Source organism: Notamacropus eugenii, chromosome 4 (genome assembly GCF_028372415.1).
Source record: "Notamacropus eugenii isolate mMacEug1 chromosome 4, mMacEug1.pri_v2, whole genome shotgun sequence".
Taxonomy (NCBI): Eukaryota; Metazoa; Chordata; class Mammalia; order Diprotodontia; family Macropodidae; genus Notamacropus; species Notamacropus eugenii.
In genome coordinates, this window is record NC_092875.1 from 177,214,724 (window position 1) to 177,286,812 (window position 72,089).

Consider the following 72,089-nt stretch of genomic DNA (forward strand, 5'->3'; position numbering starts at 1 on the left):
GGCTGTGTGACGACCTCACTGGAGCACGATTCTCAGGTGAACCATTGCATAGAGAATCAAGTGAAACCTTCACAGATAGATCCCAATTCTGCTAAGCACTTTTTCGCCTCTTCCCTTGGAAGTCCAAGGGTCTCCTACCTAGTAGGAGAGGCTGCAGGGGTGACTAGCGGAGAGGTGAAGTTAGGGACAAAGTCAGGCTCTGATCGGTTCAAGGAAGAGCATGTATGTGCCTGCAGGGTTGTACTAAGGGGCCATTTTGGAAGGATTCAGCGATTAAAAACAACTGGCTATGGTATTTCTTTTGATAAGCATCCAACAAAGAAAAGCTTAGCCATGGCATGGTTTCCAGCTAAAGTAAACCACCCCAGACAAAATTTTTAGCTCCCTAAGAATGCTAAAGATAATGCTTCTTTCATTCTATGTATTCTTTCATAGAGCAGTTACATAGTGTGTGTGTGTGTGTGTGTGTGTGTGTGTGTGTGTGTGTGTGTGTGTGTTTATCTTTCATTCTCAAAGAGGACCATGACATCAGGGAGCTGATGCTGGTCTGGTGGATAGAGTAATGGGTCTGGAGTCAGGAAGACCTGAGTTCAAATGTGACCTCAGACAGTTGCTAGCTTTGTGATCCCAGGTAAACCACAAGACTTGTTTGCCCAAGTTTCCTGTACTATAAAAAGGGAATAATAATAGCATTTACTTCTCAGGGTTGTTGTTGAGATAATATTTGTAAAGCATGCTCAACACAGTGCCTGGCACGTTAAATAGTAAGTGCTTTATAAATGCTAATTCCCTTCCCTCTACAAATTTGTACTGAGTGCCAGCTATCAGTGTTCACTGAAAAAATAATAATTTTATAACAGACTCACAAAATCTCAGAGCTCGAGGTCATCTATTCCAACATGTCATTTTAAAGAGGAGGACACTGAGTCAGAGAGGCTGTGTCTCATCCCATCACAAGAGAAATAATAATAATACCTGTACTTATGATCCTAATTGAGTTTCCAAATTTAATAGCTTTTTCTTCATTAATTGTCACAACTTCCCTTTTTCATGTGGGTAAAGTGAGGGGGAGAAGTAAAATGATAGGATTCAAATTGATGCAAGCAAGGAGAACCCCAAAGCAACCCATTCAATTTAATTCAATAAATATTTACTAACTACCAACCCCAAAAGCACTCAGTTCTTGCCCTCCAGGAGTTTACACAGAGTGGAGTGGGGTGGGTTGGGAATATAGTTGCACAAATGAGTGAAGAAAGAAAATTCAGAATGAAGACAACCCTGAAGACTGGGGTGTCCCAGAAGACTTCATGGGACAGTTGACTCAAGCTGGTCCTTGAACAGCAACAATGTTGTTCATTTTATGACACTGAGCCAGAACTACTTAGCCCTTTGGTGAAAAGACCTTAATTTTGTGCATGGGTTGGACTGAATACTGCAGGGGTGAAGAACTTGAGGCCTCATGGCTACATGTGGCCTTCTATGTCCTCAAGTGCAATTCTTTGACTGAATCCAAATTTCAGGGAACAATTTATTAAAGTAGAGGATCTTTGTGAGTAAGGTGATAATGAGAATCAAACTGTCCACTGACAGGTTCACAGAATTGCACTAAATTTGTAGCACAGTTGTACATTTTGTCTTAGACAAAACCAATACCCAACTGAGATTCTGGTCATCAGATGAGTGTGATGGCCCCTAATTCCTCATCTTATGTTCCAGAATCACTGAGAGATTAGAGACCCAAATATTAATGGGATGAAGAGCCATGATACTAATCTACCAGCACCATCCCCTTAGAACAAAGAGTCTGTTTTTCAGCTAAATTCAATTCAAAGAGCAATATTAAATAATTGTTAAGTGCAAGGCACTATGCTAGGTACATATACACAAAAATAAAATAATCCAGGTTTTGCCCTTCAGGAGGAATCCTTCTACTAAAACAGGGTTCTTAACCTTTCTGTGTATGTCAAGGTCCGTTATGGAAGGCTGGTGAAGTCAGTGGAACACTCCTCAAAAGAATGTTTCTAAATGCAAGTAAAATATGTTAGATTACAAAGAAAATTAATTATATTGACATAAAGATATAATTTTTTTCTGCCATGCAAATTGACAGATTCCCTTAAAATCTATCCCAAGAGCCCTTGGAAGTCTGTAGATAGCCTCCAGATTAAGAACCTCTACACTAGGGGATATATATTAGTTGAGTAAATATAATATATGCAGGAGATATGTGGATAAATAAATACAACATAATTTGAGGAGGGAAAGTCTAACAAAACTATAGAGATCACGATAGGCTTCCTGTAGGAAGTGAAAAAGGAAAGTTGACGGGAGCTAGAACTTTTTACAGATGACCTACAGGTTATCTACAAAGGTAGATTTTTAAACATAGTTCTTAGAAAAGGTTGAAAAACAATTCCACTGACCTCCTGGTATGCCACCTTTCAGGGTCAGACTGGCCCCAGAGGTCTTTAACCCCAAGCACTATGAGGTGATCTATACCTCAGGTACTTTTCCACAACAGAGAAAGAGACAAGCAGTGGAACCTCTAGCGACCAAAAAGAGACAAAGTTATCTAGTAGAAGGAGTGCTGACCTGGAGTGAGGATCTTCAGCTACCGTGTCTGCTACTTACCACCTGGGTGACTTTGAGCAAGTCATTTTCACCATCAATAGGTAGCTTAGTAGATAGAGCTTTAAGCCTGAGGCAGAAAGACCTGAGTTCAAATATGACCTCAGACATTTACTAGCTGTGTGACCCTACACAGGTCACATCACCTCTGTTTGCCTGTTTCCTCACCTGTAAAATGGGAATCATAATAGCACTTATCTTGGACGGTTGTTGCAAGGATCAAATGAGATCATGTCAAGCACTTATCAGAGTGCTTGACTCATAGTAGGTGTCTAATAAATCCTTGTTTCCTTTTGAACCAGTGGTTTTTACTGCAAACTATGTCTGCCTCTGTGGAAATCCCGGTTTGCTCAGCTTTGTTTCAGTATCCCTGACTTTACAGCAAGGGCCTGGAAGGGAAGAGTTAATGGCAGTGCAGGGCCTGTACAGCTGGGATCAGTTCTCCAAGCCCAGTCAGCATAAAGGGCTGGGCTTGTGAGTGTTTTTACTCAGGACAGCTGAAAGGAAGTGTCGGACTTGGGGGTTTCGTCTTTCTCAAAGGATCGGCTGGACTTGGAGCTTTGTTAAATTGCAGGCCAGGCTAAATTTTAACCCAGAGAGAGTCTGACAAGTCAGGCCATCTGTTTTGGTTACCCTCCTACCTAAATGTACATCTTAACTCAGTCCCAAAAGTTTAGCACTCATCTGCCTCAAATGAGAAGGATGCTAAAAAGAGGAAATGATCTGACCCAGAGCTCCGCAGAATAAATCAAGGAGAGGGGTCTCTCTGTGGAATAGTTACACAGCTACCATCTCAGACTGCCCTCGGCAGAAAAAACAGCAATAGAAAACAACAAAATTCTCCAATCATTCCTAGTATTTTGAGTACAACTCAAAAAGAACCCAAGAGCTTTGAACATTATTGACTGTCCAACCGAATTCACTATTAAGTCAATCCTTAGATTTCCACCTAGTTTTGTTAGTAAAATACCAAAGAGGGAGGAGGGAGAAAGGAGGGAGAGGAGGAAGCAGAAGCATAGAGATAAATGAAAATCCCATGAGTCTCTAGATTGTTTAGTGCTCTATATTCGTCCTCAGTAGAATTTTCAATGCCTTGAAAAGCAGGTACAGTTTTTTCCTTTTGATGTATTTGTATATCCCCAGGGCTGAGTATGCGGTAGAGAGATGGGCATAACTGATAGAGAACAGGGCCTCTACACCAGGGGAACCTGGATTTAAGTCTCACCCTTGACCCATACCGGCTATATGACCTGTTATTATTATTGTTGTCATTTTAGTCACGTCCAACTCTTCGTGACTTCAGTGGAGGTTTTCTTAGCAAAGATACTGTAGTGTTTGCCATTTCCTTTTCCAGTTCATTTTACAGATGAGGAAACTGAGGGAAACAGAAGTAAGTGACTTGCCCAGGGTCACACAAAGATTTGAACTCATGAAGACAAATCTGCCTGATTCCGAACCCAGTTCTCTATCCACAGCAGCACCTGGTTGCCCATATGAACACTAGTCAATTCTTTAACCTCATAAGGCCCTAAGTTATTCTCTAAGACTTTAGGATGTGAAACAGTTACTCATCTATTGCTTCTGGGAGAGGGGTTTCCTCCCCTGTCATTCCCAACATCAATGACATTCAAGGTTTGTTGTTTTTTTTAATCCCCTGTATCTCACCCAAAATAGTGATTTACAGAATTGTATTAGTGGACAAAGTCTTCACTAGTGATAATGAAATTTTCTGATTCTCATCTCAACTCAATGATTTCAAATATCACTGGGCTCACAAAAGGAGAAGAGAAAGATGGGTCAAATGGCCCATCTATGACTGTATGGTCAGTCACTGACAACCCTTGGGACACTTGATTTCTAATTCCAAACTTGAATCTAGCCAGACAGTTTGACTGTTGTAATGACAGGCAAAAGATAATCCACCCCCATGTAACTGTCTGACCCACCAGTCCCCAACCTTCCTCTGAGGACACTCCAGGACGTCTTCAGTTATTTTGAACAAAACAAAAGCAATTTTAATTGACTTTTTAAAAAAACAGGAAATATATACAAGATAACACCTTACAAGGGAAATGGAGGAGGGTAAAAGAAATGAATTACAGAGGAAGTCAAACAATGATAGGAGTTACATCTCTGAACCATTGATAGTCAACATGGTATAGAAAGCATGGGATAGTAAACACATTAAGAAAACCTTTTGCTATTTATTGTCACATAGAAAATATTGGTTGTGGGTTCCAGGTCTGCATATAAGGAAACCTTCACAGATGAAATGAAGTCAGGATCTCACAGAATCCAAGTGCTAGGCCTCAGAAAGTACATTTAGTTCACCTTACTGCCTCAGGCCAGAACACACCTAAATCAAGATATTTATAGGAATCATGCCTATTTATAAAGATGTCCAGTGTAAGAGGGCCCACACATTCCTTCGATAATCCATTTCTGTGCCTCTAAACCTTCTCTATCAGTTCATGGCTATTATGTTGGCAATTCAGCCCAAAGTGGGCTTTATAGCCTAATTACCCAAATAATTGCCTCATTTTTCTGGTGGGCCACTGTAGACAGAGCCAAGTGCAGCTCGGTGAGCCCTAATGACTTCACAGCAAGGAATTTCCTGAATCTAGTGCCCAATTGGGTATTTAGGACTGGGAGCTCCTCCCAGTTAATCTTGAATTCCCTGAAAATGCCTTCGGCATCATCATTATTATTAAATGAGTGCATGTGTTCCTTTAGGAGTCATCAGGTATGGGAACCTGAGGCAGTGCATGCTGCTCCTGGGCTAAGAGCAAGGACAAGAGCCACCCCTCCCTTCCTTCCTCTTGCTAACAATGAGTTGGGTCACAGCAGTTGGAGTTATGTAGATGGAGGCAGCAGGCATAGATGTAAAATTAGGGCATGATGATAACAGCTTTCCTTCTGAGAGCTCCTGAGATCTCCAGTCTAAGGTTTACAAAGACCAAACTCAGTTTGGAAACGAACACCATTGGAAGTAAAATGTTCTGTGGTTAATGGCAAATATCTTGGGGTAAAGATCGAAGTCTAAATGACCTCTCTCCTTAGGATGGGACCATGTTTTCATTTTATCTTTGATATGGATTTGTGTTTTTAACTTCTCTTCCTGTTTTGGAAAATCGTCTTGCTCTCTATAGGATGGTGTCTAGCATGGCCAATGCTTTCTTGCTTCTTAACAAGAACTCACAGACATAGCACTTTAAGCTTGGCAGAGCACTTCTCAACAGACCTAGGAAGTAGGTCCTTCTTGCTAAGATAAGCACCACACCTGGGAGCAAGCATGTCAGTAGGATGAGCGATGAACTTGGGGGTGGGGAACAGGTGTGAGGGGCAGCATTTGAGATGCCTATTGGAAAAGATGAGTCAGAGACTAATTTAGAGTGACTAATGGGGAACTTCTTCAAAAGGGGTAGAGTTGTGGCAGTGGCAATACCTTGCTCAGTGACTCTGGAACTCACACCCCAATTCCAATTTCATCACTATCTGTACCCCTTTCCTCAAGTTCTCGCCAAATATACCAACAAGCTCTGCTCTCTGAGCAACATGAAGCAAACAGCCTATTTCAGGGGACAGGGTTTTTCTCCTTCCCATAAGGAATGAGGAGCAAAGGTCCTTAACTTCAGCCCTCTTCTCCAAATGTGTTCTTCCTGGAACCTCCATTTTGAGGAGATACCCAAGCCAGCCAAACTCCTTCATTCACAGCTCTCCCAGCTCTGCTCTTGGCTCCCCAGAATTCTCTACCATGTCCTTTAGAAATATTGTCTCTTCCTCCTTTTTCAGTTACCTTTATATGTTGCCTTCAACTTTCCAAATGTGAGCTCCTTGAGGACAGGGACTGTCCTCCCTTTTTTTCTTGCATGTGTATTCCCCAGACAGGCACTTGGTGCTTATTAAATAAATGCTTGATGACTTGACATTGATCAAAGCTCTTGTAATCTTTAAATGAAGTTCAGTTTGTTTCAACAAACATTTATTAAGTATTCTAATATGTGTGAGGCACTGGGCCCTGGAGATTTAGCTATAAGAGCCACAGTTGCCTCAATGGGAATTCCCCAGGATAGCAGCAAATGCCCAGTGTCATGAGGCTGGGGAGCTGGTGATCACCAAGAAAGCTCCTGGGTGTTAGACTCTCATGAGGGCCTATCCTTCACCTTTTTTTGTTTCTCCAATCTTAACATAGGTGCTTAATAAATGTTTATTGAATAGAATGAAACTGTAGGTGTCTGATGGTATGACCTTGGAAAGGCAAGAAAAAGGGATTGAAGAAAAGCAGGACTGCCAGAAAACTGCCCCTGTTACACAAAGATGAAATAAAGCATAATCCTTGCCCTAAGGAAATTTGCAGTTTGAGAAATGTAGGCAGATAAGCATAAAGTCAATATGGTGAAAATGAAAGAAAACTGGATTTGGATCTAGAGAATCTGGGTTCAAATGCCAGCTATGCTATTTAATACCTGTGTGACCTTGGGCCAGTCCCTTAACATCACCATCTATCTCCAGGTCCCTTTTCATCTGGTAAACCTGAGAATTGGGGTAGGTGATCTCTACGTCTCTTCAGTTCCAAATTCTATGGTCCTCTGATTTAGACAAACTCAAATTCCTTCTCTCATGACAGTAGGACAAGGAAGTCCCAACACAGAAAGTGAGACAGAAGAAATTAGGGACAAATAATAAAGAACGTGTTTGCTTTTAAAAGTCTTAGGTCTTCAGCTCATCGTTTGGTTCTGAAATGACGGATTCATTACCATGTCCCATATTTTCATGGGACCAGTCAATGGGCCTCCTCTCAGGAGGATCTGATAGAATGAGATGATGAAAGCTCCTAGGCCATTCATGTTGCTATCAAATGTTGACTCTTCTCTGCAAGGAGGAAGCAGGGTGACATGATTTGGAAATGGCAAAAACTTCTTTGGTATCCAAATAAAAACCCATGATTTCATTTGTCTAATTTTGCCAAGGGAACATTCAGCTTTTTAAGCAAAACAATCAGCACATCATGCTAGGGAATTGCCTTCTCAAGGGAGTGAAGAGGGGGAAGGTTTTTCAGGTCTGTGTTGCCTGAAAGGGATAGGTCTGGCCCTGTGGAGGAGAAATGGAATTGGCAGTGGGCTCAGGAGCCTTTCATGTGAAGGTCACTAGCTCAAATGTTACTATTTTTTAACATTTATTTAATGCCACTGGCATTCTAGACCTTATGAACAACATAGAGGTAGAGAAAAGACTTTGGGTATGCAAGTTGCCCCAAGATAAACAGATGAGTAGCATTCCAGAGCTCAGAGAAAACAGAAGCAGTTCACCTCTGGGGCAGGAGAAGTGTAAGGAAGCTCTGAGAAATTTCTGCTCCAGGGTTTAATGATATCAACCAAGGAATGATGCCTTCTTCACTGTCCAGCTGTGAGCCACTACTACCAGAATTGCTAACAGCTTCAGAAATGATTTTCCTCTTTACTCACAGAATTCCCTCCAGTCTTATTGAGGCCAGCTAGGCTCAAAATTATATCTCAAAGAGTCCTGAACAGTCACTGCAACAACTGTAGCCCCTTCTGTCCCTGCCTTTCAATACATAGCAGGCTACCCGTCCTCTAGCTCTCCTCTATTTAAATATATATTTTTTTCCCCCTGCATTTCTTTTCCATGGGGCTAAGAGCATGATGAATGAAAGGCTTCAGGAATAAAATCCAACGGATACAAAGGAGAGGTTAGTGAAGGCTGCAGTCATAGCAGTGAGGGATGGAAAAGGTCTTAGAGGATTCTCTCCTTTCTGTTCCATTGGCTATCAGAGATGATGATCATCTTCAACAGAAAGTACAGAGAGCTTACTGAGTCAAGAGATCTGAGCCCTAATTTGCCATCTGCCGCTCACCAGCTATATGATATTAGACAAGCCATTTTGCCTATCTTTTATGATCCTTTTCCAATAGCAAATTGATCTTCCAAGCGTATCTGCATGGAACAGCCTCAGGATTGAGACTGGGTGCAGCACCTGCTGACACTGACCAGAAAATGTCTTGGTGAAAGTCTAGAAACCCCAAAATGGGAGGTCAGTCAACTTAGCACTGAAGGTCAGAAGTAGTAGATTGAAGACATGATTTGGAAGACCAATTGGGTGGACTCACCTGGGGCAGTTCCCTTTATCCAACTTATTGTTTAATCAAATAGTCTAACTCGGTTCTGAATCCAACTGCTTTGGTATTCAGGCCTTCCAGCCAAGGCTCCTTGCTGACATCAGAAAGGGCTAGGGACTTGCTGGGGATCAATGGAGCTGTTGCTAGATGTGCCTGCAACTCCTTCCTCTGCATCTTCCCAGGTGCCACTACTGAGAGATGTTCAGTAGGTCAGCTGTCCCTTAGCCATAGGAATTTCTTGTGTTACAAAATGGAACAGAGATGGGAATTGAAACCAGACAAGTGGTGAGTAAGGACCAAGAAGCTTCCATAGCACCAATGGAAAGACAACACAGGCAGAGAAAACATTCTTCTTGGGGTTTCGTGGGGAGACATATATGGCAATGAATACACCATCATTGAAATCCCTGTTAAGTCACCATCTTACTCCATCCTGAGTCATCTGAGGACTAGGTCATTCATATAAAGTCATATGAATCACTTACCAAGGGACAATCACCTTGCAGGGGAATTCATGATAGCCCACTTAGCACATTTTCTATTTTCCAGAGTGCCTTAAGGCAGCAGCAACTCTGAATGACAGCTTTCCATTTTACAGGGGGAGGGAAAAGATGAAATGAAGTAAAGCTGCTTTCCCAGGGCCACACAGCTTCCAGGTCTGCACATTCTCGGGACCCCAAGTGATAAGTGAAAGGTTTAAAATCGACAAGGACTCAAGGTACCCAGAGAAATGAAGGACATGAGCCAAAAAAGCTGAAGGTAGAGATCTGGTGCTTTTCTCCCACTCAGAAAGCTAACCCAGACTCCCCATCCCCCACCCCCAGGCTGCTAAAGAGGAAAAAAGGCTAACAGCATGGAGAGGGGAGGAGTGAGAGAGCTGAGAGGCAGGCTGGTAAATTGAAGATGATGTCATACAGGCCTAACTTTAAAAAAAAAAAACCTATATTCATGTCTGAGTGCTAGAGAATAAATGACATGTCAGTTGGTGGGGCTGGAGAACAGGTTTTGCCAGCCGGGATTAAGTGATTGCTTTCCTGGAAACAGACCTTCTCATTGCTGGGACTGATAAGGAAGGAAAACACTACCACTGAGTTTCAAGGGAAACATTTGGACGTTGCAGAGCAGGATGGGTTAACAGTTGAGAAAACACAGAGGCACCCTGGCTGAGGGACAGCAGCTACCCGGCAGTGGGACTCAGATTACCCACTCGGGTGTGTGCTGCAAGGCAGATTAAACAGACAGGACGTGTTTCTGAAACTGTTGCCTGACATTCCTAAAAGGACACATGAAACGGCAAGCAGCTTTGGTGTGTGCTGGTGTCTTCAAGCATCCACAGGGATCCAGCCTCAGCTAGCTGCAGCTGTTGACCGCATTATCCAAACACATGTTGAAGAGGGCCCTCTAGACGTGACTTTGGGCCACGTCGTTCAAGGCGACCCAAGCACATGCTGATGCTGGACCGCTGTAGCCCAAATGCCCTAAGTCCATGGAAAAGGGAGAGATTAGCACACTGGATGCACGGCAGACCAGCACATAAAGCATTCTGTAATTGGGACAAACGCTGGGTTGGCAGGGATTTCCAGAGGAATGCAATTGCACTGGAGTCTGGGTATTATCTCGTGGAGTCCCTGGACTCCCAGCTTTGGAACTGAAAGCCTTCTAGACCCAACAGCCTTTTATATGGGAAGGATCTGGAGTTTACTCAGAATGCAGAACTTTCAGTGTGGGAACTCCTTCCACATTCTCAAGTTGCAATCTATGACCTAGTTGAACAGTCCAAGGGAATTAGTTGCCTGAGTTACATGGAAGTCAAGTGACTCATTTGCCCAGAGTCACATAGCTAGTCATCACAGAAGTCATCAGAGACAGCACATGAGTCCGTCCAGGTCTTCCCGACAATACCCTAGTCACTACACCATGCTGCTTTCTATGCCTCAAGTCCAAGTCATTTTGGTGCTCCAGTAAGGAAACATGCTTGGATGGGATCTGAGACAGACCTGTCATATCACATCCTGCTCTGAAGCATAATCTTCCCCACTCCCATCTTTTTTATTATTATAAACTTGACAATGGCAAACATTTCACTACAAATACAGAGAATAGAAAAAGAGAATTTCATATGAAACTGTAAATCTGTACTACATACAGCTTGGTTTGGTTCTTTGTCTGTCTCTCTCTCTGTCTCTGTCTCTCTGTCTCTCTCTGTCTCTGTCTGTCTCTCTCTCTCTCTCTCTGTCTGTCTCTCTCTCTCTCTCTCTGTCTATTTCAAATTTACCTCACCAGAGAGCTCTAACGCTGCCCTGTTTTTATCCCCTTTGGAATTTCATTATGACCTCTTCTGTTTATTTGTTAATGATTTATTGATGCTCTTTTTTTTATTTTAATATCATCACTTTCCCCCACTTCCTTTTTTAACTTCTTTCCTCCACAAACAAACAAATGAATGAATGAATGAAAGCCCTTCCCTTTGATGAATAAATATAGTCAACCAAAGCAAATCCATATATTGACTCTGTCTGAGAATGTATCTCATTCTACATCTAATCCTGGAGCATAGTCTTACAAGCTCTTTTCTAATACATTTTTCAAAATCAGGTTCAAATTCACTCAGTCACATCTTGTCCAGTGTATAGAATACTCTAAAAGGCATCTTTTTCTGAACGGGACAATGCTAACATCCACAACATCTTTAATGATCCAGCTCAGCTAATACCCATCCTAAAAACTACTGTAAGCCTTATAAATTCTGGGGGCCACTATCCCTATTACCACTGATGTTACTGATTTGGGTCCCCATAGGATTGACTTCCTTTAGCCCTCAGATTTCGAGGAGTAATTCTTAAAAAATCATGGAGTATTCTCTAATTCCATCAGTTCACACCTCCGTTCCAGTGTGTTCTCCCCAACATCAATCAACAGTTGGAGTTATTATGTCCTTTATATAATTGATTGACCTAGTGATTAGCATCCCAATATCCTTTAATCTATTAACATCAATTTGTTTTACAGAGAGATATTTACTCAGAAGATAGAGCAAGAACAAAATTACCAACATTCCCCTAAACCAAGGTCACATTCTTCCCAATACTATCTGGTTCCCTGGGGAAAGTGGGGTCAAAAGCAAAGCAGTTGCTAGGAAGAATTTACCCCCTCCAAGCTCATTTGTTCATGTGCTTTGGTCAATCTCTTATTGCAAAGCAAGGAATCTTGGCTGTCAATGATAGCCTGGTATACTGGGTCAAGCTAATTAGTTGCCAATATGGACTCCAGTCTTTGTATCTCTGGAGGCTCACTCTTCCTGCAGGTCATAGATGCCTTTTTTCATCTTGGCTATAGGTAAAGTATGGACTTTCAACTTTTTGAAACTCATTAAGGTCAAATCATTGTCAATACTCCACCTAAGAGAAAGACTAGACACAACAGATCATCAGGGCCATGCTCTCATGGGTTGAGACCTAAGTAGGAAAATAAAGGCCAGAGGATTCTCCCTACAACCAGAGGCTAAGAGCATGTCTTCCTTTTATGGCCACCATGAAAGAGATTGATTTGGTCTGTTAGTGTCTTTTGTATGCACACCCAATTCTGACCTAACAGCTAATCAAAAAGGATACACCTTGCCACAGTGTAAGCAGATAGCAAATAGCCATAGAAAACCTACATATACTCCATAGTAGGACTAGAAAATTGCATCAGGTGAAGCTCATTCACAAGATGTGCTCATAAGGATTGGGCCTTCATTGGTAAGACCTCCATTATACTACCACAGCTTGGAGTTAGCTTTACTATGACCGGCACATAGTAGGTGCTTAATAAATGTGTTTATTGAATGACCATATATCCCTCTGATGTGTGTCTACCATGCTCCATGGAGAAATCTTTGGCAGCAAGGAAATAGGTAAGAGAGCAAAGAGTGGGGTAGCCATGTATAACAGGTTACGAAACACAATGTGTGTATTCCTCAATCAGCCACAACATGGTCACTCAAAATGGGTTCCTGTGGAGCCAAATAGGATTGGTTCCTGTTTCAGCCAGAACACTGTATTTCTGTCCTAACAACTGAAAATTAAAAAGTTAGTAGATCTCAGCTGATTTTCTGTCATATTTTCATCATGAGAAATGTTGCAGAAACTATTCATATTACAATTCAGAAAAGTGAGTGTCCAAAGGAGAGAGAAGTTCTAAGAGAAGACCTTAGTGAGGAAAAACAAAGAGGAAAAGGCTAGGGAAAAAGTAAAGCTGGGGCTAAACAGAAGGTAAAAGGGAAGAATGTGAAGAGTTGAAGAATGAGAGAAATAAAGAGGGATGTGAAGATAAAAAAATGTGAAAGCAGAGAAAATAAAATGAGTGACTCGAAATAAGGTTAAAAACTAAGACCTTTTTTTGTGTCTTGCTTTTTAAGAATGAGAAAAGACAGCCCCCAAAAAAAAGACTAAAATAAAATCTGGAGAAAGAATCAACTGCATAAAACAAAAAGCAGAAATAGGAATCCAGAGAAAATATGGGCTTGAGATCCAAGAAAGAGAAGCTGAATGAAAAAAAAGGATTGCCAAGGACATGAATTGCATATTTCGAGTATCCAAACGCTAAATGATAATCACAATAGATTCATCCTGCTCAATTTAATTTAGCACAGATGTTTTCATTAATATAGGAGGGAAATCATCCCAATTCTTTTCTAGAGTAGTTGCCAGAGAGTTGCCATGTCCTCCTCCCCCATACCTCTTTTCTCTTGATGTGTTTCCATCACTGATCTAGGATTTCCAGTCTTTCCTATCTGGGACCATTATTTCTTTCTTGTTTCTATTTTGTTTTAAGAATACTAAGGGAAAATTTATGACCTAGTCTGAAACGAACAGACTACCTTGTGCTCTGAATCTACATGATACCCACCATCCCTAAGGCCTCTTTGTGTTTTTCATGTTGTAAGGTCATGTAGAAATATTAAAATCTCTCAACTAAGCATATAAAATTCTTCATGACTTGATCCTTTTCTACCTTTCCCATCATCTTACACTTAAGCCTCTTGAATGAATTTATGATCTAGCCAACACTGATCTCCCATCTCCATGGAGATGGACTGACTGTCCCAGTGCTCAAAAACCTAAGTGTCATCTTCAACTCCTTTCACACACACACACACACACACACACACACACACACACACACACACACACACACACCTTCAAATGCAATCAGTGGTTGTTTCTACCCTTTAGAACATCTTTTATAGGCCTCCTTCTCTTCTCTGAGGCTGCCACCACCCTGGTGCAGGCTCCCACCACCTCACACCTGGACTACTGAAATAGCCTGCTGGTTGGGCCCATCCTCCACTCAGCTGTCATATGGACCTTCCTAAAACATAGATCTAACCATATCACTCCCCCATTCTCTAAACTCCAGTGGTTCTCTGTTACCTCCAGGATCAAATATAAAACCTCTGTTTGGCTTTCAAAGCCCTTCACAATCTGATGCCTTCATACCTTCCTGTCTTCTTACACCTTATTCCCCTCCATATGTTCTTTGGTCCAATTATGACATGATATCCTTGCTGTCCCTCTCACGCAGTGCTCCAGACTCCAAACATTTTCACAGGCTGTCCCTCACGCCTGGAATTCCTTCCTCTCCTCTACTTCCTGACTTCCCAGGTTTCATTCAAATCTCAACTAAGGTTCCACTATCTGCAAAAAATTTTTGCCAACCTCCTTAGTTGTAATACCTTTCCTCTGTTAATTATTTCCAATTTATTCTGTATGGAGCTTATTTGTACATAGTCATTTTTACATTAGACTGTGAGATCCTTGATAGCAGGACTGGTTTTTTATTTTTTATTTTTTGCATTTCATTACATCCCCAGTGATTAGCACAGTGCCTAGCACATAGTAAGCACTTAATAAATACTTGTTGACCCATTGACTGTCCCCCATCTTTGGAGTGCTTGATTTGTCTGACTTCCTTCAAGACTCAGCTCCAATTCTGCCTTCTGTAGGAGACCTTTTCTGTCCCCCCAACTGCCAGTCCTTTTACTTCTCATCTTATCTTCTATTTACTCTATGCAGATTCATATATATAAACATGTATGTGATATATGTATGTACCTAATTATTTACATGTGGTTGCAGAAGCCACATCTGGGCCAGGCCTGGTTTGTAGTTACTTTGCTGTCTCTTGTTGCAAATCTGTATTTTATCATCATAATTATCGTCATCATCATCATCATCATCATCATCATCATCATCATCATCATCGAAAGCCAGTAGGGATGAAAGGTTTTAAGGTTTGCAGTGTGCTTTGCATACATTACCTCATCTAATCCTAACAACAACCTAGTGAGGTAAGTACTGACCCTGCACATTTAAATTTGCTGTTGAGTAGAGCTCCTAATTCTACTTCACATGAACTGCTTGTTAACCATCTTCCATCATCCTGTACTAGGCAGTCAATTTTTTAAACCCAAGTGCAGAAGGTTCTATTTTTCTCTATTAGATTTCACCCTATTAATTCTAGCCTGCTATTTGGATCCTGATTCGGTCATCCAATGTATTAGTTCTCCTATTTTTATATCTTCCCAATATCTAATATATCTATACCTGTGCTTTCATCCAAAACATTTCAAAAAATATTAAAGAGAATAGAAGAAAGAACAGATCCGTGAGACACTCCACTGGAAACTTCCCTCCAGGTTATTCCATAAGTTCTGACACCACCTAACAGTAGTTTGAATTCAGTTCAGCTTAATTCAATTAAACATGCATTTATTCAGCACCCACTGCATGGAAGGCAGTATGAGGAGTTGGATATACAAAGTCAAAAACCAGAAAGGCCCCTTCCTTTCCCAAAGCTTACATTCTACAAGAAGAATATAATGTTTCAGTTCAACATGATCCAACAAGCATTTTTTGAGCACCTACTACATGCCAGACACTGTATTAAGTTCTAGGGATAGAGACACATAAAATTGCCCCTACCTTTAGAAAGCTTAAATTTTATTGTACAGAGTTGTTGCTGTTGTTGAGTCATTTCAGTTCTGTCCAGCTCTCCATTAACCCTGTTAGAGTTTTCTTGGCAAAGATACTGGAGTGATTTGCCATTTTCTTCTCCAGATGAGGAAACTGAGCCAAACAAGGTGATGTGACTTGCCCAAGGTCACCAGGCATTGTCATCTTCCAGGCCAACTAAATTTGGAGTATCATGCTCTTCACTGTGGATGATTACCTGGTAATGTCTCCTTTATCCATGGCAACTCATAAAGACTCATATTCCAAGGTGATGAGGGCTTAAAATCAGCAAATCAGCATAGGTGAGGGGTTCTTAATTTTTGGTTTTTTGTGTGTTATGGACACACAATCTAGAGAAGTTATTAATTTCCCTAGGGAAGCCCTGAACCACTTTTCAGAACAATATTTTAGATACATAACATAATATATATATATGATTATAAAGGAAACCAATTATGTTGAAATGAGGTTGAATGTAAACATGCAAGTTTACAGATACCCCATAAAACAGTGTTTGAGGTCGGATTTGAACTCAGGTCCTCTTGACTCCAGGGCCAACAATCTGCACCACCTAGCTACCCCTTACTGTACAAAGATTAGTAGATTTTTTTTAAAAAAACAGTAATTTGAAGGAAAGTAGTAACCACAACAAGAGTTTGGAGGAGGCTTCACAGAGGATGTGACATCGCAGCTAGGTCTTAGGAGGAAGATATGGGTTCAGAGGAGTGGAGATAAAGATATCTCAGGCCTAAATGAGGGCTGGAGTGACAACCTGGAAGCAGAAGTGAAGCACTGAGTTTGGGAAAGAGAGTACCGTAGCTGGGCTGGAATGTAGTTTGCAAGAAGGAAAATGTCTGGAATGGTACGCCGGACCCGACTATTAAAGGTCTTAAATACAAAGCTAAGGAATTTGTGTTTTGTCATAGAGACAATAGGGGCAACCCAGCCTCTTGCCTTGGCACATACTTACTGTATGACCCTGGGAAACTCACTTTCTAAGATTATCAGTTACAGGAAAGGGACTGACCTACATGGATAGAGGGAGTTTCATCACAACCCCTCCACCCCCATTTCTTTTTATTAGTGAAATCTCATGTTTAATTCCTACTCCTTTCCAATGAGCCAGTGAAGACTTTTGAACAAGGGAATAACATGGTTGGTCCTGCACCTTAGGAAGATTTTTTTATTGTTATATTGGGAAGAAATTGAAGATGAGAATGACATCAGGGAGACCACTTACAAGTCTATTACAGTAGTCTAACTGAAATGAAATGTGGACCTGACCCAAGACAATGGGCCTATAAGTGGAGAGAAGGGGGTGAATTTGAGAAATGTTTTGAAGATTAAAAAGATTTGAGAAGTGATTGGATGTGGGTGCAGGAAAGATACTACCTGTTTAACCTTGTTTGCCTCAGTTTCCTCATTTGTAAAATGAGCCAGAGAAGGAAATGGGAAACCACTTCAGTATCTTTACCAAGAAAATTCCAAATGGGGTCATGGAGAGTCAGACTTGCATAAGAAATGACTGAACAATAAAAAGAGATGGTAAAATCAAAAATGATTTGGGTTATAAACCTAGGAGACAAGGTGGATGTTGATACCCTCAACAGAAATAGGGGTGTTTTGAAGAAGGGCCGATTTAGAGGAAAAGATGATGAATTCTATTTTGGATACGTTGAGACTGGGACGCCTGGTGGAAATGGCTTGCAAGAAGTTGATATTGAGAGAGATTAGACTGGAGACTGATTGGTATAAGCAATGATAATTGAAACAATGGGAGCTAAGGAGATCACCCAGGGAGAGGATGTGGGTGAAAAGTAAAAAGGATTAAGTAAAGAGCCTTGAGGGACATGTTCATCAGAGGTTTAGAGATGGGATTATGAACCAGCCAAGGAGACTGAGAAGGCAATAGTTCCAATAAAACAGAGAAGAACTACAAGAAAATACAATCATGAAAGTGAGAGAGAAAAAAATATCCATTAGGGGAAGGGAGGGGGGTGAAGGGGGGGGTCAACAGTGTAAAAGCTACAGAAAGGTCAAGGAGGATGAAGCCAGAGAAAAGACCCTTGAATTTGTAGTTGACATCACAAGTAACCTTGAAGAACCATTTCCATTGATTCCCACAGTTGGAAGCCTGATCCTAAGGAGTTGAAAAGTGAATGTGTGATGAAGTAGAGGCACCAAGAGCAGATAAATCTTTCCTCCAGGCCACATCTCTCCATCTTGCCCACAAATATATTGTCAGAAATGTCATCAGATAACTTAGTCTAGTGACCACGTCAAAAAAAGAAAATGAGGTCACTCTCACAGGACACATTCTTTGCAAATCCAAGCTGGCTCATAGTGATCAGCTCCTTCCCTTTTATCTAAACATAAATCTATCCCTTTAAAAATTTGTCCTAGAATTTAATGAGAATTGATATCATGTTCAGTGGCTTATAACTTGAATGTTAGCCCAGCGTTGCTTTTGTCCTATCTGGTATCATCTCTCCCATTTGCTATCATTCCTCAAAGATGCCTGACAGCGGGTCATTTTCTTGGGTGTTTCCAGGTCCTCTTGTCCTAGGGAAGGTTCACCTTGACATGTACCTCCAAGCCAAACCACAGCAAGGTCCTTTCTGCCTGGGCCTAGATGAATAAAGTCAATGGTATAGGGAACTCTTGGATGAGGAAAGCTCTATTACAAACTCTTTCTACCAATGATGTGAGAGCACAGAGAAGTGATTTGAGCAAGGTCACACCATCTGTATATGTCAAAGGCAGGAGCTGCACTCAGGTCTTCCTAGTTCCAAGGCCAGCTCTGTATCTACTATGCTAAACTAACCCCCAGGTTATGCTAGCTCCATTTCTTTTGGTGTGAAGTTATTGTTGTTGTCTGTGCACTGTTCTCAAAAAAAGACCCTGAAGTCAGGGAGGTGATGCCATGACATACAAGTAAATTGGACTAAAGTGAGGAAGGGCTGTGCAAGGTCCCTTTCTCCTCCAGAGCCATCTGGGTCCCATGGTCAGATATAGATCAGGAGATGGCTGGAGATGGCTCTAGATGCAATGGGAGATCCTGGCCTTTTTATGCTGAGGTCTGTAACAGGTCTTAGGGAAAATAGTAGTAAGTTGAATGTACAAGTTCTTACCGGGCTCTCAAGAGATGGTTAAATTTTCATTATAAGCATTTACATTAGAAATAGTCAGATGCTACGAATGAGGTTTTGTTGGTTGTCTAGACTTAAGAAGAAGATGAAGAGAAAAATATTAATAATGCAAATTAAATTAAAAGTGTGTCATGCATACTGTTTTTTTTCCTCTCAGCAAGCTGGTTGTTAAACATCTACCAGTATACCCTTGTCCCCACTGGTAAGATTATTTAACGACCTCCTCCATAAGCTGTGAAAACTTTCACCAACATGTTTACTTTTTATTATAGATTTGCAAACCAGGCTAATGTTTACTGAGTCAGGACAGCTATATTGAGGAAGCAAAATGGCATGATAGATAAGAGTGCTGGATGTGGAATTGGGAAGACCTGAGTTCAAATCCTGCCTCAGATACTCTACTGAGCTCTCTCTTACTTGACTCTCTGCCTCAGTTTCCTCATCCAAAAAGTGAAAATAATAACAGCATTTACTTTGCAGAGTTGTGAGAATCAAATAAGATAACATTTATAAATCACTTTGTAAATCTTGTGCTATACCTAGCTGTTAGTTATCCTGTCATAACCTAGCTGTAGCAAATAATAGAAAGTAGGGAAGCAGGATAGAAGAAAAAAAGATTTCCAACTCAGAAAAAATATAAAGTGATTAAGTGTATTTGCAGCTTAAGATTTCATTCCCCAAACATGAAATGAAATCCTAACCATTCCAAAAGATTGAACATGCCTGACTCTAGACTTTGAGAAAATGTATCATGCTTGATTTGTAATTGATTTCAGTTGTAAAGCCTGCTTACACCACATGCCAAAGGTGATCCCAAAACACTCTCTGGGAGCCATCAGAAACTGGTCAATTAGTTAATTAACATTTTTAAGTCCCTATTAAGTACCAGTCACTGTGCTAAGCCAGAGGGATACAAATATGAAGAAAACAGACAGTGAGCTTACCATCTCTCTCAAGAAGTTTACAGTCTAATAGGGGAAGACAATGCACCAAAGGATGTAGGAAAGGAGGGTTAGTGAGAGAAGGTATGGGATAGGAGGAAGGACCCAATGGAAAATTCCAAAGGTGTGCAGCTGGGTAAGAAATGAGGAGAAATCTGGCTGGGAGCATGATCTTTAAATGGAGGTTTGGGGAGGAGTTATCTGCTATGCCCTCTAATCAGAGGAGCCCCAAAAGCAGAGGGTACTGAGAAGCCACAGCTAGTGATACAGAGGATAGGGTGCCATTCCTGGAGTCAGGAAATGTGAGTTCAAATCCAGTCTCAGATACGTACTAGCTGTGTGACCCTGGGCAAGTCACTTAAACTTCAGATTCCTCACCTGTAAATAGGAGGAGGAAATGGAAAATTATTCCAGTATCATTGCCAACAAAACTCCACTAGGGTCAACAGAGAGATGGACAAGACTGAACAACACTGATGAGATGTGAGTTCCAAGGCTGTTGTGATTCTGCACGATGAAGAGTTTCCTAGGGCATGATGTAGAATTCTAAAGGAGTTCGTGTGGGTAGTAAGTGTTGTTAACTATTGTTAGTGAGGGCATTTAAGGGATTGTGTCTATTACACTAAGTTCATGGTTTAGACCTTGGGTGAGACTTTCCCTTATTGTAAGGTAAGGTACATTGTCTTTTTGGTTGTTTTAAGTGAACATATGTGCTGTTAACCTTTCTTTTCCACCTAGATCACTGTCCGGAAGCATTTTTGCTTAGTTAAGGACTTCTTCAACTACAAAAGCACTAGATTACAAACTCAATGCCTAAAGAAACCAGTGTACACTTTATAGAAATAAGCTGGGAGGGGGAGAGGAGAGACAAATAAAGAAGGAAGGATTTTCACTCTCTTTACCTTCTATTCCTTCCAGGATTGTTTTCATGGAAATTTATGTCTGTAGAAGAATTATGCTGGCTGGGGGCAGACCATTGTGTTCGTTAACACTCTCTATATGGGGTAAAATGGAAAGTCACTGGAGACAGGAAAAGATGGAGAGGAAGGGGTACCAATTTTACATGTCAGCATTCTTGAAGACTGTTTGCAATGTTGGACTCAGTCTTATTGCTTGAGTTATACAACTACTTAATATTATGTTGATTCCTCCCTACTTCCAGCTTCAAATCCATCATTCTTCCTCTGTACCATGCTGGTTCTCATTATCTCATATGGTATCAGTTACAAAGAATCATGCATAGTTCTTCATCTGATCTTACACAGCACTGTGCAATTATTTTTACAATTTTGCAGATGAGTTGAAGGATGCTCAGAATCCACTTAATAAGGCAAATGTAATAAATGTAAGGTATATAATATAATAAAGGTAACAAATGACTGAGTTGGAACATAAATGAAGGATATTGGTGATGGAATCAAAGGACCTGGATTTGAATTCTGGTTTTGCTACTTGTCACCTGCGTAACCTGGAGATATCACTTAACTCCTTTAGACCTTGGTTTGTTTCTTTATAAAGTGAAGAGATTGAACTTTATGGATCTCTGAGGTCCCTTTTATCCTAAATCTATGATCCAAATCCTTCTCACCATTCAAGGGATAGCTCAAAACCCACCTAACAGCTAGCATTTATAAAATAGCTCAAAGTTTGTGAGGTGCTCTATACATAACTTCTCTTCTTTGATCTTCACAAGTCAAGTCAACAAGCATTTTTTAAGCCCCTTCTGTGTGCCATGCATTGTGTTTAACCCTAAAGAAAGGCAGAAATAGTCCTTGCACTCAAGGAGTTCATAGTCTAATGGGAGAGACAACATACAAACGTACAGAATAAATGGAAAGTGATAAATGGAATCCAACTTTCTCATTTAACATATTAAGAAATTAAAAGCCAAAGAGATTACATGATTTGCCCAAGGTCATATTGATAGCAAATGGCAGGGCTAGAATTTGAACCGTGGTCCTCTAACTCCAAATACAGGGCTCTTTCCACTGCCCAGACTAATAAGGGAAGGATTTATATTTGAAGAATCTCATGATTTTGAGGAAATGCCCGTATGTCACTCTGCCTTCAAACCTGGCTCAGTCTACAACTCCCTGGACTATCTCTCCACCTCTGCCGCAGCAGGCCTTCTCATGATGATCACACTCCCATTCCCTATTACCTCCTGCTATTTTATGAGTTCCCTTTGTGCCCCCCAAAAAAATCCTTTTGAGGAAGTAACCAAGTCAGTCATGCTCATTTCAAACCAGACTTATGGCCCCTGACTCTCAGGATTACTTTTCTACCCTAGGCAGGTATCTTCATCTACCTTCCTCTTTTCAGCTCAATATTCTCTTTCCCATATTAAAATCTAAACTCTTTGAGGGCAGGGACTGTCTTTTTTTTTCTTTTCTGTATCTGTATTCCCAAAGCTTTGCTGGGTGCTGGGTGTCAGGTAGTTCTAAAAGTTTAATAAGTGTTTTATTTGGCTGGGAGGGGAACTCCAGGTTGGAGAACTTAGCTCCTAAATCAATGATTTAGTTTAATCTTTGGAATTCATCCGAAGTACAGAGGTGAAATGAGTTACCCAATTTCACAAAGCTTGGGGACTTATTTAAACAATCTGCCACTTCTATTCCCGTCTCCTTGGTTGGTATTAAATGACTGTCTGTCCACTGTATTCCTAGGGTAGAAACAGTGGAAACAAGGTGACCTGAAAACCAAAAGTAAGCCTTCTTCATAGGATACAATGGTCCTCCTATTCCCAAAATGGAGACCAGAAAAGTAAACCTAGACAGGTAAAAGCAATATCATGTAGAAACTTTTGCAAAGACAGAATCCAAATCAATCTACTAGATTCCAACTCTTTAAAACTGAAAAAAGGATAAAAATAGTCTTTCCTGAGAAAGCTTTTGGATGTTATTATTATTGTTGTTATTTGTAAGCGCCTTGAGGGCTTACTGTCTTTTGCCTCTTTTTGTGTCCCCAGTGCTTAGCACAATGCCTGGCACAGAGTAGGCACTTCATAAATAATTAATAAATTGAAAATTAATTGATAATTAATTTAACAGCATATAGTGCTTTAAATTTTTTCAAAGCACAGTACAAAAATCTCATTTTACCATTACCACAACCAAGGAGGTAGGTATTATTATCACCCCTATTTTACAGATGAGGAAACTGAGGCAATCAACAGCTAAATGACTTACAGTCACATAGCTAATAAGGGTCTGAAACTGGATTTGAACTCAGGTCTTCCTGACTCAAAGCCTAGAATGCTAACCACTGCTCTACCTAGCTATAAAACCTATTACCCTCAGGTTTTTGGTCAGGGCTTTTGATTATGACTTTTAATTTGGACCAGAAAGCTTCACAGAGACACAAGGAAAAACAATAATATAGCAGGCTTGGTCTTTTCATGGATACATGATTCAAGAAGAGGGACAGTGACCTAGGAGTCAAGAGATCTGAGTTCTAACAATAATTGGCAATAATCATTGACTCTAATGGTTTTACAAAAGGTTTTCCTCACAACAAACCTGTGTAGTCAGTTGTGTGAGTATTAATCAGTTTTGCAAGTTTTGCAACTGAGACTCCATGGTCATAAGTGTCAGAGGCAGAATCTGAACCCACGTCTGTCCAGGGATCTTCTTACTCCACCATGTTTTTCTCCAGATCTGTTGCTACTTCCTCTTGCAACCGTTCCACTTTATTAGTTTAGGAAAGTAGGACCCAGAAGGCCTTTAGTCCCAGCTTTTTCACCAATCACTTGTGTGACCTGGATTAAATTGTCCCACCACTATGGGCCTCAGTCTCATGTTTGTGAAATGAGAAGGTTGAACTTGGCGATTTCTAAGTTCCTGTCTGGCTCTAAATGTATGAAATGTCTATGTAAATGTAAAGTCTCTAAATGGATGAAAAGGAATGCAGAGATGGCTAAGGAGAAGAATCAGAAAGAAAAAGAAGATGAGAGAAGAGAAAAAGATAAAAGAAAGGAGGACAAGGGAGAAGACTGAAGAGAGAAGGAAGCAGAGGGGAAAAGAGAGGAGAGTCCAAAGAAGTCCCTAAAATATTTAGATTTCGTTAGCAAACTGGTCAATTAATTCTTTCTCAGCCTCAGCATGTGCCTTCATCTAATTACCCTGTTTCCTCCAAGCTGCTTCTTAGATTGGAAAGTAGCCTTGTGTCTGGAAAATGGCTATAAGCATCTTACATGCATCTGTTCCACCTAATCCCTAATAACAAATGAACTAGGCTCTGTGTGTTCTGGGGGCAGGGTGGGGAAAGGTTTTTCCCATTTGTGCTTCCATGTGGCCCAGCCAGCTGAATGTGCTCACTCACTCCTTGCCTCTCTGGGGACTGAGCCAGAGAACCAGAGTGACAAATACAGTACCACTACTCTTCTGGCCAGAACTCAGCGAGGAACAGAGGATTCTTTTCCTCCTCTCCCAGTTCAAAAAGAAAACAAAAGCAGAAAGCCTGGCCAGAAGTTCTTACATTTCCATTCTCCTGACAATTATTGCTCCAGTTTCTTCTCTTAATCTGGTTTTGTCTGTCTGGGCAAACATCCAATGAGAAGAAAGGAAGAAAGAAAGAGAAAGGAAGGAAGGAAGGAAGGAAGGAAGGAAGGAAGGAAGGAAGGAAGGAAGGAAGGAAGGAAGGAAGGAAGGAAGGAAGGAAGGAAGGAAGAGAAAGGAAGGAAGGAAGGAAGGAAGGAAGGGAGGGAGGAAGGAAGGGAGGAAGGAAGGAAGAAAGAGAAAGGAAGGAAGGAAGGAAGGAAGGAAGGAAGGAAGGAAGGAAGGAAGGGAGGAAGGAAGGGAGGAAGGAAGGAAGGGAGGAAGGAAGGGAGGAAGGAAGGAAGAAAGAGAAAGGAAGGAAGGAAGGAAGGAAGGAAGGAAGGAAGGAAGGAAGGAAGGAAGGAAAGATAAGGAAAGGAAAGGAAAGGAAAGGAAAGGAGAGGAAAGGAAAGGAAAGGAAAGGAAAGGAAAGGAAAGGAAAGGAAAGGAAAGGAAAGGAAAGGAGAAAGGAAAGGAAAAAGGAAAGGAGAAAGGAAAGGAGAAAGGAAAGGAGAAAGGAAAGGAAGAAGAAAATGTTCCATCCAACTAACTCTAAGGGGAAAGATCATTCTTTAACTTAAAACAAGTTTCAGTGAACAATAGCAAAGCCATTGACAGATTTTTTTTAAAGGAGAAGCTGATTTAAGCGACAAGACTCCCGAGGAAGCCTTGCTTGGTTCACCAGTAGACAGCTTGTCATGTCTGGAAATCATGCAAGGAATTAGAAGAAGCCACAGTTTTGCTTCACTCGATATATCACAAAACATCTTAGCACTAGGAACCATTAGAGGAAAAAGGTGAAAGAGACACAGAGATACAGAGAGAGGAAAAAAATCACTTTATTGCCTTCTCATTCCTTCCTATTTACCCAGCTCAGACTTCTCTCATCACCCACCCTACTATTCCAGCTCAGTCCTCCCCCTCTAGGCAATTGTGAACATGCAAATGTGGTCAACTCCTGGACCATTGGTAATCCTAGACAACCACCAACAATGTCAATGCTACTTTCACTACCAGTCACTGGAACCCCATGAAATGATAGACTGTCTACCTCCTTAAGCACGAAGCGAAGTCGTTCTTTAAAATAAAAAAGGAGGAGGAAAAGGAAGAAGAGAGGGAGGTGAACAAGGAAGAGAGGAGGAAAGGAAGGAAAAGGAGGAAAGAGAAGAGGAAAAGGAAGGAAAAACTATAATAAAATGGATAGCACAGTACATGTAAACTGGAAGAGGAACATTTTACATCAATGTAAAATGGATAGTATCCATATAAATTGTCTCTATCATTAACACATTGATTATGCACCTACTGTTTGCCAAACCCAGGGGGAAGCACAGAAGAACAGAAGGAAACTGTAAAAATAAATAAATAAAAATAAATAAAGCTGTGTGATTCAATTTTAGGAGTCTGAGGTCTCTATATTCACTCATTTTCCACTATGTGGCTAGAAAGCTGCCCCCAAACCACTTAACTTTGCCACATTGGTGGTAAATAATAGCTGATAACTGACATTTATGCAGACCTTGCAAACTACTTTTTTTCTGACAAAGTTGAGAGAGTTCCTTCTAATTGCTGAGAGCAGGGCATAGGCAAGACAGAAAAGAGAAGACACAGACAGTTTTCTTTCCTCTGGACATGTGTTCATCCTATTACGAAGGTGAAAGAAACATTCCTAAAATTTTTAGGGGAGGTTCAGAATTTAAAAAGAGATCCTCCTCTAAAGCCACTGTTGCGAGATTTACAGTAACATGTCCAATCAGATCATGGTGATTCCATTCCCTTTTCCCCCTATTTTTCACCAGAACCTTAATTGGACCACAATTTTGATGCCTGGCTTCCTGTTTAAAGCTCTCCATGGAAGATATATACAAACACACAACACTGCTGTGACTCACTGAAAAGTGCTCCAAACATTTTCTTTTTCTTTTATAAGGAAACAAACACAAATATTTGAGAGAGTGAGAAAAAAGACAGGATGGTCTGATGCAAGTTCTCCCATCCAGGTCTAGTGGATGGAGAGTAAGTGGCAATTAGATGTCCCTTCCTTCGTCACAGGGCTAACTTTGAAAACACATGAGCAAAAAGAAAAGGAACTAGGAAAAAAGAAGAAAAAAAATGAGCTGGTGTTTAAGATAATATATTCCTGGTTATCTGTATGCAGAATATTCACAATGGTGACTATCTGTGTATTCCCAGACTCTTGTCTCCCTGGGACCCTTTTCCCTTCTTAGAAAATCCCAGTTCCAAGGAAGCTTCCACAACTCTTCTCCTACCAATAGTTTCTCTCATTGGTTAATTTTTAATTGCCTTTTTTTTTTTACACTGAAGTTTTCTTAATATGCATCCCTCCCACCCACTCACCCACAGATAGGACTTATCCTTTAACAAAGTAAAAGAGTTAAGCAAAATCAACCCACGTGGAGATCCAGTCTGTCAACTCGGTATGCTACATTTAGCACCCATAGACCCTAAAAGACCTCTACAGAAAAGAGGTAGGTGTGTTTCAAAACCTGTTTTCTGGAACCAATATTAGTCATTGCATTTAATCTGAATTTGCCTTTAGGTGTTATTTTCATTTATCTTATTGTAGTAATTATGTGTATTGTTTACGAGGTTATGCTTTATTTGCTTGGTGTCGGTTCTTAAAATTTTTCCCATGTTTCTCTGCATTTCTTATGGTCCTCATTTATTGCTACACAATAATTCCCCTTGCTTCAGATATCATGGATTGTCTAGTCATTGTCCAATCAATAGGTACCCAATTTTTTCCAGTTTTTAGAATGCTTATTATTTTAGAAAAGTGTTTTCTAAATACAGGTAAGAGCCTTGAAGACTATGTATTCCAATCCCCTCCTTTCACAGAAAAGGAAACTGATACCCAGTGAGAAGTGACTTGCTCAAGGCCACACAGCTAGTTAGTGGCAAAATTAAGACTAGAATCCAAATTCCCTTGATTTTCAGTTCAGTGCATTTTCCACTCACATCATGATGCCTCGCTTTTAAAGTTAACCATATATTTCCTCCTCTCTTCTTGAGAATGCTCAGGAGTTGACCGTACTCACTGTTGAATAGCCAGAGGCCACTCTAGGTAGAAAAGAATTCATAATCCTTCCTGAAAGAGAAAAATCAGATTTTAGAGCCCATGGGCTGTTTATTCATTGTACCACAATCATGTCTGAGAAAACAAACCCATCACCGAAGGCATATTGATAGCTCCAGGTGGAAGTTATAAGTCTGGTGATGGAAGTTTGGGGGTGGGGGCTGGGAAGGGGGAGGAATGGAGAGACCCATTTAGAAATACATGTGAGGTCAGCCTATATCAGTCAGTTTTCAGTTTCTGCAAAGCACTCTTTTGTGACCAGCACAGAATAGACATTTTAAATTTACATTGAGTGAAACTGAATCATGACCAGGTGGGATTTTGTAGTGAAGAAGTGGAAGGAGATATTTGGAGAGGAAGGGTAGTGGTAGGCTAGAATATAGATTCTATGGAGAGGAATATTACAAGGTAAGGCTGGGGAAAAAAGAGGTAAAGAGGCAACTGTTTATGGAGCACCTAGAATGCCAGGCAAAATCGTTGGAATTTTGTTCATTTGGCAATAAGGAATCAATGTTTCTACAGTACTTGAACCCCCATACGGTATATTCTTCTCAATATCAATACCAGTTAATACTTCTCCAATACCACCTAACCAGTCAAAACTACCCCAGTATCAACCAACGTCATCTAACTAGTGATGACTAGTTAGCAGCTAGTGGACACAGTGAATAGAATGCCAGACCTGGAGTCAGGAAGACACAAATTCAAATTTGGCCTCAGACACTTACTAGCTGTGTGACCCTGAGAAAGTCACTTAAACCTGTTGGACTCAGTTTCCTCATCTATAAAATGAAGTGGAGAAGGAAATGGCAAATCACTCCAGCAACTTTGGCAATAAAACCCTAAATGGGGGTCATGAAGAATTGGATGTGACTGAAACAACTGAACAACAACAAAAACTTTTATGAAGAGACAGTGACAGAGAGGGGTGTGTGAGGTCTTCAGGGAGGATTAGCAGTGTGTGTGTGAGGACTTTGCTGAGCCTTTTCAGGGCTACTCATCCACCTTTGGTACCTACCTGGAATTCACCTCTCACCCATGGCTCTTAGAAGCTGTAGTGCATGCAGAGGCCATACCCCAATAAACTGACAGCCCTCAGATCTGTCAGTGAATTAAGGGGATGCTTATCCAAACATGTTAAGACTTCCTCTGGTAAAATGGGTGGATGAGAACAATTTGTTTCATTGGCCATGAAGGTGGCTAAAGCAGGTGCTGTGGAGTGCTTAGAGCTTGGTTAGACATCAAAGATGCCAAGGTCATCCGCTGTATCCTGGCCTTCACCAGAAGTCTTGATTTTTGTCTTGTCACCAGACTTTGATGACACAGGAAGAAAGAGTGAGGCTAATGACTCTGCCCAGTTCTGTTTTGCTTAAATCCAATTCAGACACAAATCAAGACATCACCCCATAATGTCATCTATCCTCTTTGGAAGTGAAGGACCAGCAATAGATATCAACTAAAGGACAAAACTCTACAAAGCTGGGGCCCACTCTCCTCTACCCTCCTGATCCCTAATGAGAATGGACTCAAACTTAAGTGGCAATTGCCCCCATTCTTCCTTAACACATTCATTTCTGGATATGGCATAGTCAATGAACAAAAAATCATTTGCTTATTTGTAGGCCAATTTGTTATTGGGTTAGGTTAGCAGGCCACTCCTCAAGGTAGCTTTTCATTACAGGATGCTACAGCTCCTGGCAGACTCCACTATGGATTCCAATGACTAAAATTCTAGTTCCTTCTCCAAACCTTTCAAAGCTCACAAGGTCATTTTCTGGTTGGTTCTTTCTTTGATATGCATTTACTTAAAATAAGGAAAGAATAAATACAAGAGACAGAAAACCAGAAGCGCCATTCACTCATGATCCCATGATGACCAAGCAGAGAGTTGGTGCTCCACCATCACTTCAGCTCACAGCATTTCTTCCTTTTGTTGTTGTTCAATCATTTTCAGTCATATCTGACCCTATTTCGGGTTTTCTTGGCAAAGGTAATGGAGTAGTTTGCCATTTCCTTCCTCAGCTCATTTTATAGATGAGGAAACTAAAGTACATCAGGTTAAGTGACTTGGCCAGGGTCACACAGCTAGTAAGTGTCTGAGGTTGGATTTGAACTCAGGTCTTCCTGACTCCAGGTCCAACACTCTATCCACTATCCTATCCAGCTGCCCATTTCTTCCTGTACCTCACTACAAAAGTCTCTTTTTAAATGCATTTTCAATTCCACCTTAGTAGCAAGTCAAAGGCTTTTTACCATGAGGCAGTAAGACAACAGGAAACAGGGGATGCCTACTCAGGCTTCTAAGTGGGGAAAGAGCTCATTCACTACACATGCCTGGAGCAGGATCTCCAAGTCTCCCTGTGCATTGCCAACAGGCAGATCATATTCGACAAGCTATAAGGACTGGGCCTCTGAGATCCAGTCCTCCCATTACACTGTCAATTGCTTGTTTAAAAATAGGCCAAATTGGAGCTGTTTTGATTTCCTCATCAAATCTGGTGCTGATGTGATGCCTCGTTTCATTTTTGTCCCTTCTCCTAATTTGCTGTACATTTTTATCTTTGTTCTAACAAGATGATGGTTTGACTGCACGTTGACTGCTAATTTGGAAATGACACCCACGTTGCTAACCAGTCGCTTCTGTCTGTTGAGATGTGGTCAGTTTCATATTTTGTAATATCATTCTGTCATTGCCACGTCTAACGTCTCCAAATTCTGTTCTTAACTACAGTATTACTATATAGAGGGAAGCAGCTTCTATGTGCTCTATAAGTCTTTGGCCTCATTCTTTCTTGTTTGTGAACCATGTGTTCTTACCCATTTTTCCCATCCTCTCCTCCACCTACAAGTCACTGGGTGGTAAATTAGGGTCTTTTGGAAGGTCTTCTCACATGCTTTATAGAATTTTTCTACTTTCTCATCCTCTGCACCAGCTAGTGTTGAATAAACTACAATTATCTTTGGAGTAGTCTTTTTGCTTATTCTTATCCTTACATTGGGGTATAGGTGGTACAGAGAATAGAGAGCTGGAATTGGAGTCAGGAAGATCTGAGTTCAAATCCAACCTCAGACACTTACTGGCTGTCTAATCCTAGGCAAAGCTAGGTGACTCAGTGGATAGAGTGCTGGACCTGAAATCAGGAAGATTCATATTTCTGAATTCAGATCTGACCTCAGACATTTATTAGCTATGTATCCCTAGGCAAGTCACTCAACCCTGTTTGCCTCAGTTTCCTCATCCACAAAATGAGCTGGAGAAAGAAATGACCCACCACTCCAGTATCTTTGCCAAGGAAACCCCAAATGGGGTCACAGAATCAGACATGACTGAAAAATGACTGACTTGAACTGAACTGAAACCCTGGGCAAGTCATTAACTTCTGTCTATCTCAAATTTCCTCAGTTGTAAAATGAGGATTCTGTAAAAATTTGTAAAAAAAAAAAATTGTAAAATTGTAAAACATCATAATAGGCACCTACCTTGCCAGGTTATTGTGAGGATCAAATAAGATATTTGTCAAGTACCTAACATAAGTGCCTGGAATATAACAGGTGCTTAATAAATGCTTGTCTCTTTCTCTTTCTTTCCTTTAACACTGCAAGAAGGACTCTCACATAGCCCCTGCCCTAGTTCAGTCCTCACTGGAACGATTTAAATAGCCTTCCAACTGGTCTCCTTGTTTCAAGTCTCCCACCCCTCCAATTCCATCTCCACACAACTGTCAAAGTGATTTTCCCAAAGCACAGGTCCCTCCTCTTACCCATTCAATAAACTCCAGCGGCATCCTATTGGTCAGTTGATTGGGATCCATAACCAAATATAGTCCTTTGTTTGGCAATGAAAGCCCCCAGCCTTGTATCTTCTTGTACACGTCGTATGTATACCACATGTGTGCACATTGTCTCTCTGATTAGAATGTAAGACCTTTGATGGTGAAGACTATTTGGCCTTTTTTTGTATTCCTAATGCTTAATATCTCACTCGGTGCATAGTAATTACTTAATAAATGCTTGTAGATAGATTGCTCAATTGACAAAGTATCTCATGACTAACATTTCTTGAACCTTCCTTTGGTCTTCTGACTTTACTTATAACAAAGATATAAATATTGATATGATTCATTTCCTCAAGCAGCAGGCTGGCTGTTGGTTACAGAAGGAGCATCTCACATTTAGAATCCCAATAATTGTTAATGCTTATAGAAGATACCTAAAGTGTGCCTCTTAGCCCTCTTTGCTCCACTCTGCCATATGAGTAGAAAAGGGAGTCCAAATCATTTTGTATTTTTCTTTGTTTCATGAGTTGTCACGGCCAAAGAATGCATTAGCAAATGGCTGGGCTTTTGGTGAAAACGCACTCCATACTTAGCGAGACACGGAAAGCAAACTCAATCTGTCCCTGGGACCATACGCAAAATGTTTCCAAAATGGAAGAACCTACCAAGATTTGTGCTTTACTTGCATATCCTTTGAGAACCCAGGGTCACCTCTATGCCATTTAATGAAATATCTTAGGGAGGGAGCTTGCATACAAAAACTTATTCTGGCAGCTTCATCGAGATGGGTGGGATGGAAGAAAGAATGAAGATAGATGTATTAGGAAGCTATTCCAATCTAGGTGTGTGGGTGGTAATACGGGTTTGCATCAGGTTGTTAGGAGTAGGAACAGAGAGGAGGGGACAGCTGTAACCAAGGTGGTTTGAATAGCACTTGGTAAATGACTAGATATGAGAAATGAGAAAAAGGGAATAGTCAAAGATAATCCCATAGTTTTTTTTAATATGCAGTGCTAACTGAATGATTCAGACATATAGTGCATAAATTCTGTTTCACACTAGTTGAATGTGAAATACTGGTCACATCCAGATGGAGCCGTCTTTTGGGGCAAGTGGAGATTGAGGTCTGGAGCATAAAAGATTAGTAAAAGTCCCAGATCTATTAAAAGAAAGCAATAATTGACTAAAGAGCAAGAACAGTGTTCCAAAAATTCCCAGGAGAATATAGAGTAACTTAATATTGATGTGTAATTATTGAATAAGTGCCATAACATTGATACAACTATTGTTGATCATCACAAAGCATTTTAGTCCATTCCATACATGGCTTACTCACATATTGCAAATAGATAAAACAGACCCAAGGAAATAGAACTAAGTATGTCTTCAAAAGTAAAGGAGTTGAACCAAAACATCTTATTAAATCACTTGGTGTACATGGATGACATGAAAATATAGGACTCCATTTAATAAATGCCAGCAGCAGGATTTGAAGTCTGGTTTTCTCCTTGCCAAGTTCTTCCTACTAAGTATTTTATACTGCTGTTAGAGTTTAAAAAAATCTTTACAAGAGAAAAACCCCAAGGGAATGGGACAAAGAATAGATGCCTAGAGTCATAAAATGTTAGAACTGAACCTGAATAATAAATATGCTGTAATGGGACAGAAAATAGACCTTAGAGGAAAGGATGTGTGGGTTCAAATGCTGCCTCACATTTATAAGCTATGTCAACCTGAGCAAGTCACAACTTCCCTCAGCCTCAGTTTTCTTATCTGTAAAGGGAAGGAATTAGACAACGTAGTCTTTGACATTCTTTCAAGCTCTGAATCTATGATGTAGTCCAGCCTTGTTATTTTACATATAGGGAACCCGAGTCCTCAAAGTTATTTAAGTAACTTGTCCAAGGTCACACATGTAGTCATATCTCCTGCAGCCTAGTCCAGAATTCTTTTTTCCCCACTCTGTCACAAGAGAAAAGGGGAAGCTTGGAATAATAAGACCAACACTGAAAAGTGGGAGGGAGGGTATCAAGAACTGACTTTATCCACTTGGCAATTTTGCCTGAGACTGACCCTATCATTCCATGGGTGTATCCTTTGGAGGGAAAAATCTGCCCTCAAATGTATAGGTAGAATGATTCCTCAGGACAATTTATCTGTGTAGGATTATTATTTGAGAAATTACAAAGTGAAATCATTTACCCCATAGTCTGCCTATAAAATTAAAACCTACTGATCTTTCTGAAAAGAGGTGAAAATGATATATTGCCTCCTGCCGCCTGACTTTGAGCACTAGGGACCCCCTGGTTGGATCAGAAAAAGATGTCCACATGAAAGACACCTGGTGCCTTAGCTTTTTCAAACCTGTGTTAATTTGGAAGGGACTTTCAGAAGCATCTGGAAAGGGAATCTCGCCTTAACCTGAAAACAGCCTATAAGATAGTGTTCTGCTGATGTAATCCTTCAGTCTCGATGTTTCGTTGGCTATGCTCAACATGACATCCTCCCTAGGAACTTTACGTGGCACAAAGTGTGAGCCATCTTTTTATACCATTTCAGTGTGGATTACTGGAGACAATCTTTAAATGAAAATCAGGAAGATTAGAGTGGGTTTCTGGGATTGCTGAGTCATATCTGCAATTACAAAAAGTCAGTGTTTTCATCAAAAAGTACTTTTACTGATTTGGGGATGAACATAAAATACAAGTGGGTGATATCTCGTGAAAAAGAGAAGAAATGGGGCTATCAGGGGAATTTTAGTTAAAGTGTCTTGAATTCCTATAATGAGATAAAAATTAACTTTACTGAGAAGCACCTGCAGAAAGGAAAACTTTAATAATGGGCGGAAAATGTTAAAGGGAGCATTGGTTAGACTTCCTTCTTTCCCTTATCTAAAAATGCAGCCCCCTCTGCTTGCTTTTTATTTCTGCCTACATAGCAAAAGAATGTCACTTAGAGTCCCTTTTATCAGGCAACAAGCACATGGCCTTAGTCAGGATGTGGTCAGTATCAGTCATAATATTCAAAAACATTTTTGTATTCACCTTTTAGCAAACTCCTACAGGGTCATAAAAAAGGTTAAGGTTGGGACAAGAATTAAAAAGGCAGAAATGAGTGACCATCTTGATTTATCCATATCATGACAAAGTATTTCTAGTTTATCAAAGGGACTAAGGAGTAGCTATGGGGAAAAGGGAAGGAAGATGAGGGAACAAGTCACTTCCTTTATTTGCCTCCTCATTTGGTGGGGGTTCCCAGGCTGTCTAAAGCAGCTTGAATGGAGTCTCTCTCATCTGTCTGTCTGTCTGTCTGTCTGTCTCTCTCTCTCTCTCTGTCTGTCTCCTTCTCTCTGTGTCTCTCTCTGTGTCTCTGTCTCTGTCTCTCTATCTTTCTCTGTCTCTCTCTTTCTCTCTTTTTCTCTCTCTCTCCTCTCAATACAACTCTCCCTGACTACTCTCAGGAGGAGGAATTAACTAGCTTAACACCAGCTTGGCTCCTTCCCACCAAACACTGATTACACAAAAGACCAACAGAAATAGTGAATAGTAAGTAAACCAATTTATCCAAACAAAACAGTAAAAAGAAGTTGAGGACTTTATACAGATTACAATAGAGCAATGAATACACCAGAGTAAAGAAGCCCTTCAGCTGGAAGTGAGATAAAACCCTCCAGCTCAACCAAAGAGAGAAGGAACTATGTCAACAATGAGGGTCTGCTCTCAGCTGTCCCTAGAATTGCAAGCACTAGAATCAAGGGATATGAGGAGGACTATTTTTCCCACATGTATCTGCCTCTGAGGACTCCTATTAGATACTCATCACTTAGGAGAGCTGCCTCTCTCAACACATCTCTCCCCAAGTCCTTCTCCCAAGCATCTTCCATCAAGTTCTCTTCCACAGGTATGAAGTGCAGTGCTCAAAAAAGTAACATCTCCCTCTGTGTACACAGCATGCAATATGGGTCTATCCCTTTGGAAAAACTTCCTACCTCTCCTGGGTGGGGATGTATGTTTCACTCATTCATTCCATCTTTCGCTATACCTTATCCCTCCTAAACCCATCCTTCTACCACCATCATCACATCCCTTCTACCCCTTAGTACTTTCTCAGGTCATATCTCCATTCTGATTTCATTTTCTTCCTTTTCCAATTTCAATCTAATGGCCGTGTTAACTCTACACTCTTCTCAAATACTTTACCCCCTTGTTTTACCAACACTGATCTGTTGTCAAACCTTTCCATCATCATCCACTGCCTCTGCTCCTACTTATTTGCTGCTAAATGCAGCTGGAGGATATCTAAAAACATGCTTCCCAAGTACCTTACAAATTCAGATTATACAACCTCCACTGGACCTCACTATCTAATTATATATGTATAGTTACATATATATCTAGTTATATATACATATATATCTAGTTATATATATGTATATATACATGTATATACACATGTATATATATAACTATGTATATATATGTATATATATATATACATATTTTCTCCTCCCTAATTGTTTCTGTCTCATGCTGACAAAAGCTATTCCTTCATGCCTCGGGCTCCAAGTACTTGGCAATACTAATGAGGGACTATGTACACTGCCTCTTCCACACTCTTCCTTCCTGCTCTCTCTCAGCTAAGGACATTGCCTCATGCTTTACTGAAAAAATTAAGGCTGTCCAGCACCAGCTCCTTCTTCTCCTGTTCTCGTCATCTCAGAACCTCTTGTCATCATCTCCCACCTTCTCCTCTTTTCTCTCTGTCTCTGACAAAGAGATGGCTTTTCTCCTTGTCAAGGCCAACCCCTATACATATGTACTTGATCCCATTTACTCTCATCTCCAGTCATTTACATCCTCAATCATCTCTCCTCTTGAGTCTTCAATCCCTCTCTGTCTATTGATTCCTTCCCTACTAGTAGCCTTCAAACATATCCAATTCTGCCCTATCCTAAAATAAAGGAATGAAAATAAAAGTTCACTAAGTGCTGCCATCCCTTCAAACTACATTCGATTTTTCTCCTCTCTTCCTTAATCAAACCCCTTGAACACACTGCTTACATTCACGGCCTTCACTTTTTCTTTCACTCACTTCTCTCCCTCATGTTGTTGTTGCATTCTAGCTTCCAACCTTATCACTCAACTGTACACAGCTCTCTCAAAAGATATTGAGGATCTCTTAATTGTCAAAGTTGGTGATCTCTTCTTAGCCCTAATCCTTCTCAACCTATATGCTACATTTGACATGCAGCACTTGCATGTCACGACTTCACCTCCATGATATCATGGTCCTCTTCGAAAATGCAGGACAAATGACAACAGCTGTATTTGATATGAGTGAGCATCCTCACCTCCTAGAAACTTTCCAGTTTCTCATAATTCTACCTTGTCCTGATTCTCTTCCTGTATGTCTAGTGCCTCTCCTATTCAATCTCCTTTTCTGACTTATCTTCAATATCCCACTTCCTATCTGTGAGTATTCCCCAAAGTTCTGTCCTAGTCCCTCTTCTCTGCTCCTTCTACCCCCTCGCTCAGTATCTTCATCAGTTTCTATAAGTTTGCTATTATCTGCATGCAGATGATTCTCAAATCCATACATCCAGCCCTAGTCTCTCCCCTGAGTTTCAGTATCATGTCATTAATTGCCCATAGGACGTTTCAAACTGGATGTCCCAGAGACATCTCAAATTTAACATGTCCAAAACCGAAATTATCTTTCCCCAAAAACTTTCCCCTCTTCCAAAGTTTCCACCATTCTTCCAGTCACAGAGGTTTGTTACCTTGGCACTGTCCTTAACTCCTCACTCTTCCTCCTGTTGAATATCCAATAACTTACCAAATGTTGCCGTTTTTACCTTCACAATATCTTTGACATTCAGTTCCCTCTTTCTACCCACATAGCTAGCACCTGAGTTGAGGTTCTCCTAACTTCTCACCTAGAATACTGTAATAGCCTTCTAAAAGGTCTTCCTGCCTCAAGACTTTCACTACTCCAGGTCCTCCTGAAGACTGCAGCCAAAATAATTTTCTTTAAGTGCACAGGTCTGTCCATGTGACTCTCCTACTCACTCCACTTCAATAGTTTCCTATTGCCTCCAGAATAAAATATAAATTCCTCTGTTTAGCTCTGAAAACCCTGCCAAACCTATCTTTCCATAGGACATTACTTTCTTACTGCCAAACCTATCTTTCTCATGAGACATTCCTCCCCCTCCCATATTCTGCAAGCCACCCAAACTGACCTCCCCTCTGTTCCTCACTCATGACTGCCCTCATACCTTTGCACTGGACATCCCATGCTCCTGGAAGGCACTTCCTACTTATCTGTACTTCACAAAGTCCCTTTCTTCCTTGTAGACTCAGTACAAGCACTATTTTATGCATATCTTTCTTAAGACCCTCAACTGCTAATGCTCTTTCTCCCAGACTCTTTTGTATTTAACTGCTTTCTACATATTTTCATTTATTCCCTTTATATTTTTACTGTATGTTTTTATAAGTACTTATTATACACACTTGTCCATTAGCGTATAAGTTCCTCGGGAGCAGAAATGTTTCATTCATTGTACTTTCATCCCCAGTGCAGTGCCTGGCACATAGTAAACACTTAATAAATACTTGTTGATTGATTGATTGATTTGCCCAAGGCCATACAGATGGCTGATTTCAGAACACGACTACAACACAGGTGTTCTAATTCCTGGGCCAGCACAATTTCCACTATTTCACATTTATAAAATCTAAGATCTGCCTCTCTTCTAGAAATAGGGAGCTTAAGACCAGCAAGGATTTCTACAGTAGATCAGCTCATGAATCAGCTAACTCAGAGATTAGTCTCTAATGATACCACCAGAGAACTTAGTGTATTTTATGTCAACCTTATTGTTCAGGATCACTCCTCCAAATAATCCTAATTCCCCTTAATAGCATTTATGAATCTGTCACCTAACCTACATCAGAAAGAGTGCCAGATTGGAGCTCAGAAGACTAGGATTTAAATCCTGGACTCTGCTGCTTCCTATCTTTATGATATCAGACAAGTCAGTTTTTTCATGGGTAAAATGAGATCGTGAAATCAGATGACCATCAAGGGCCCTTCCAGCTCTGAATCTATGTTCCTGAGAATTTATCTAAACCACTTTGGAAGCAATATACATTTAGAATTTATACCACCTCTAGTGGTGGTATAATACCTGGAGTTTACCGTGTTCCTTGATTTCACTCACCATGTAGAATGTATTTAATTCATCCTAAGTAAATAGCTTTGAAGCTTCGGGATGCTCCGATTGTGTTTATTCCCAACCAAATCAATCAGTCAATCAGCAAGTATCTCATTAAGGTACTGATATGCACCAAATACTGCACTAGGCATTAGGGTTACAAAGACAAAAAAAATCATAATCTCTACCATCAAGGAGGTTCTGTACTCTCTGGGAGGAAATACATTTCAATCGTAATCCTATATATATATGCTACATATATTAATCATTTCTCCTAATCCTCCCCATTCTTTTGATTATTTTAATTGCCCTTCTCTGAATCTTCTGGATCCATTCAATCTTTCCTGAAGTAGACAGAGGTATGTATGGTACACCAGATTCCAGATGTAAAATATATCATGGATGCCACAAGGGTTGAACCTATCAAACAATTAACAAGTATTCTAAATATTCAAATTTTTTCAATTAAAACATTTCTTTTCTCTCCCTCCCACCTCCCCTTACTACTGAAAAAAATAACTCAAAACCCTTCTAACAAACAAAACAAATTTCACATTGCCCATGTCCAAAACTGTATGCATTGTTCTGCATATTGAATTCATCCCTTCTCTGTCAGGAGGCGGGTAACACTATTCATCACTGGCCCTGGGATCATTGTTATTCATTGTATTGGTCAGAGTTCTTAAGCTTTCCAAGGTTGTTCATTTTTATAAGGTTGTTGCCACCACATAAATCATTCTCAAATTTCTATTCATTTCATAAAACATCAACTCATATGAGTCCTCCAAAGCTTCTCTGAAACCATCTCTTATATCATTTCTTATAGCACAATAGTATCCAATGACATCCATGTACCATAATTTGTTCAGCCACTCCCCAGTTGATGGACACCTCCTTAGTTTCTGGTTCTTTGACACTACAAAAGAAATGTCATTAATATTTATGTACATATGGGTCCCTTCCCTCTTCTTTGATCTCCCTGGGATATAGGATTAGTATATGTTATCTCTGGGTCAAAAAGTATACAAAACTTAGCAACTTTTTGGGCATAGTACCAAATTGCTTTCCAGAATGACTAGATCAATTCATAGTTCCTCTAATGACTCATCAACATGCCTGTTTTCCCACAGCCTCTCCAACATTTGTCATTTTTTTCCAACTTTGTCAGTTTGATACACATGAGGTAAAATTTCTAAATTGTTATAATTTGCATTTCTCTATTTATTTCACTTGGCCATTGATAACTTGGATTTGTTCCCTTGACCACTGCCTATTCACATATCTTAACCATTTATCAATTGGAGAACGCTTTTGAATTTTTTCCTTATATATCTTAGAAATGATAACCTTTATTACAGAAACTGACTTTAAATATCTTTTTTTTTGACCAGTTGACTGTTCCTTTCTAATCTTAGCTGCATTGGTTTTGTTTATGCAAAACTTTTAATTTAATATAACTGAAATTTCCCATTTTATTTTCTATGACCCTCTCTATCCCTTGTTTGGTCATGAATTCCTCCCCTCTCCATCAAGTTGAAAGGTAATTTCTTCTCATATTCTCTAATTTGTTTTTGATGTGACCTTTTACATTTAATATATGGATCATCTGTTTGGAGGTTATCTTGATATTTAGCATGAAGTGTTGGTCTAAATCTAATTTCTGTCAGAATGCTTTTGAGTTATGCCAATAGTTTTAGTCAAATAGTGAGTGTTTATCCTAGAAGCTGGATTGAGGGGGAGGGTTGGTGAACATTATACCAATGTATTTGTTTGCTTCTATGCATTATGAACCTAATCTATTCCACTGATCTATCTGTAGTTGTTTAAAAAAAAAAACCACCAAGTACCAGATAGTTCAGATGATTACTGCTTTGTATGCTAGTTTAAGACCTGGTACTGGTAGATCTCCTTCCAACTTTTTTCAGTATTGCCCTTGATATTCTTTTTTTTTTTTTTTATTTTGTAATGTTTAACAATCACTGCCATACAATTGCGATTTTATCCCTCCCCACCTACTCCCCACTACCCCCCTCCCTCCCCACGACTGCATACAATTCTGTATAGATTCTATATATACTTTCCTATTGAGTATATTTTCACTATAGTCATGCTATGTAGTCAGACTAAGATAAATGAAAGAAATCGTATAACAAATCAGAACATGATACACAAACACATACACATACACAAACATGATCTGCTACAATATGTGAGTGACTTCCATATTTCTCTCTCTGAGTGTGGCAGGCATTTTGCCTTGAGATCCTCCATTGGGATTTTTTTTTTTTTGGTAAGAAGTTCTTGTGTTATTACAAAAATCTAATTCTACCAGAAAAAACTCTCACACACTGTGGTTGTTGCTGTGCATAAAGTTCTCCTGGTTCTGCTCCTTTCACTCAGCATCAGGTCATATAAGTCCTTCCAGGCCTCTCTGAAGTCTTCTTGTTCATCATTTCTTATGGCACAATAGTACTCCATTACATTCATATACCATAATTTATTCAGCCATTCCCCAATTGATGGACATCCCCTTGACTTCCAGTTTTTGGCAACTACATAGAGTGCTGCTATAAATATTTTTGTACATGTGGGACCCTTTCCCATTTTTATGATCTCTTGGGGATATAGTCCTAGTAGTGATATTGCTGGGTCAAAGGGTATGCACATTTTTGTAGCCCTTTGGGCATAGTTCCAAATTGCTCTCCAGAATGGTTGGATGCGCTCGCAGCTCCACCAACAATGAATTAGTGTTCCAACTTTCCCACATCCTCTCCAGCATTTATCATTTTCTTGTTCTGTCATGTTTGCCAATCTTATAGGTGTGATGTGGTACCTCAGAGTTGTTTTGATTTGCATCTCTCTAACCAATAGTGATTTAGAGCATTTTTTCATATGATTATAGATAGCTTTAATTTCTTCCTCTGAAAATTGCCTGTTCATATCCTTTGACCATTTATCAATTGGGGTGCCCTTGATATTCTTGACCTTTTGTTCCTCCAGATGAATTTTGTTATTATTTTCTATCTCTGTAAAGTAATCATTTGGTAGTTTGATTGGCACGGCATTGAAAAAGTAAATTTATTTAGGTAGCATTTTCAGTGTGAAAAGTATTGGCCCAACCTACTTATATGCAAATAATATTTCTCCAATTATTTAGGTCAGTCTTTATTTGTGTGAAGCATATTGCAGTGATATTTACATAGTTCCAATGTATACCTTGTTAGGTGGATTCTTAAGTATTTTAAATCTCCTATAGTTATTTTAAATGGAACTTCTCTTTCTCTTACTGCTAATTTTGTTGGTCACATACAGAAATACTGATGAATCATGTAGACTTAATTTGTATTCTATATATTATTCTGCAACTTTGCTAAAGTTCTTATTTCAATTAATTTTTATTTGATACTCTAGGGTTCTCTAAGTAAACTACCATATCATCTGCAAAAGCCAATAATTTTGTTTCCTCTTGTCTATGTTCAGTCCCTTGATTTGTTTTTCTTATCTTACTGCTATATCAAATAATAGTGGTGATAAAGAACATCCATGCTTTACTCTGATCCTTTTGGAAAAGCCTCTAGTTTATTTCCCTGGTAATGATCCCCATGATATTGAAATTTTGAGCTGGCTCCAGATTTTGACAGATACTCACCATATGAAGGGAAAACATTTATTTCTATGTTGATCAGAAATGGGTGTTGTATTTTCTCAAAAACTTTTTCTGTATCAATGTATATAATTATAAGATTTTGTTGTTCTTATTATTAATATGTTTCTAGTTTTATATTGAACTAACCCTGAATTCCTGGTAAAATTTCAGCCTGGTCATAGTATATAATTTTTGTAAAGTGTTGCTATAGCCTCTTTGCTAATATTTTATTTGAAATTTTTGGTCAGTGTTTGTTAGGAATATTTGTCCACAGTTGTCTTTTCTGTTTTGAATCTCGCTACTTTAAGTATCAAAATTATATTTGCATCATACAAAGAATTTGGTAGGATCCTTTCTTTTACTTTTTTTCAGTCCATTATTGGAATTGATTGTTCTTTGGCTGTTTGAAGGTATCAAAAATAAAATAATTGACAATGTCAAAGGCTGCAGAGAGGTCAAGAAGGATGAGGATTTAGAAATGGCCATTAGATCTGGAAATTAAAAGATCGGTGGTAACTTTGGAGAGAACAATTTCACTTGAATTATGCAACTGCAAACCAGACTGAAGAGAATTAAAAAGAAAGTGAGAGGAAAGGAAGTGAAGAGCCAATTGTGGAAGACCTTCTCAAGCAGTTTATCCACCAAAGGAAGGAGAGATATATGATGATAGCTGGCAGAGACAGATGAGTCAAGAGAGAATTTTTTTGAGGATGGAAGAGACATGGGTATATTGGTAAGCAACAGCAAGAAACCAATGGACAAGGAGAGACTGAAGGTAAATGAAAGATGGGGATAATAGATGGAACAAATTATTGGAAAAAATGAGATGGAATGTATATGTAGAGGGATTTGTCCTGGCGAGGAAAAAGACCACCTCTTTGTGTGAAACGGGGTGAAGGAGATAGATGCAGAAGGCATCTTAGTTATGTGAGGTGAGCAGATGGTACAAAGAGGGTATCTGTGAATACTCTCAATATTTTTAATGAAATATAAGGCAAAATTCTTAACTGATAGGGGAGGAGAGGTGAAACAACAGGAGGTTTGAAGAGAGATGGAAGAGTTTGGGGAAAGTGCCTTGGTGAATAGGAGATTGCATTGATTAGGTAGGTATTAAAGAGGATTTCTTTTTGTCCAAGTCAATTGTCTTTCATCAACAATCATTTTTTAAGCTGCTACTGCTACTTAATCTACTGTGATAGATGCTGCTGATAAGAAGACAATAGTGAAATATTCCCTATCCCGAAGCTTACAATCTAGGTGGGGAGACAAGGTGTACATATGTAGGTGTATCCAAAAGAAAAACAAGATAATTTGGAGGGAGGGGAGGCACTAGCAGGCAGGAGAATCATGGCATGTTCGTGTAGAACCACATGGGATTTGAACTGATCCTTGAAGAAAGGAAAATTGGGATCTAAGAAGGGCAGGGGAAGAGGGAGTGCATTCTAGACATGAGAAAGAGTTAGAAAGGTCTAGTGTGGGTCAAGGCAGTGCTGTGTAGGAAGAACAAAAAGTATGTCAGTATAGTTGAACCATTTGTGCAAGAAGAGAAGTAGTAGTAGTAACATGATGAGGAGGAAAAAGAATTGCTAACATTTATGTAGCACATTCATCTCTGCAAAACACTTCACTAATATTTCATTTGATCCTCACAACAATTCTTTGGAGCAGATACTGTTACTATTCCCATTTGTCAGTTGAGGAAATTGAGGCACAAAGAGGTTAAGTGATTTTCCAGTGGTTACATAGCTAGTGTCTAAGACAGTATTCAGACTCAGGTCCTTCTGATTCAAAGCCCAACATTCTGTCTCCTTGTATAATTCTAGAGTTTGGAACCCAATCAAACCTTTTAAATAGCCTTTAAAAAGTTTATTGAAAGTTCTCCTTAGCCACATACTTATATTCTACCTCAAATAACAAAAATCATTTAGTAAGGCTGTTTTTTTCCATATAGAAATCTTACAAGGAAATGAAAATATAACTCCAGTGGGTTATATTTAAGCATTCGTTAGAGAGGCAATGTGGTATAGTGGCTAGAGAGCTGTCCTTGAAGTGAGGAAGACCTGGGTTTAAATCTTATAAGTCTGTATACTTTGACTTGAATAAGTACCAGCTAAGTGACCATGAGAAAGTCACTTAATCTCTTAGTGTCCCCCAACTCTAAGACTAAAAGTTACAGAAGAGTTGTATTGGTGAAAGGATTATGCTAGAACTGATAAGATGACAGATCTAGACCAACAAAAAAGAAATATTCACTGATACAGTAACTTGGCAAATTTAGAAACAATTTGATCTTTATGGCTCTCAGTTTTCTCTATAACCTTCTTATGGAATGAAGGCCCAATGGCAGCTCTCTGGCATAGTCCTGAGAGCTAACTGGTCTTATCGCAAAGACCAGTGTGAGAAAAAATAAATAGTATTCAGATTATCACAATTTTTTCAGCAATAGAAACCAAGATGGAAAGAGATAGACTGATTTGCCCAATTAGCTGACATAACATTGAAGAGCTGGGAAGAAAACCAAAGGCTCTGGAGAGTTACTTAGAAAAGAATGTTACATAACAAACTCATCCTCAGGCCATAGCTGTCATGGCAAAATGGAATCACTAAATAGTACTAGATCTACCAATTAGATAATTGAAACTATCAGACTGAATAACTTTATATAATATAGGTGTTTGAGTTTGTAGGTTTTTGACTTTTCTCTCCAAAGTTCAATAAAACAGAAAAATAACAGGGGAAGGAAAACTATTCCATATATTCTTAGGAGTCTTCTGTTAAAAGGTATTGAGAGTTTGTCAGTTCATTCATTCTGTAAACACCTACCTACTGTAGTTCCAAATGCTCATTAAATTATAGAAAGTTCTTTCTCTTGGACTTCTAGCAAGGAAGAGAAGGGATTTCTCTCCCCTATCTTTCCTCCTCCAGTGGTAGTGGCAGCTACCAGCACACGGCAACAAAAAACTGCGTTTGTCTAGGTGAGTATACGGTTCTAGACACTTCCTTCTGCTTTTTTTTCTTTCACTAAGCACAAGTGAAAACCTAGCAATCCTGAGAAAAAGCTGGTTCTACCCTTGGCAGAGAAGAGCCAGATGGTTCCAGCCTTGGCAGATAGGAGTCAGATGGTTCCACTCTTGGGTCTAGAGTTCCTGAATTCAAGTTCTGGGCATCAGCCAATAAGGACTAAGGGTTCTCCAAGGAAAAGATGAGCAATTACAATCTCATCCTGAAATATGAAGAACTAAAGAGTCAGGTCTGCCTATACATATACATATATATGTGTATATATATATATGTATATATAATTATCGTTATTATTATATTGGTCAGGTGCTCAGATCCAGATCTTCTGAGTTGTTTGGGAAGTACAGATCTAAGGAAATTTACCTGTGCTTCAGCTGCTGCCTTTTCTTAGACTTGGAAAGTCCACTCTCAGGGTCTCTGACTTGGACCACCTATAGGAATATTCAACTGCATGTGCTTTCTTAATCCACTCAGCAGTGGAGCTGAGCTGTCCTGAATGATGAATGAATCAGCATTAACTCGTCTAGCCTACTATATCTACCTGGCCTCAGATGAGACCACATTTTTCACATACCAATCAGCCTTCTGCCTTGGTTATATTCTTGTCATCTGCCCCACCACTATCGCATATCTCATACACACACACACACACACACACACACACACACACACACACACGCAATTCTGTTCTGGCAATTTTAATTAAATAAGTACCACCATTACTGCTGAAAATGCCATAAAGCATCCCTGTTACTTCTCAGACCAAAATAATCTTTTTTCAACCACTACTACTACATATGTATTGTATCAACCTATTAAAATGTAAGCTCCCTGAGGACAGGCACTATCTCATTCACCCCTCATACTCTGCTTGCTTTTAGCTCAGTGCTCCATATATATTAAGTATCTTATATACGCTTTTCAATTATTCTTTCAAGTTTTAAGCTGGAAGCGATGTGGTCATCTAATCCTACTCCCTCTTTTTACAGATGAGAAAATTGATTCCCAGAGAAGGAAGGTACCTTGTCCATCATCACAAAGATAATTCAAGGCAGAAATAAGATAAAACTCCAGAAATCTACAATACTGTATTGTTATTGTTGAATTCCCTTTTATATTTCAAAGCAAAATACAGTAAGTATATTAGAGATGATAGAAGAATAGAAGGACATAAAAAAAGAGTAAGAGACAAAAAGAGACAGTAAAAAGGAAACATCATCAGAGGATAGATCAGGACCAAGAATATAATCTAGGAACCACAAGTATCATTTTTTTCTGTTAATTACAAAGAAGTTGCCTTCCTCTCCACACAAACCACAGTCAATAACATTTAAGATTATATGTAACTGCTTATATATGGCAATACCTCGGTTATCTGGAGATGAGATTTGTAGTTATCATCAAGTCTGTGAAACAGTGCCAAAACCAGAAATAAGAATAAGAAAAAATTAATATGTCTGACCATGAAAAGATTTTGACAAAAAGAACTACATATATCCCAAAAATTCTCAGCAATACTTTTTGTGATGACCAAAAAAAAAAAAAAGCTGGATACAAAGTTGGTGCCCATTGACTAGGGAATGGTTGAGCAGATAGTAATACATGCATGTGATGGAATATTACTATGCCATAAGAGACACACACAAGAAATTCAGAGAAATGTGGGAAGACTGAAGCAGAGCAAAGTAAGTAGAACCAGGACAGCAAAAGTCAATGACCATGATGATGTAAACGAAAACAACACAAAAAGGAAACTGAATTCAAAATAAATGTAGTGTCCAATACTGACTCAAGAGTTTCGATGATTATGATGCCAAAAATGGCAAATAAAGATAGACATAATTATTGTCTTTGTTAATTTTGTTTGAATTTTTTGGGGGTGGAGTGGACTGTGAGGAAAGTATATAAGGAAATTATTATGACATAAACATATAAGGATAATGATTTTTTAAGATGACAAAAGAGAAGATCTCTTTGAATGACATACAATGACAAATAGTCTCTCATACTTGGAATTCACTCTGTTCTCGCATGGCTTCATAGAATCCCTAGTTCCCTTCAGAGAATAACTCAGATGCTACCTCCTAATGAGACCCTTCTTGATTCCCACAAGTAATTAGCATTCTCTCCCTCTTGTAATTACTTTGTATTCTTTTATATATAACTAGTATTTGCTAACTCATGTGCCTGTTTATCCTCTCAGGATAAGGTATATTCGTTGAGGACAGTTGGTGTTTCGTTTTTTTTTCTTTGTACATAGACTAGAAAAATGTGTTAAATTGAAAAGAAACCAAGAAAAAACAAAAGTCACACCTAGATCATTATGATTGGATGGTTCACAGACATGTTCTGATTGGTCAACACTGTCTATAAGTGGACACCTACTCTGTGTGAAAGCAAAGAAATGTGGCAGAAACAAAAGGACACAGAAAAGACAAGGGTGGGGAGAGGAAAACTGAAGGGGGAAAAGGAAACAAGAGTGGGCAAGAAAAGCTAATGCTGAAATTGCTGATAGTAACATTAGAAACAGTAAAAAAAAAAAAGAAGAAGAAGAAAGAAAGAAAAAAGAAACAGGAGGAAGCAGGATACCCTCTGAGAGCAGAGAAGAGAGCCAATTTTAAAGAGACAGATTAAAACAATTGGAGTTTTGGGGGTGGCAAACCTATACCTAAGTAGCACCCAAAGGGACCACTGTGTCTGTCTAAATTTGTATTTAGTAAGGTGAATAGAATGCTGCTTTTACAAGAGCGTATGCCATAGTCTCCAAAGATTAAGTTTCAGATCACTCAAGGGGAAATGAAAAGGCATGTGGCGAACATGAGTAGGCAGCAATATGTTACCAACCAAAAATTTCACAAGGCAAGTGGCTTAAAACATGTCATTAGAGAGAAGCATGACAGGAAATGAAGGTGGATCATAAAGTGGCAAGTATGAGGAAAAACCAATGAATGGCTTTGTGTTGCATAAATATCCATAAGATGTTAAAGCAAATTAATGATCAGTCCTAAACACGTTGAGTGGACCTTCAGAGAAGGATTTACAGAAAGATATAGTCAAGAATTCCAGAGAATGACAGGGCAGGTAGGTCACAGCCTACATTATTGAAGGAAATGCCCACAGTTGGCATCAGTGACATATCCTTAAGAAAGCAAGTCCATATTATTTGTGCTTCACACCACCTTTATCTGTACCCAAATCAAAAGAGAAAGGGAAGTATATACTACTGGGGGAGAGGGGAAGGAAATCCTCTGAAATGGTGGGAATTTAAAAGATTACGAACTTCAATTATTTAGAAAATCATCCATTTGAACCATCTTACTCATCTGCCTCTATATTAACCAACTGGGTGACTACCTAGGCTTTTTTGGCAACCTCTGTCAAAAGATAGTGAGAACTGAAATCAGGACCAGATGGGTTCCATAAATTCCAAGTAGCAAAATATTCCGGAAGCTCTTGCATTGTGAGGGCTGATTTTTGCCCACTTTCATTAACAAAATGCAACACCTAACCCTCACCTTCCATTAAGATAACTTCATTTTAGCCATGATTTTTCTAGCTTCTTTGTCACTCATATTACTTTCAGTTCCCCTTTCTGCTGTCTCCACTTAAGATTAGGATGGGCCAAGCAAACTGCCCTCTCTTTTGTGTAGCTATCAGGAAGTACTGAGTCACCAATCCCTTGTAGAACCCATCTCAAAATGTTCCCACACCTGCCATCCAGATTGGATCCAAGGAATGAGGTGGGGCAAGGAAGAGGAACATGTAGGAGAGTAGAATGTTACAGTGTCCAAGATCACTAAAAGATGAAAGAAAATTAAGACCTAGAAATGAGGTGGGAACAAAATCAGGCGGGAAGGGGGATTGTATATAACTTGAGAGGTTAATATTAGAACTAGAGGTCATAAGGGGAACCTGGGAAAGAATAAGTCAAGAATATAAAAATATACAGGATGTCCCAAAAGTCTTGGCTTAAAGCTGAACTAAGACTTTTGGGACACTCTGTGTAAACCAATAGAGGCATTTAGGGGCAAAGGGGGAAATGGATGCAGTATGTCAACACAATTGGAGACATAGTAGAATCTCATTGCTCTAAGCTTCTGGACTAATTCAAGATTTTAAATAGTTGGGGAATGGAGGTTGAGGGACAGGACATAATTATGTGACATAAGCTAGCCCTTTGCTGCTTTACAACTATATAAAACATTTGACTTTAGCCTGCAAGCCCCTGGAGAATTGAGGAGTATATGTTTTATTTCTTAGGTATCTTCCAAATGCTGGATGTGTTTTCTTTGCCTTAGACTGAAAGGGCAACTGACCAAATTATTTCACTCCAAGGACAAAGGATGCTCCTAGATGCTATACAGAACGCATCAGGCAAACAGTCATGGGGAAATGGTGATGGAAGAACCAGACTGACAGCTCATTCTGGCTAAGAACATATTGAGGGAGAAGGCAGGAAAGGGAAGGGAAGGGAGGTGGGAGAATAAGTAATTTAACTGGTGGCTCATTAGACTTATATGAAATCAAAGAATCTTATGGATTTTAAAAGCATTTATCCTAGAAGAAATAACACCAACAAACTGGCTTAAAACCCAAGGAGACTGGAGAACTAGGGTGGAAGGGAATCTTAAAGTAATAGTACCCCTAATCCAAGCTATTACTGCCTTTCCTTTCAGCATGACTTCCCCTATCAACACTCAGGGGCTGAAGTGTTAGTTTAAGATTTTCATCTTTAATGCTGACTTCCTCATGTTTGTGGATTTCAAATCATACCCCTAAGATTACTTAATGCAGTTAAATAATCTGGTGTCTGGAGAATGAATACAAAATGAGACTCAAGAGAGAAATTATTTTTGTCCCTGGCTGCCCTCACTCTTTAGCCAGGGGTCCTCAAGACACCAGTAAACATAATCCTATGTGCTCCTGCTAATAACTGAGCGCTGCCCAAGAGCTCCGGAAGTTTCGTTTCAAAGCAGAGTGCAGGGGAGAAATCGCCTTGAAACCAATAAGCTATACTTTCTCGACAAGTTCTGTACTTTGTAACGAAAAGGAGATTTCGACTTCAGATTACAAAGTCACTTTTTGTTTTTGTTTTGCTTTTTAAACACTTAAACTAAACCGAGAAACTTTCAGACCCAAAGTATCCAGGGGATACATTTGATACATAATTTCCTTTTTTTCAAAGCTGCTAGTTTTTATGTCTTTTTTTCTTCCTGTTTGAAAGCTATATTATTACATTTCTAATGAAGAAACATAGCGCCATGAAAGAAAAAAAAGCTAGATTTGGAGTCAGAGAACTTGAGTTTGAATCCGGACTGTGCTACTTACTTCCTGGGTGACCTTGAGCTCTTCACCTTGGCAGGACTTGGTTTCCTCATCTGTAAAATAAAGACATTGGACTAGATGACTTCCAAAGCATTCTTTTCAGCTCCAAATCTATACTTTTATGATGCAAATTAAACCTACATCTCCCAGTCCATGGCATAGCTTTATAAATTGCTTTCTTTCTCTACTTGACTTTGTAAATGCCCATGTCCATCTCTGGATATCCCCTCTTCCTCATCTCTAATCATTCTATCCACATTTTAATTCTTCCCTATTTAAGATTTCTCCTAGTCAATATTTCTAACTATAAGAATTAGATAAATAACTTCTACAGTGTTCAGTCTACCCTGGCATGCCAGGATTGGTATTCTATGACTCATTCATATTTCAAGGGATGGCTTCTTAAAGGTTCCATAGCTGGTGAGAGGTAGAATCTAGTTATGTTCAGCTGTTATATCACTAGTTATATCACACAGAGGGACAAAGAATTTCTGGATAACAGGACTGAGAACTGGAAGAGTCCTTAGATACATGGGGCGTGCTGGAGCCGGCTCATACGAAATTGCAAGTGCCAATTGTTAAACCAACAAACTACAAATCAAAAGGGCTGTCATTTGATTTATTGTTTTGTTGTTTGTCTAAACTTTAAAAAGTGATGGAGAAATGTTAATAATGTGTGTTGTTGTTGAGGCATTTCAGTCATGTCCAACAATTCATGACCCCCATTTGGGGTTTTCTTGGCAAAGTACAAGAGTGGTTTGCTATTTCCTTCTGCAGCCTAATTTACAGCTGAAAAAATGTAACAGTGCATATTAAACTTAAAAGTATGTTTCAAGTACTTTTTTGCGGGGAGAGCCAATTGTTAAACCTTTACCAGAGCACTCCTGATAAAACCTAAGGTCTTTTAGGCAATAAGTAGCAGAAACAGAATTTAAATCTAGCTCTTCTGACTGGAAATCCAGTGCTGATTCCACTGTACTATACTGCCTTTTCTCCTTGGTTCTAATTTTTGGATCCTCTGTACCAGGTTCAAATACTGCCTCTTCTACTTATTGTTTGAGCTGAAGCAGATCATGTCATGTGTTTGGACCTCAACATCTTCAGTTGTAAAGTGAGAGAAATGGACAAGATGATCTCTAAAGTCTCATCCTCTGGTCTGGGACATCAGTAACATACTTATAAAGACTGAAGATAACACAAACCTGGAAAGGACAGCTAGATGACAGAACCTGGATTCAAAATAATTTTGAGAGCTGAAAATGATGACATGAAGTGAAAGAAGGATAAATGGAAAGTACTTCCACAAATAGGTAAAATGTGACTAGACAACATTCCCTGTGAAAAAGATCTGAGGGTCTAAATGGAGTACAAGTTCAATATGAGTCACACTGTTGGTGTGACAAAGGCTACATTATTAGAAGCATGGTGATCCAAACTCAAGAGGTTTTACTCCAGCTATGCTCTGCCCCAGTCATACTACAGATTGAGTGTTGTGTTCAGTTCTATGCATCATATATTAGGAAAACTACTGACAAACTGGAGCACATTAAGGAACTGGGAATGTTTAATCCAAATAAGAGAAGACTTAGATCATGATAACTGTCTTCAAATATCTGAAGAGCTATTAGCCTTGCTGTGCTTTGTCCCAGAAGACTCAACCAGAAGCAGCTCATCCATTCTTTCATCTAACAAGTGATAGGTAGAAGTTTCAGACGAGAAGATTTGGGCATAGTAACGGGGAAAACAACATAGCAATTACAGCTGTCTTAGAAATGCTAAGGACTGCCGCCCTAGCTAGTATGTTTTCCTATCACTGGGGGTCTTTAAGCTGAGTCTAGATGAGCACTTGCTAGGAAGATTATAGAAAGTATGTCTGTTTAGACAGCATTCAGGCTAGACAACTTCTGAGGTTCCTTCCAACTCCTTGGATTTTATGATTCTATTATTATGTCCATTTTACAGATGAAGAAGCTGAGGTTTGCCCAAACATGCAGCTAGTAAGTGATCAGGTCTCCTTTCTCCAAGCCTTATGATCTTTCCTCTCTACCACAACTACCTCTCGGGAGAAAGACTATTATTTTTATAGATATTACTCTCAGAGTAAGTTCAGCTCTGTTTTTCATGGTTGAAATATATTTCTGCTGTAAAGAAGTCTCAAACTTTTCCCTTATGAGTTACTAATTTTCTAATATTATTCACTACTAGTAATTTCAGTTACTAATATTCCTGTGTCTAAGTTCTAAAACAAACAAACAAACCCAACTCAACTCAGGGACCTGAAGACCAGGGTTCCAAGAATCACTGCTAGATAGCAAAAGCGGATAACAGGAATTAATGGGTATGGCCGTTCATTTGAATTCCCTGCTGATGAATTAACCTCTTACTCCAAGTAAGTCTTTCTTATTTTTCTCAGAGCCTTTGGACCTTTGAGTACTATTCCTAAGCACAACAGTCCTGCTGTTTAAATAATCATGATGGAGGCTTCGTTTTGCTTTTTCCAAAGACTTCCAAGGTGAGTTGTTTTTTTTTTTTTACAATGACCCTTTAATTCTTTTCCTAAAGGGTGAGCTGACCCATTGCTTCATTTGGCATATGTTTCCTGCATTGGTCCTCACTCAGAATGATTTTACTCCATACTTTGAACTCACTTTGAGTTATCTGCTGGCCCAGTTGCTAAAAAACACCCCAAATCCCTTGGAATGTGGAACGTTGCCACTAAGTATTCCTGGGTTCTAAAGTTAGTCACTGGTTGAAGAAGAATTAAGAGATCTAGAGCCTTAATGGGCTTTGGGTTAACTCTCATGAAAGTCTTTAATTTGCAAAAGACTTTCCTCAGAAGGAATGGAAATCCTTTATCTCCATTTTATAGTCGAATTGAGGCTTAACAAGTTCAGATGACTTGTTCATGGTTTTATAGTCAGTAAATAGCAAAACTTTGAAGCCAGATCTTAACTTGAAATCTTCAAATCCTTACATTACACTTTACTACTACCTTACTGAAGAATTCATTGGCATAGGATGAAAAGCATCTAGGTGGTGAAGTGTATATAGAATGTTGGGCCTGGAGTCAGGAAGACCTGAGTTCAAATCCTGCCTCAGATACTTACCAGCTGTGTGACCTTGGGTAAGTCACTTAATTTTACTTACTTCCATTTCCTCATCTGTAAAATGAACTAGAGAAGGAAATATCAAACCATTCCAATATCTTTGCCAATAAAACCCCCCAAAAAGGTCAGAAAGAGTCAAACATGACTGAAAAATGACCAAACAAAATGACAAAACAACCTTTCTTCCAAGCTGCTCTCAGTGAACTCCTTCTGTTCTCTAATTTCTAATCAAAGACTGGTGGTAAATTGTAAAGTGACACTGCTCTGACTTTTTCTCTGTCTCAAATATACTATAATATAGTGTCATCCATTAGCGAGCAGTAGATCAGCCAAATGAAGACTGTTAAGGAAACAGTAGGGTCATAAACATGGCCTGGCCCAGGTCAGACAGGAGCATGCTAGGTGGGAGGCAGAATGCACCTAATACCTGAGGCTGTATCCCAGCCAAGTTCATTCTGGAGTTTCTGGCCCTGTTAGTAGATGAGTTCTCTGGGGCATCTCATGGCACTGCAGAATAGACTATCTCCAAGGCCAGTGGTAGAAGTTCAGGTTCTAGTCTCAGTCTCATAGTGCTGACCTTTAGTTTATTTTTAAATCCAGTTTTATTTTCAGCTCCAAATTCTCTCCTTCCCATCTCTTCTTTCCCTACCTATTAAAAAAACAAGAAAATCAAACTGTTAAGATTCTTTTTTTCATTAACAGTCTTTCCTTTTGAAAACATTTATTTTATTTTCAATTCATGGAACAAAACAAGCATTTCCATAATACGGTTTAAAGCAATAATCATAGAGAGAACCAAACCCTTTCATTGTGATAATTACAAAATAAATTTCTGGTAAAGAGGAAAGGCCGCCTCCTCTCATGGCATCCTTTTCCTGGTGTGCAGAAATGTATCAGACATCATTTATAAGCAACCCAATCCAACGGGTCTTTATTAAGTGCCTAACACTTAAGTACAAGGCCTTGCACTAAGAACTAGGTCTACAAAGACAAAATGAAAAATGGTGCATGACATCAAAGAGCTTAAATTCTACTGGGCCATCTATAGTTTGGGTGTGGAACCTGAGAGAAATCCCACTGTGGGTGATTTTTAATCAACTTTTAATTGAATTTTGTTTTTAACTGAATTTTAATTTTAGGAAGGCAAAGCTAATGTTTTTCCCAGTTTTATGCAATTCTTTTGATTTATAATATTTTGAAACTGTATTTCAATATCAGTCAGTCAAGAAGCATTTATTATGTACTTTAATATGTCTAGGGAGGGTACTGTGCTAAGCATTGAGAAAGATGGTCCCTATCCTCACATTGTAATAGTGAAGGAAATAGACACACACACACACACACACACACACACACACACACACACACACACACAGATATGAAAAGAAAAACAGAGGGACAGAGACAGAGAGAAGACCTATAAATTGGAAGCTATCTCAGAGAGAAGACACTAACAATGACCAGAAAAGTCCTCTTACAGATGGAATTTTGACTGGGTCTTGAAGGAAGCCAGGGAAGCCAAGAGGTGTAGATGAGGAGGGAGAACATTCCAGGCATGGGGGATGGCCAATGAAAATAGACAGAGTCAGGAAACGGAAGAGCAAGAGGATATCATTGAGTAAGGTAGGAAGACTAAAGCGTAAGAAGACTGAAAAGAGAGACCGAGGGCTTCAAAAGTTCTTTCCATGGCGTAGAGTAGTGGAATGCTCATTAACTAGGGAATGGCTGAACAAATTATGTTTATGCAAATTCAACGGAATGCTATTGTGTTGTAAGAAATGAGGAAGGAGATGATTTCAGAAAAAACCTTGGAAGATTTGTATGAACTGTTGCAAAATGAAGTGAGCAGAACTAGAAAAACATATTATACAGTAGTAACAATACAATAAAGACAGATAACTTTGAAAAACCTAGGAACTCCAATCAACACAATGGAACAAACCACAGTTCCAGATGACCCATGATGAAGTATGCTATCCACCTCCAGAGATAGAGGGGATAGTCTCAAAGAAAATATTTCTTTTGGACATGGTTACTGCAAGAATGTGCTTTACCACCATCTGTAGGATGGGCTGGGAGAAGGGGGAAAAAGAAATTTACATGAAAACTTTTTTGTATATTTGGAGAGAATGGCAAGTTATACATGGTAGATATGTAGTTTCATGTGTAATCATCTTTTTTACTATACCATATTATGGAAATTCTTGTTTTGTTCCATGAATTGAAAATAAAATAAATGTTTTAAAAAGGAAAGAATGTTAATGAAAAAAAGAATCTTAACACTTTTATTTTCTTGTTTTCCTAATAGGTAGGGAAAGAAGAGATGGGAAGGAGAGAATATGGAGCTGAAAATAAAACTGGATTTAAAAATAAACTAAAGGTCAGCACTATGAGACTGAGTGAAGATTCTGGGCCAGACTTACCTCAGGCCAGTTAGATGATTCATGTTTAGTCTTGGAAGTCAGTGTAGGCAACAAAATATAATAAAAATTACTAAAAACAATGAATGAAAAGGGTACAATTCCTAAGATTAAAAATGATAGAAATTCAAATAAAACACTATTCTCTTCTGTCTCCACATTCCCCACTGCTGTTTTTCAATGCTAGGTCAGAAAAGGGTCTTATGAAGCTCTGTTCAAACCTCTGAGACATAACTCCCCATAAACTGGGTCTATTACGCTTCTAGGAAAGAAAGCTAAACTAATTATTCAACCTCTGACCAACCAAATACTTAGGACGGCCTCCCTGCCCCTTAAAAGAAAGAGACCTCAGATTACTAAAAACAGGTGAAGCTTTGCACACCACTGAGGGACGGTATAAGCCCCCATGGGACAGGAAGGCACTCACAGGAATGGCAGTATTGCCCTGCTGGCAACCCCAAGTTCAGTTGCCATTCAAAGAGATTCCAAACTACAAGGCTGTACTGTGGCAAATAATTCTAGTATACTGATGGAAAAGTGAGATCCACCAGAGAGGGAGGAGAATTGTGTTGATTGCTTATGAACTATCAGGAATGTTTTATGTGCTTCTCTGTGTCTATATCTGTTTATGAACCGTTATGAGTCTTTTTCACCCCCTGGCACTTTATAAATGCCTATTGGCTTACCATGTGGTGAAATAGAAACTGTGCTTTATCTGATATGTATTTATCACCTTGAGTTTTATGGAAGCTAGGGATCCTGTTACCCACATCTGTAGAAACCTAAACACAAACTATAAACAACTCATTTTGGTCAATTTCCCAGATTAAACTCTGGGTGGAAACATAATTACCCAAAGAAAGAAAGTGATCATTCTCCTCTCATAAGAGTCCAATCTTCCAACCTTCGAAGTCATCCAATTCATGGTGGGAATGGCTCCAGTCACTGAAACCCATCCCCTAAGACAGAGAAGATGGAAGACCTTAACTTTTTTTGTTATCCATACTCCTTTGACTTTTGGTAAATGCCTAATTCAATATGAAAGGAATCAAATTCAAAAATTTATCACTTATGTGCACAAAATAGAAATATTTATTTAAGCAGTTTAAAATATTAAAATTTATCTGTAAATTCATGTTTATGTTAAAATATAAAATTTAAATTCTATTTAAATTAAAAATTTTAAATTATTCATTTTTCATAAAGAAAACTTTATTTGATATGTAATATTTTAGTATGATCAAGTTGTTAAGTATTTATCAGATTGCAGTCAAATAAATTGATGATACCCTTTGATTCTGTTTCTTGTCAACCAATAGTTTTATTCTTAGGAAAAAACCAACAGTTTTACTCTCAGAATAGTTTTTAAAGAGATACCTACATAACATGTTCAGCTTCCAATTTATTTTTTATTTGAGATTTGATTGAATAGAGGACTGAGAATTCTGATTCACAGAGATGAGATAAAGGAATTAAATTTAATTTAGTGGAATTAGAATGGAATTAGTTTAAATGGAATTAAAACCTTCTGTGCATGCTTTTTAAGAATGGGATATGTTTCTCCAAAGGTACCAGCAATTTTGTGACTTCATCAATAGGAAATCATTTTGATTGGGGTGCTTAATTAGCTGGAATTTCACTGGGATCATTATCAATAATTAGTTTTATCTCAGAATGGAAAGAATTTTATATTAAAATCTCATTCATTTGGTTTGGATCAGTAAGATTCATTCTTTCAACGGTCTTTCTCATATTTTTCATATGCATTATAGTACCTTTTCACTTTCCTACTCCACCTCCATCTACTCATCTTTCTCCCTCAAATCCACACTTTTTTCACAAGTATCATTACTTGTGAAAAACATATCAATAAAGTAATATAGGTATTTATTAAATACTCCCCTGTGCCTCTTTGATAAGCTTTTTCTCAGCCCCTGGTCATATGCACACCAAAGCTTAGGAACCCTTGACCTAGAAGGTGCCAACAGGCAACTTGTAACAAGCCAATTTATTAGGGCAGCCCTAGTCACTGAAATTTGGCTGAGAGTTATTTTTTGTCTTCTTAAAGAGATTCTAATAGGCATGCTCATACCATATTGGAAGAGGCATGGACAATCAAAGGGCTTACCATCCAGTACACTCACCAAATGGATCAGGGAACTACTCCCAATCTGCCAGGCCTAGAGGCCTGAGGGCTACCCGAGTCTTACCTTACCTATCGCAGGTCTTCGGCTGGCCAAACCGGATAAACGTATGAGAGAAGAGACCTTCCAGAGTCGAACAAGGGTTAGGCTTGATTCAGGGTCTTGGTTACATGTGCAGGGGGAACTCTTCCTTAGGAGAGAGGGAAATCTCCCAAAGAGGCAAAGATCTTACAGTAAGAGATTGGAAGTGAAAGTGGAAGTGGGGAGAGAGGGGAGAGGGAAGAAAGAAGAGAGGAAAGAAGGAAGAGGGGCCTTCTGTCCTGTAAGGGCCCCTCAGCGCGAAGAGCGCCTTCGGGCTTTCCTGACCCTACTTAAGCTCTCCTGCCGCATCGTTTGCACCTCAATACCGTGCCTGTTAGATAACAATAGGTGTGCCCAGATCTGGGCCAATCTCGAGGGCGGGGATGCTCTCTCCCATCACGTTTCCCACGGGAAGAGGCGGAAATGCATGAGATATCCTGGTCTCACACCTCAATTCCCTGCTGTTCCCTGGGGGGCCTCATGAGAACTCTAAGGTTTAGAAGCTTTCACCTTTACCCGCCCGAGACTGTCCACATGGAACTGAGCTTACACCCCCAACACCAATCAATCACTCTTTACAAAGGACTGAAAAAGGAGGGAAACTGGTCACGTAACAAGAATTGAAAAATGACAGACAGTCCACTTGCCAGTGATACCCATAAAATTTCAAGAGATCTAGAGGTCCAGGACTCAGCTGCCCCCAATAAAAAGGAGATGAGAAGTCATGGATAAGGTTGCAATCTATACTCCTGGAGGGACTAGCCACATCAGTTAGATCACAGATTCACCAAAGTATTAAAGTCTATATTATAGACTCTTATAGCTGGAGGGGATCCTAGACACTTTACAGATGAGGAAACTGAGGCCCAGGGAAGCAAAGTGACTTCTAAGAGTTCATATAGCTGCAAAAGTGCAGAACTGGCACTGAAACCAGATCCCCAGACTCTCAGACCAGCACTCTTTCCATTGTTTACAGACAGAATCATTAAATATGTATCTGATTACCTGATGGTAAGTTTAACTTGATTAGGACACTCAAGCCTGATTATGCATGCTGTCTTCATATATCACTACCCATGCACTTGGATGATGTTTACAAATCTAAAAAAATTAGAAAGAATGTCAATTGATAGGTTCATTTTAGAAATGTAAGATTCAGTTCTTTTTTCCCCCAGAAACTAGCAGAGTTTCCTCCTACTTTGCCATTTTTCTCTTTGAATCATCACCTTGTACCAATAATATATTGATAGGGTACTGAGGTACATGGGGACCGGAGCTATCGCCACATGCTCCAGGAACATCTCTACCCATTCTAGTGTCCCCCAAACACTCTCTAGAGCAGACTACAGTGGACATTTTATTCGATCATTCAATAAAAACCAGAACCATGCCAAGACAACAGCAAACAGGTTGCTCAAGACTGGTTAGAATCATACTCTTAGTTTAAAGGGCCAGAGTGCTTTTCAACCAGGAATCTATAACTAAGGCAGGATCCTCCCAACATCCTTCTTCTTTTGTGACCTTTTGTAGCACTTGACATTATTAATCATTTTCTTCTGGATATTCTCTCTTCTCTTGGTTTCTATGACACTCTACTTTGCCTTTTCTTCATCTATGTCATGCCCATGAACCTTGGGTATCCCCCAAGGCTCTGTTTTGGGCCTTTTCACTTTTTCCTCTCTGATATTCCCCTTGCTCATGTCCTCAGCTCCTGTGGGCTCAGTTATCACCTTCTGTAGTTGGTTCCCAGATCTAGAGAGATAGTCGGTCAATAAATATTTACCAAGTGTCTACTCCATACTAGGCACTGTACTAAGTGGTGGGGATTACAAAAAGGGGCAAAAGACCATCCCTACCTTCAAGGAACTCATGATCTGATGGGGGTAACAGCAAGCAAATATATACAAATTATAGACAGGATTAATAGAAAATAATTAAAATAGAGAAGGCACTAGAATTAAGAAGATTGGAAAAGGCTTCCTGCAGAAGATGAGGGTTTAGTTGGAACTTGAAGGAAGCCAGGGAAGTCAGGAGGCAAAGTTGAGGGGTGAGAGCATTCCAGGTATGAATGATAGATAGATAGATACATAGATAGATACATAGATACATAGATAGACAGACAGACAGATAGACAGACAGATAGATAGATAGACAGATCTAGCCCTAATTTGTCTTCTGCCTATTGGACAGCTTGAACTGGATGATCTCAGATTCAACATGTCTAAAACAAAACACATTATCTTTTCCCTAAAATTTTTCCCCCTTCCTAATTTCCCTATTATTAAGGGCACCATTATCACTCCAGTTAGCCAGTCTCACAATCTCCAGTCCTCACTAATCTTTCATTCTTTACTCAAATGAAACCCAAATACCCAGTCTGTGAATTTGTTAGTTTCCACCTATATATGTCCCCTTCTTTCTCCCCACAAAGCCATTACCCTAGTTCAGGTCCTTATCACCTCTTGCCTAGACTATCTCAATATCCATATAATAAGTCTCCCGGCTTCATCTCTCTCCTGGTTCTATTCAAACCCTTGGTCAGCTGCCAAAGTGATTTTCCTAAAGTATGAGTCTACCATGTTGCCTCCTCACTCTGTAAACTCCAGTGGCTCCCTATTACCTCCAGGTTCAAACATAATGTCCTCTGTTTCACATTTAAGGCTCTTTGCAACCTGGTCCTTTCCAATCATATCAGTCAACTTGTGCTCCATGTATCCATACAGTGCACCGCTGCCCCATCCTTCTTGCTGTTCATTATATATCATACTGCATCTCTCATCTACATGCCTTTCCCCTGTCTCCTGTGTCTGTAATGCTCTCCCTATTCATGTTTGCCTCTTGACTTCCCTGACCTCCTTCAAGACTCAGTTCAAATATTGTCTTCTTCAGGAGGCCTTTCCCATCCCTCTAGGTGTGAGAACCTTCCTCTCTGAGATCACCTTCCATCTACCTGGCTTGTATCTTGTATGTAACTGATTATTAATATGTTGTATCTTCCATTAAAATGTGGCCTCCTTGAGAGAAAATATATATATGTGTGTGTGTGTGTATGTGTGTGTATGTATATGTATGCATGTATGTATGTATATATACAAATATATGCATGTATGTGTATACATACACACACAGAGTGTTATGTATTTGTATATGTATAGATGTGTGTATGTATGCTTGTAGGTGTGTGTATATATCTATATAATATATATATACACATAGATAGATAGAGAGCTAGACAGACAGACAGATAGAAGTATAGATAATAGATAATGTTTCCCCTGATAAAATATGGGTATCTCTGGGGCAAAAGCTATTCATTATCTGTCTTAATTTCTCTACTATCTATCACAAAGCCAAGTACATGGCACACAGTGAATAAATATTTATTGATTGCTCTTTAGAATTACAGGCTGTTTTTATAAGTTTTAATGATTCATGTACGTGTGTATGTATGTGTGCATCTATAGATGATATAAACAGATATATATGTATACATATGTATATGTATGTGTGTATATACATGTGTATATATGTGTCAGTATGTATGTGTGGGTGGGTGTATATGTATATGTATGTCTCATTGTATACCCTAAATCCATCCCCTCTTTGGGAACAGCTAGGGACACAGTGGATAGAAGATTGGTTCTGGAGTCAGGAGGACCTGAGTTCAAATCTACCCCCAGACACTTAGTAGCTATGTGACCCTGGAAAAGTCACTTAACCCCTCCCCCCCCAAAAAACCCATCCCTACTCTATAACAGATGGTGTGTTTCATCATCAGTCTTCTGGACCATTCATGGTCATTATACTAATCATAGTTCTCACAGCTTTCAAAGTCACTTGTTTTTGCAATGTTGTTATTGCTGTATAAATTATTCTTCTGGTTCTGCTCATTTCATTTTCATCAGTTTATTACAGTCTTCAAAATTGTTCATTTTTATAATAGTGATATTAATAGTGCAAGTTGTTCTTCTGATTCTGCTAACTTCACTCTGATAAGGGTCAACATATAGAAATAACTTTGATGGATTCATGTGTTTTTACTGAACTAAGAATGTCCCCAATAGTCCTTGTGCCTCATGATCCTGCTTAGATCTCTTATCTTAAGCAATATAGCCTCTTTATTTGATGGGATTCAGTCTACTAAACATGGTATTAGCTATTACCATAAAGATCCCTAAGATACAGTGAGTTCTTCCCCTTAGCAGATTTGGAGTGTTGCAATGACTCCTAAAAATCCATAAATGCCAAATGCTTAGAGCAACATTAGGCTCTAACAAAGTGGGTAAGAGTGCAAAGACCCAGAGTCAGGAAGACCTTAGTTCAAATCCTACCTCAGACACTTTCAAGCTGTCTGGGCAAATCACTTAAACTCTCTCATACTCTGCATCCGTTCATCTGGAAAATGGAAATAATAACACCATCGACTTCACTGTATTATTGTGAGGACCAAATAAGGTAATATACACAGTGCTTTGCAAACCTTAAAATGCTATATAAATGCTATCATCACCACCACCACCATTATCATCATCACCATAATTCTAAAGGTGATAAGCAATTATTAATAGCTTTTAGAGAATATCCTGTCTGTAGCATTAAGAGATTTGGGCATTCCTAAGAAATGTCCTAGGAACTCACTCAGGTATTTATTTAGCAATTCTTCAGGGCAAATATTACAAGAATAATTAGAAATACCTATTCATACTAATATATGATATTTATAATTCACTTGATTTTCACGTACATTTTCTCTCTTAGTGCTCTCAAGAAGTATGTAGTGCAAGAAGTATTTATTTCCATTTCATAAATGAGAGAGAGAAGCTAAGAAAAATTATGGCTTATTCAATGCTGGGATTCTAACCAAAGCTCTAGGACTTCAATACTTTGTCCTCAATATCAACCTTCCTTTCATTCTAACCAACCAAACACTTATTAAGTGCCTACTATGTGTCCAGCTCTGTGCTAGGTTCTGGGGATGGAAATACAAAAAATGAAACGGTCCCTGTCCTCAAGGAGCATGGAAGAGACAACTGGCTCATATAAAATAAGATACAAAAGAAATAGAAGGGCGTCAGGAAAGGTCTTATGCAGGAGGTGATATTTGTATTTATTGAAGGAAAAGCTGGGCAAATTAGAGAACTTGTTCCATTTGCAGCACAGGAAAGGAAATATGGTCTGGGGGAAAGCAAGATGTAAATTATAAGAAAATGTACATTTTAATAATGCAAAGGATGTTTCATTTTAACTTGGTTTCACATGTTTGGAAGTAGAGGCTTATGAACTTAAGTGTCTGCATTTGAACAAAATAAGATTTCAATTTATACCCTGAGGGAAGAAAACATTCTGGATTTTTTTTTCCACAGTATTCAAATCCCATTTTTAGATCTTGGGTTTCCTAGATGTGGCCTAACCAACATCTTCTTCTTCAAGAATTAGAAGCAACGCAAACATCAACCAGATGTACTGTGTGCAGTCTGCAAAGGACCAGAACAGGTTGTATGCAAAGGCAGAAAATCCTAAAGAAAACTATAAAGTGAGGTGGGATGCTGATTAGAGAGAGCCCTGCCCTTGCTATTCTATTAACTTCTGAAAAACACTGAATTCTGCTAAACCCTGACTAGGGTAACCAAGCAAGGTTGAGGAACAGCTGTCTCTTAAAGGAGAAGTGATAATGTCTCTAAAAGCAGAGAGATTCTTATCTTTCTGGGGTGAATCAGGTGTGTTCCTGTCTGAAGACAGAGGGATGGACCAGGTAACCCCTCAACACCCCTTCAGGCCCGAAGGTCTCCCAGTAGCAGAGGAATCCCTCAGACAGGCTTGTTTTTAACCAGTGGGCAAATAGTCAACAGCCTTGTAGAAAGAGGGAAAAGAGAAAGAGCGGTGTTTCTAATTAACACTCAGAGTCTGCAATATCATTACAGAGGGGGAAAAACACAAACTTAAAACAGCCAAGACTAATTATACACAGAGGCTATGTAAAGTCATATAACACTGCTGGGACTCTGTATACTGCCCTGCTGTATTTATACATGAAATGTTATAAATAAAGGCTAAAGCCAAAGAGAAGAGGGAGAAGAGCAGCCATTGCTCATGTCTAAAACTCAACATCTAGCACATGCAAAACAGATGAGCCAAGAAAGGGCCAGCTCAAAATTATCTATTCATAATGTAAATCTACAAATGGTTTCCAGATGGACTCAGGGATGCTCAGTTTATCATTTGACCACATCCAAATGAACCCCAATCCACAAGGCTGTGCATGGCAAAGCTTGGGTTTTTCACTTCATCGGCATTATTCCTGGATGGACGATTGTGGCTCATGGGCACTTTATCTGGCTGGCCCCAGATGCTATCATGATTGACAGTGGATCTAATGTCATGTGTGGCTTTTCTTCTCATCTTACCCACAATTCCTGACCTATTTTTCCACCTCTCATCTTCTTCCCTTTGTACCCTTCCTGCTTACTTCATTACCACTGTCTCTTGTCAACCTTGCCAGCATCGAAAAGAAGTCTTAACAGATCAGGGAGACATCCTTGGTTTGTCCCCAAATCCTGAACCTCCTCACTACCCTTGACAGGGAGAAGGAACTTTATAGTTATCCCTTCCTCATCGAGGAAATTAAGGGTGTAGCACCCCCACAATCTGGAAAATCCAAGTAAGATATTTTGGCCCTACTTTCATACCAGAGAAGACATCTGATATTTTTCTTTTTCTTTTATGGGGTGTTTATAGTACCTTATTGTAAAATTTGGGTTAAGCATTTGGTCATAGACTTCTTGTGGCCTTCTCTGCTGGCCTTCATGTGTCATCTCCAGTTTCTGCAAAACTCCCCCAAAATTCCCATTTAATTTCTCATGCCTGAGCCACCATATACTGAAACCATGATGGGGAAAGTCGGAATGTGGAAAAGATCACTGTAAATGTATTGTCAGACACAGTGACTGAAGAACATGATGGAGAGATATCACTGACCCTCAGGTCAAATCTGAGCTGTAATTCTGTGCTTTACCTCTTGCTAGTTATGTAATCAGAGGAAGGTTATTGAATGTCTTAGAGTCTCAATTTCCACATCTGTAAAATAGGGATTAGAATCCTTGTACCAGCCAGCTTTGTTTTTTAAGCCTCAAAGCAGAATAATATTGTGAGCAATGATTATTATTATAATAGATATGGATGAGAACAAGGCTGTTATATGTTTGAATGTGTATGGTGATGATTGGCTAAATAGATAGCTGAAGGGTTGAGAAGATGAAGATAGAAGGGGAAATGTCAAGAAAGTTGCTCTATGTGTCAAAGAGTAAAACAGGTTAGGGAATATTACTTTAAATTCCTTTTTCCTTTGTAATTCTGTTTTCACCTCTGAAACAGGACCACTTTAAGGGTGAATGAAAAGACAGAAAATGCTAAAGAAAACTGTTAGGTGAAGTAGGATGCTGATTAGAGAGAGCCCTGCCCTTGACATCAGGAAGACCTCAGCACATGAGAGCAGTTCCACTCTAGGTTAGCCCTTTTTTCCTTAGGGACTGCAAGCCAACAGACAAGACGCAGACCTTCATGAGGCAGAGGTGGGGAAGGAAGGTTTGGTGGAGGGAGTTTCTAAACTGGGAGTTTCCTACGTCATATGAAATCATTGGACTGAGACAAAAAAGAAAGAAAGGAAGAAAGGAAGGAAGGAAGAAAGATAAGGGAAAAGGTTGGAGACCTTAGACAAGCTAAGGGTGAAGGGCTTTGGGTGGGATGGGAAAAGGGAAGGTTATGACATTAATTGCCCTCTTCAGTCGATTGCCCTCTGGTCTCAGCTTTCTCATCTGGAAAATGAGGAAGATGGACTGGCTGACCCCTGAAGTCCCTTCCAAGTGGTAACAGTCTATGATCTCGTGGAGACTGGCAATATGAAGGATGGTAACCAGCTGTTGGTCGATCTGCACTGAAAACAAGCAAAAGGAAACAAGATTAAACTGCAGCATCAAGGATTTAAATTACATGGAAGGAAGAATTTCCTGGAGCTATAGGTTGTTAGACACCGGAATGGGTTAACTGGAGACCTTGGGAAATTGCCTCTCTTGGAGGTCTTTCTAAATAGATTGGATTCCTAGCCGTCTGGGGTGGTTTTTCAGATGCAAAGCAGGTAAGCAGTTTGGATTGCTCCAGCTGGACTAGCTGGGCTATAAGGTGACTTCTAGCTCTAAAATACTATCTAACATAACTTTCACTGATCTCGTTGGTCCCTCCTGGTCCATGATTCTATACAACTTCCGATTGGTTAAGTAGTATTTATCAAGCACCTACTTTGTGAACAGCACTTTAGCCTGCGAAGGCCTTGCTTTTATTTACAACAGAAAAGAGATCTGGGGCCTGGAATCAGAGAGGCTATAGTCCCGACTAGCTGTACGACCGCAGGGAAGAAAGTCAGGTACAGGGGAAAGGGGATGCAACTTGGAGTTCAGAGACAAAGGTTAGAATCTTGGAGGCACTGCTCACTACATATTTGGGGGTAGTTAGGTAAGTGATTTATTTCACCTCTCTAGGATTGTATAAGATGATAGTACCAGAGAGACAATATGAAAACAGTAGAAAGAGCCCTGGAATCATAAAATCAGAGATTCAGAGCTGGAAGGGATCTTAGAAATCTTCAAGTCTAGTCCTCTCATGTGACAGATCAGGAAACTGAGGCTCAGAGGGATTAGGGGACTTACGGCCATATAGCTAGCAAGCATATGAAAGCAAGATTGAAACCCAGGCCTTAGTGGTTCCAAGTTGGGCACTCCATTGTGCCATGCTGACCTGAGTTCAAATCCTACTTCTCTTGGAGAGGGGGGTAATGGAGGGAGGGGAAGAAAATTTAGAACACAAAATCTTATAGAAGTCAATACTGGAAACTACAAACAAGTAAAATTTTAAAAAATAAAATAAAACCCTTTTTAAAAATCCTAATTCTCTAATGCTTTCTATAGGTGTGACCTCAGATGAGTCATTTGCTTACTGTGTTATCTCTCTTTGTTTAAAGGTAGCCCTAGAGAGTAGGACCCACTGTGCTAGTTCCTAGGAAGTTCCTAAATTCTTTTTCTTTCCTCCATTCTGCTGTAGGGGGTTGAGTCACAAGCACAGATCATTATAAGTCTCTATCACTAGAAAAGAGTTGTTCAGTCATGCCCTAGTCTCTTTGACCCCATGGACTGTCCATGGGTTTTTCTTGGTAAAGACACTGAAGTGGTTCGCCATTTCTTTCTTCAACAGATTAAGGCAGATAGAGATTAAGTGACTGCCCAGGGTCACACAGTGTCTGAGGCTGAATTTGAACTCAGATCTTACTAACTCCAGACCCAGCACTCTATCTGCTCAGTCATCTAGCTGCCCCGAAGAAGACTTAGAGAATTGCGAAAAGTAGAAAAGAAAGAGCAAAAAGTGAGAAAGAAATTCTTCAGAGGGCTGGTGAAAGGAAAACCCTTTGCTTCACAAACCCAGAGTCACCAGTCACTGGGGCAGCTGGGAGGCTCAATGGATACTGTGCTGGGCCTCAAGTCAGAAAGACCTGAGTTCAAGTTTGACCTTAGACACTACATAGATTTGTGATCCTGGGCAAGTCACTTAATTTCTGTTTGCTTCAGTGTCCTCATTTGTAAAACAGGGATAGCAAATGAGATAATGATTATAAAGTATTTAGCACAGTCCCAGACACAGAGTCTATGTAAATGTTAGTATGAGGAATTTTGCCTACAGGTTGGTGCTTTCCAAACCTTAGCTCTCCCTCCTCCATCCTTCTTTTTCTCTTCCTCTCCCTTCTTGTGCCCCAGCCAGGTAACCATAATAGGCCAGGACCTTCTCTTTTACATAGAGGTTTTCCCTCTGGGTCCCCAGGTTTTCCTGGTGATCCAGACCAAGCAAATCCCACCCCCTTCCCACTTTCATAATAAACCCACTTCTGCTTCTGTGGTGTCTTTGGTATAATCACCTGAATGCTCCGTGTTTATGTCAATGAATCATTGTTATTATGTAAACAAGAGGTGCCTCCCTGGCTCCCCAAGGAGAGACCTAAAGGCTCTGAAAACAGAGCAATAATAGATCAAAGGGGAACCCAGGCCTCCAGGCAGGATGAAGACAATGGAAGGCCAAGATAAAACATCTGGGTTCCACCAAAGGCCTGGACCTGAGGACACCCACACTCCTCCAGCAGCCTGGAGACAAAAAAGAAAAAAAAAGCTCAGCCTAGAAAGGAAAAGGAGGAAATCGGATTGCTCCGGTAACTGGTAAAAGTGACTCTGCACCAAGATTAGTTGAGGTTTGGGAATCTTTCCAAAAGAATCCATAATTCAGGGGAATCCGTGGGACCAAATATGCTCTTGGTGAGTCAGTCCGCACGCCTTTATTAAGCATGGATTTAAGTGAAGGAGGTGCAAAGTCACCAATCTCACTTTCTCCTCCGGACCCTGCATGTCATGGCATCCCCTCCCTGCTGTCATGGTCCTCTCTTCGAGAAGCACAGGATAAATAATAACAATATCCATTAAGTACTTACTATGTGCCAGGAACCGAACTCAGCTCCGAAGAGACAGAGGAAAGCAAAAACACAGACTCTCCTCTTAGAGAGCTCTAGTTCTCCCGGAAGAGACAGCATGCAAGCAGTATGTACATTGAAGACATATACAATGTAAATGGAGGATAATTTCTGAGGAAAGGGAGTAAGAGGAGAGGTAGGAAGAGATCCGGCAAGGACTGCCAAGGGTTGGATTTGAAGCGAGTCTTGAAGTAGGCTTGGAGTTGGAGGTGAGGAAGCAGAGCATTCCGGTCATTAAAGACAGTCTTTGCAAATACACAGAGATGGGAAATGGAGATTGTGTGCAAGAAACCATTTATGCATATGCCACAGACATAATTACACATATGTGTAGTTCATAACCACATTATAATAGGTGCTTCTTCATTTCTAAATAGAATGTGTTGCTGAAGATCATTTCTTAAAGTGGATTTCCTAATGACTAAGTCCTGATTTTATACACCATATCTCTATTTAGGTTATCACTAAAAGCAACAGGTTTTAAGGTACTTAAAAATCATGGAATACTTAGAATTTAGAGACTGCAGACAGGGAGACTTATAAGGTAATTTCAATAATCCAGGCAAGAGGTGATAAGGGACTGAACTAAGGTGAGAACTGGGTGAATGAAGAGAATACAGGACAGAGTCAAAAGACATTGTGAAAGTAGAATCCTGCAACTGGTTAGATGGGAGGGAGGAGGCGGGAGCAATAGGGGCAATGAAGTAGAGAAACAATTTAAGGAACGTTCTAGAGTTACAAACCTGAATGACTGGAAGGTTAGTAGTATACTTTACAGAAAAGATGATTAAATTAAAGCTAGCTCAGGAATCTCTAGTGACTAAACCCACATGGATTTGTCATGGGGCAGCTTAGCACATTAGTTCACCTGCAAAGGTGCCCAGGAGAGCCACCACAAGAATGTAGGAAGACTACAGAAATTGCTTCAAGCAATTTTGAAGGGCAAGGGAAATTTGGCAGCTGTGTTTGTTCCTGACAATGTTAATAGCTATGGAAAAGTACAAGTTGGTCTCCTCCTAAAAGAAAGTAAATGAAAGGACTGTAGCAACACCTCTTCATTCTCCAGGTCTTCTTAAGGAAAAATGAAGTACTTGATGGAATTGAAGTGCCAAGGGAAAACAAAGGAAAAAGCAGCTACAGAGGCATTAGGGAATCTCAACTGTGACAGGAAGTTGGAAGTTGGGTAAATCCTTCAAAAATAAACGGCCCCTAGAATTTCAAAGGGTTCAGTGAAAGGATAGAGTGAAATCAATGGACTAAAGTTTTACAGGACAAATTAGCTTTGGAGAGATGAGAAACTTAAAAATGAAATTTTGAAGACATAAATAATTTTATTGAGAAAGAAAAGGGAGAGTTACCTAAACCAGTGGGTTCCAAGCTTCCCCCCACCCCCACCCCTGCAACTCTTGCCAACAAAAAATTTTGAGCATATAACTGCCTTAGGAGGTAGACAAGTGGCTCAAGTGGATAGATAGCTGGACTTGGAGTCTGGAAGACCTCAATTCAAATGTGACCTCAGACACTTACTAGCTGTGTAACCTTGCGCAAATTAGTTAACCTCTACCTAGGAATCAGCTAGGTGACTCAGGATAGAGCACTGTGCCTGGAATCAGGAAGAACTGAGTTCAGATTTGGCCTCAGACAAATGCCCTCTGTGTGACCTTGGGCAAGTCACCTAACCTCTGTTTGCCTTAATCCACTAGAGAAGGATATGGCAATGCTCTAGTATCTTTGCAAGAAAATCCCATACATGGTATGATCTACAGGGTCACAAAGAGTCAGACACAACCAAATAATTGCAACCCAAATATGTACATCTTTATTTTTTTTATATACATGTACTACTATACTAGTCATTGTGTTCATTATAATTGTAGTCAAGAGATGTGACACTGACCTCAAATTCTCTCCAGGGTCTTTCTCTTTTCCTAGACAAGGACTGGCTCACTCATCCCCACCTGTATCCATTTTGGAAGGTTGGGGTGGTTGGCCAAAGGGCAGTCAAGCTGCTACAATATATTCTAAGGGTCCTAAGGATGATGCTAGTGTAGAGGAGTTTACACATCTATTTATTAGTGTAGTTCCTGAGCCCCAATCAATATGCTTCCCATTTAAACAAATAAACCAAAATGATGCTATTAATTCAATGAAACATTTACTAAATATAAATGCAAAAACAATAATAATTTTCCAGCGATAAGTGTTGATCCTACTCTCCACCAGTGCACATGATGGCTAGGGGAAAGAGTTGGTATAAATTCTAGCGGGGTGGAACTTCTCCTATCTGTGTCTCTTTGCTCTCCTGATGGACAAATCCACTTCTATGTGATTCTTGGGCAACTAAAACATTGTGAAACTTTTAACAAACAGAACCTGGTATTTGCAGATCTTCTCAGGTCTGCTTCCTTGGCTGGGTAATGAGATAGCATTATAACCTTAGTGGAAAAAAAAATCAGCTCCCTTAAGCCTGGGAGAGATAGATGGATAGATAGGTAGGTAGGTAGGTAGATGACAGACAGACAGATAGATAGATAGATAGATAGATAGATAGATAGATAGATAGATAGATAGATAGATAGATAGATAAACAGATCATTTATGTTTATTATGTGCAAGGCATTATGCCAGACACTGGGGAAACAATTACAAAGTCCTCAAGGGGACCATGTCTGCTCTCTAGACTTCCCTCCTCCCCCCAACCACAAAATCAATCAATGAACAACTTATTAAACATGTTCTATGTGTTGAGCACTGTGCTAAGCACTGGGGCTTCAAAAAGAGGTGAACGACACACCCTGCTCTTACAGTCTAATTGCCACAGAAGCTAAAAGACAACACAGGCAAGACTGAGGGGCTCCTTACTCTGAAACTGTATAGGTATCATTAAGTAAAATGTCCTTTCCCCAGACAACTCTTCGACAGCAGAGGGTTCTGCTTTCTCTAATCAGCTCCCAGTATCCAAGTTTTTATCCAATCAAATCAGTTCCTCAGGTGAAATTCAGAACCTGTCTTTTTCTACTCATCTAGTTCCCGGATGGACTTGGTTCAAGGTAGCTGCTATTATTTTCTTCTGTCTCATCTGCATTTCTATACTTCTGTCAATTTCTTGGTCTCATTGGCTACTCAGCTCCATTAGCTTCCAGCTTCTATATACCTTCTGATATCAGCTTCTGCTTTCTAATTCATTACCTTCTCATATGGCTTTTCATTTGACTCTTCTGCCATATGTGTGTATACATATATTTATATATATCAGGACCACTTCACTTGACTCACCTCTATCAGGTTGAAAAACTCCAAATCCACATTT

At 39.6% G+C, this 72,089-nt stretch overlaps 1 long non-coding RNA gene across 1 annotated transcript; it reads right to left on the reverse strand.

Moving 5' to 3' along the window:
- Positions 1–27,045: 27,045 nt before the first annotated feature.
- Positions 27,046–56,978, reverse strand: LOC140498297 (uncharacterized). Its single transcript, XR_011965059.1, has 3 exons — positions 56,850–56,978; positions 50,473–50,522; positions 27,046–27,494 (listed from the first exon to the last, which is right to left on the reverse strand). It is a non-coding gene; the product is annotated as an uncharacterized lncRNA (long non-coding RNA).
- Positions 56,979–72,089: the final 15,111 nt, after the last annotated feature.